The sequence below is a fragment of the Spinacia oleracea genome, chromosome 2, assembly GCF_020520425.1.
Source record: "Spinacia oleracea cultivar Varoflay chromosome 2, BTI_SOV_V1, whole genome shotgun sequence".
Classification (NCBI taxonomy): Eukaryota; Viridiplantae; Streptophyta; class Magnoliopsida; order Caryophyllales; family Amaranthaceae; genus Spinacia; species Spinacia oleracea.
The window spans coordinates 93,326,253-93,398,341 of NC_079488.1; the positions used below are offsets into that span (position 1 = coordinate 93,326,253).

A 72,089-nucleotide genomic window follows, 5' to 3' on the forward strand; every position below is an offset into this window, starting at 1 on the left:
GCCCGGAAATTGGCTAAAAACATGTGTAATATAGGCCCAAAAAAGGGCCCAAATGAAAGACCCATGAAAATTCGGTTTTATGGTTTGGATTGGACTGAAAAATAAAAATCCGGTTTGGTTTGGTTTGGATTAAAAAGTTATTTGGTTTGGATTCGGTTTCAAAAAATGAAAACCGAATTAGTTCGGTTTGGATTCGGTTTGGGCCTTAATCCAAACCGAAAACCGAACTTTCACCCCTACTAAGTGCTACAAATTAATAAGATATATGCAGGGCATTTCTATAGTTGATGCTTATGAGACTTATGATATCATGGTTTTCCAAATATTTTAAGTGTTTTTTTATTCCAATATAGTCCATAAGAAATAAAAGATAACATAAATATTTAGCTGTTTTAGACTTCATGTTAATATGGATTTATAAATTAATGTGCATGAATAAACAACAATTAGTGGTTGGTTAATGAGAAATTTTCTCCAAACTTGAGGTCTTGTGTTCGATCCTTATTGTATTGTTTTTTGGTCGTCAATAACATCACATAACCATAAACATATTCCGTTTTCTATATTGCGTGGTTTGAATAAGAAACTTTAAACGTTAATAATACGTTTTATTTCATATAAGTAAAAATTATGAAAATATATACATTAATACAAATGCAATAATATTTCTCATGCCTTGCAGATGATCTATTGCTATTCTGCCATGGGGATGTGACTTCTTTTCAGCTGATGTTGGAAGGTTTAAAACTCTTCTCCTCTACTACTGGTTTACAGGTGAATCCTAACAAGTCATCTATCTACTGCAGTGGGTTAGACTCTCCCACTAAAACCTGTCTTACTGATCTCTCTGGTTATACTGTAGAAAATCTACCCTTTAAATACTTAGGGGTACCAATCAGCTCTAAGAAAATCCAAGCTGGTGACTGCAATTTGCTGGTAGAAAAAATGGTTTCAAGAATTAAAATATGGAGTTCTAGGCATCTTTCTTTTGCAGGGAGGATGCAGCTGGTGAATTCTGTGCTTATGAGCATTAGTGTGTATGTGTGTCAATTGTTCCTCAAAAAAATCAATGCCATTTGCAGGTCCTTCCTCTGGTTTGGAGCTTATGATGATGCAAGACCAGGGAGTGTTAACTGGGATAAATTTTGTTTCACCAAAGAGAAAGATGGTCTTGGCTTTAGAAATCTTGCTATTTGGAATCAGGCAACTGTTGGAAAATTGGCCTGGGCCATTGAGCAAAAACAGGACAATCTTTGGGTGAAATGGATCCATGCTCTCTATGTTAAGAACAAAAACTGGCAGCTCTATGTTCCATCTTTAGCTGCTAGCTGGCCTGTCAAGTTTTGCAAGGTCAAAGATGTTTGTAATGACAAATTTCAGGGGTCTGCTTGGTTTTCTACTTCCAACTACTCGATTAAGAACACTTACACTAGTCTGTGTACTCAACCTGAAGCTAATCACTGGTCTAGTTTTATCTGGAACAGACTGACTATCCCTAAACACAGATTTTCCTTATGGCTTGCTCTACTTGACAGACACAAAACCAAAGCTAAATTATTCCAATATGACATAGGGGATGACAACCTGTGTGCTATCTGTGGAGGTGGTCCTGAAACCAGTGCCCACTTGTTCTTTGAATGCTCTTACAGTACAGACTGTTTGGTTAGAGTGCTTAGCTGGCTAGGCATCAATCACACTAGGAGGAATGTGTTACAAGTCCTTCACTGGACAAGAAGATACTGCAGGAATGCCTTCAAAAGGAAGGTCATACTTGCTGCTGTTGCTGGCTTAGTTTATCATATCTGGAGAGCAAGAAACAGCTCAGTTTGGGAAGGAGTTGTCCCTACAGTTCCTACTTTGCTTCAAGCCTTGGAAAGTGATGTGAAGCATAGAGTTCAGCAAGTTTGTACAAGTAGGCTAAACAGTGAAAATAGGGAATGGTTACAATCTTTGTAATTAGCCTAGGTGTTTTTTGGGGTGAAAGACTTCTCCCCCTTAGCTTGTGTTTTCAAAGTGTAGTTTCTAGGCCTAGGCCTTTTTGTTTGCTTTGGGGTGAAAGGCTTCTCCCCCTTAACTAGGTTGTAATTGGTTGTTGGTTTGATTAATATATTCCCCCTTGCTTGCTTGCCAAATATATATATATATATATATATATATATATATATATATATATATATATATATAGGGAAGAGATCATGTGAAAATACATCCTTATGTGAGTATACTAGTATATATGAGAATGAATCTAATCCGTAGGATTAGATTCAATCTAATGGCTAGGATTAATTTGAGCAAACCCATCCACCTTCCCCATTAAGCCACGTCTCTATCAATAAACCCCACCACTTTCTCTCTCTAAAACCTTTCCTCTTCTTTCTCTCTCCCGTTCAAGACTCCTGTTCTCCCTCCTCTCGCAGAAACCTCAGCGATTTTCTCTCTCCTCTCGCGAAAACCACCATCGCAGCTCCGATTTTCTCTCTCCGTTCAAGACTCTCTGTTCGCCGCCGGTGTATTGAAGATTTAAGGTAAATTCGAGTTCAATTGTTATACATTTCTTCTCTCCTTCTACAATTTTTTCAAATTTTAACCTAATTTTTTCAATTGAAGATGACTGGAGTACAAAAACAATACGAACGACGAAGGTAAGCGAATTTGTAACCTAATTTCGAACTTCGTTCGTTGTATATACATTAATTGAAGATATTTTTTATTGAATTTTGATTTTCAGCAAACACAAACATGACAAACAAGCAACAAATCCAGACAATACTGAAGAGTAAGAATTCAGTGCTTTAATTGTAGAGAAATTTATTTATTAATTCCGTAATTTTTGTAATTTTTTCGTAATTTTTCGAAATTATTTTTGTAATTATTTATTCTGCTAATATTTGTATGTTTCTAGCGATTTTGAGAATTTTTATGAACTTTTATGAATTTTCAGAATTTTTTAAAAGAATTTAATTTGTGATTTTTTGAATTATTTTCAGAATTGATAGTTTTAAGATATTTTCGACATTAATTGATATTTTTGTTTTGAAATTTTAAACAGAGGAAATAAGAATGAACGCGCCAAAGAAACGGAGCCAATTGTCCCGTCATCACTTTTGAACGACATCATGAACGATTTAGAGTAATACTTTATACTCTCAATACTTTAGAACATCATAAATCACTATGTAGAACATCATAGATCACTTTGTAGAACATCATAATTGCATATGTTCTAAATATAAGTGCACATGTTCTGGATTTGAAAGCTAGCTGGTGAAATTAATTATATGTTGTGTTATCTGCCGTTTGACAGTTTTACTAGATGCCATTATCTCTTTCCATCTATTAGTTTTGGTGTTTGAGTTTCCCTGATGGTTTGTTCCTGTGTTGTTGTTAACTTTTTTATGTGTCAGTTACGTTGTTAATATTTAAAATGTATCCATAGTGCAGATGATTTCTTGTAGTACTTCTTTTGGTGATAACTTTGTAAAGTTTGAACCCTATTTCCAAGATTTCTCTGCAAAGTTAACAATGTTTGATGAAGTTGCTGGTGTGACTAGCATAAAATTTACTTTCATCTTATGAAACAAAACGCGTGTCGATTCAACCAAGCTTGAGGCATGTATGGTGTCTTAGTTTAAACTTTATTGTCTGGCGGCATGTTCTAATAAGAATTATGACTTTTAAATGTGACGATCAGAAAACGCCAACCTTGGATAGTAGTTGGATATGTTCATGCATCTGTGTTTGACCTTTGGGCACTTCAATCTAAACCAATTACTTGTATTGAACCAAAGTACTATCCAGTTCCTTATCTCTAGTCCAAGTAACATCAAACTTTAATTTGGATTGCCTTTGCTGTATTACCTGATTAGCCATTTGTAGTAACTTTTAGCATACTGTAAATTCAGAACTTAGGTTAGTCACTTTCTGCCGCATGCAAGATTAGTTGTGTAGCAAGATTACTTTTGTGCTTGATGTTTCATGTGGATTTCTAATCAGTTTGATGCTTGTAGAGTATTTTGAAACTGTGACAAGACATGGGATCGATTTGGCATGATGGTTATGTACTTAAATATCATTTTCATGTTTGGTGGAATTCAAATGCTGCAAGAGAATATAATAAATAGCTTATTTGGTTGCAAAAAGACCAGTGATAATGTCGTTCACTGTTGTGTGAAACCGCTACCTTCAGAAGAGTAACATGGCTTAAGTTTGTTTCTAAGTTTAGCTGACTTAAAGTCTTTTTTGTCATGCACATTTTCTTGAGAATTACAACATTTTCTCTGCACAAGTGAAGTTACATTATTCCTAATTGTTACCGCTACCTTCAACATTGAATGGAAATTGCTAATCTTCCATTTTGGGTGTTACTGTGTTAGATATATGATTAGGTTTCATTCTAAAGCCTTCCATATCTACAGAACATATAGTTTAGCTTCTTAGAACACGTAGCATAATTGATTAGAACATATAGAACAATTTACAGAACATATAGGTTCACTTATTAGAACATATAAATTAAATTGTTAAAATATTTATACCTATTTAAAAAAGAACTAATTTTGTTTCATGTGTTGCAGGGAACCCGAAGATCACACCAATCAAGAAACTGAAGTTAAAATCAATGAAGAAAGCATTGATAATGGAAACCAAGAACAAGAGCCTGATCTCACTAAAGGACGGGAAGAGACTGTCAGGTTTAAGACAAAACATAATATTTCAAATAGAAAACTAGTAGATTAATTAGACTTGAAATCACCAACATGTATGTTAGAATGTATCTGATTTCTGCCCCAAGATTAGTATTCATGTGTATCAATATGCAACAAGTTGGGACCTACTAAACTTTTCTATGTTTCTATATATAATTTGTACCATACCTATTCCCAAAATGGTTTTTAAGATTCTAATAATAGTTATAATCTGTGTTGCTGTTATGATGTTCCTATATTGTTGTTTTGGTTTTTAGTTCTATGACTTAAGTAGTTTGCAAGGTTTAATCCAAAATAAAATCTTTCTAATCTATCTAAACATCACCTCTCATTGTGCTAGAACATATAGCTTAATTGCTTAGAACATGTAGCTTAACTGATTAGAACATATAGATTCACTTGTTAGAACATATAAATTCAATTGTTAGAACATATAAACATATTTATAACATTAAGTTAATTTGTTTCATGTGTTGCAGGGAAACCGAAACTCAAACCAATGCAGAAACTGAACCTATCATCAATGAAGAAACCAATGCCAATGTAAACAAAGAACAAGAGGAAGTGAATCAGAAGAATGACAAAAGAAGGAAACATATTGCAAAAAGGAAACAAGGGAATGAAATTGTTGTTAGAGATGTCAAGAAGCACAAGTCTGCAGTTGTTGTGCACTCGAGATCAAAAGACTGTGTAGAAGTGGATAACAAATCAAAACCGGTGGAGAAGAAAAAGGCTAGACTTTTGGTCCAAAGAATACCACCAAATTGGTTCATGGCACTTATTCCTAAAATTCCGAGACAACACAGAGCTGCCATTAGGAAAATAGGCTTTGGTGCCTTCCTTGATTTAGATATTGGTGCCCATAAGTCTGCGTTTTCTGCTGAACTTGTAACAAGCTTAGACGCCAACAGAGTTAATTTGGTGATGGATAACAAAGAAGAAATAGATATTCAGTTGAAAGACATACACCTTGTGTACGGGCTTCCAATAGGAGGAAGGAAAATAGTGGAACCGAAGAAGGAAGAAGATGAAGAATGGGTTTCATTTCTGAGAACATGGAGGGGATTCTTTAACATGGAAAGTGGAAGTCCATACCTGTCAAAAGTATTAGATAGGTTGAATGAGTTATGTGAAAAAGACTTGTGTGATGAATTTTTATGGCATTTCGTGGTGTGTGTAGTGAATACTTGTATATGCTCAACATCAAGACCGGAAGTGGCATACAAGTTTCTGTATAGCTGCATGGACATACAGAAAATTCATGAATTAGACTGGTGCCATTACACTTTTGTAAATATGAAGATAGCTGCTGAAAAATGGAAAGGAGGAAATGCTTATTTCACTGGACCATTGCCTTTCTTACTGGTATGTACACTGCCCATAACATATAGTTTAAAAGTATAGAACAATTATGTTAACTGGTTAGAACACATACTTAAATGTTTAGAACATATTCTTTTTCTGCTTAGAATATATATCTTAAGTTGCAGAACATATTCCTCAATAGGTTAGAACATGTTAAATAATTTTGTTAGAACATATTGATTAAGTTGTTAGAACATATTGATAAAGTTGTTAGAACATATAATTTTAATTGGTAGAATATCAATCTACAATGAAACATTTACTTAATTGAAATAGCCTATGAATTTGCTAGTTTGATCTTAAAGTCTTAAACTTGCTTGATTATTACAGATTAGGATTAAAAGTTGCCCTTCTTTGTTTTGAAAGTCGCTCTGCTTTTAGCAAAGAGTTTTGTCATTGCGTATGTCTTAATTACTTGAAGCAAAATATTTATAAATATTCAAACTCTATACAGATTACATATTTTGACCGGTTGCAAAGGGAGAAGATTGTGCAACCAAGAGAGTTCCCTCTCCTTTCAGTCTGGAACAGTGAGAGGATAGAAGAAAGAATGAAGATTGAAAACAAGAGGGGCTTTGGAAAGGGGGTTGTGCTCAAAAGAATAGCTTATGAAGGATTACTAGAAGAACAAGTTGAAGAACACATATACCAGAAAGATCCTGACTTGCAAGCAGGCTCATCAACTTCATCCTACAACATTATGGTAAGTAACTGGAAACATAGAATTTAAATACTTACCATGCAAGTTAGTACACATGGTTAGAATATTCAGAACATATTACTTAACTAGTTAGAACATATTGTTTGGTGATTCCAACATAATTGTTTTACCATAGAACAAGATAGTCTCTGGTTATGATTCTAGAATGCATTGCCGTCTATGAGATTTTGTATTTTCCATTTTTCTCACCCTTGATTGATGGTAATTGGTAATTTAGAACATATACAGTAACATGTTAGAACATATGAAGTAATTAATAGAACATTTGGATTAAATACTTACAACATATTACTTAACTAGTTAGAACATATACAATAACAGATTAGAACATGTAGGTTTAATTATTAGAACAATTAGATGAAATACTTAGAACAAAGTGTATTGGTTGTTGGAACTTATATTAAATGAATTCAAAAAATAGTTTTAGCACAGTTCCGAACATTGAATACATTCCTTAGAACATATTATAGAATATTTAGAACAAATAGACTTAATTCTTAGAACATATATCTAATTGATGAATCTGTTTTACTTGAATGAAGGGCTTTCTGGACAAATTTGGGGATTTGGCTAAGGCACTGGCTTCAAATATCAACGAGATGTATGTTATGGTAGATAAAGCATCTGACCTTTTCAAAGAAGGCGATACAGCAGAGGAACTGAAAAGGCTGGTCGATAATATTTGGAGCAAGTACACAAATAAGCCAACTGAGCCAATTCTGCCCGAAGCACAAGAAAAAGTCAAGAGTCCTTCAGTTCTTAGCCAAGACAAACAAATGTTTGATGAACCTGGATTCATTGAGGAATTGGACGTGGTAATGGCTAAGGCATGGGAAGATTACCAAGAGAGAATAGGTATGAGTAAGAAATTTGTCAAGCCACGTCCAACAAAAAAGAAAAAGAAGGCAAGAGATGAATCTGATATATTAGGCTTCAAATTGTTGACCCAAAGCCAAACCGATGAAGAAGAAGAGCAACCCCTCCCATTTGCTACAACAACGACACACATCTTTGTTCCAGAATCAGAATCACCAGTGATCCTTAGGGATATTCCATCTTCATCTGCATTAAAGCCAACAGAAGTGATTTCTCTCGACAGTGCTGAATCGTTTGAAAATATGGATTTGGATTTGGACTTGGATCTGGCACTTGGAGTTCAAAAATCCTTGGAAAATGCAGCAAACAATGTCAAAAGCCAAGAACAAACAGACACAGAAAATGCAACAAACAAGCCAAGTTCGGGTAAAGATGATGACCCTAAGGAAAGAGCGTCTGATGTTGTTCCAACAGAGGCTACTTTGGGTAACAATGATCAGCAAATGGGAACAGAAACTACTAAAACACCAACTGGTTTAGATATTGATGGAAAGCAAGCTGGTTCGCCAAAATATGAGGAGCCAAAACAGAAAATAGATGAGCAGGAAGGGTAATTACACATAATTTATTGTAATTCCTATTTTGGAAAAACCGTGAAACAATGAAATAATTGTATTTTGGTATTTTGATGGATTAGAACAATTATTATTTTCAGAATTGTTTAAAGATTCGAATGCTTAATGTTTTTTAGAACACAAAGTGTTATGATTTAGAACTTTGATTTTATGTACAGGGGAAATGATGAAAGTAGAAAGAGTCAAAGATGCATTGAGAAGCTCCCGCAATATTTAAGATCGCCTTTCATGGTCAAACATGATGCAGCGTTCAAGAGAGTAGATGTTGCTAAAAGAAGGATGGCTGATTATGCATTTGCTGAAGGACCAATTGAGTAAGTTATAAATTTTCACTTTCATTATTAAGATTTTATATATTATTTGAATTCAGAAGTTTATCTTTGTGAATTCAGAACTTTATATGTGTGAAGTCAGAACTTTATCTTTGTGAATTCAGAACATTTACCTAGTTGAATTAGAACAATTACTACGTTAAGTCAGAACATTGACATTTTGTGCATTCCATAGTTTTTGAATTCAGAACTTTATCTTTGTGAATTCAGAACTTTATCTTTGTGAATTCAGAACATTTACCTAGTTGAATTTTAACAATTACTAAGTTAAGTCAGAACATTGACATTTTGTGCATTCCATAGTTTTTGAATTCAGAACTTTATCTTTGTGAATTCAGAACTTTATCTTTGTGAATTCAGAACATTTACCTAGTTGAATTAGAACAATTACTAAGTTAAGTCAGAACATTGACATTTTGTGCATTCCATAGTTTTTGAATTCAGAACTTTATCTTTGTGAATTCAGAACTTTATCTTTAGGAATTCAGAACATTTACCTAGTTGAATTAGAACAATTACTAAGTTAAGTCAGAACATTCACATTTTGTGCAATCCATAGTTTTTGAATTCAGAACTTTATCTTTGTGAATTCAAAACATTTACCTAGTTGAATTAGAAAAATTACTTTCCTGATTTAGAACATCTAACTTTTAATTTTATTTCTCAAAAATTGATATAATATTTGTGTTTTTGTTGAATGAAGTGAGCTTTTGTACAACGATAAGCTAAACAAAATCACAAGAGAAGAAATGAAAAGTCTTGCGGGCGAAAATCATATGCTCAACAATATAGCTGATGCATGGGCATACCTTTTAAATGTTGAAAACAGAAGGCGAGGTGTAGGAACAGAAAGTAGATTTTTCTTCAGCACAAAGCCATATGTAAGTTAATACATATAAAATGATGTCTAAATTAAAATTCGAGTAGCACTTTTTTTTGACAAATATTTAAACATTTTCAGGACATCTTATGCAAAGATAAGTACTTTCTTTCGAGTATCAAGTTCAATGAAAGATATCCTGCTTTGTTTAAAAGAATGGATGAAGAACTAGCACATGCTAAAGTAACAAGCTTGCAAAGAGTTCAATTGGTATGATTCTAATTATGTGTGACTTGTTGACGTAATATTATACTACTTTCACAAACAGCAACATAACTCTAAACATTAAATTTTCAGGTGTTTTTTCCGATAGTTAATGGTGGTCATTACTATCTATTGTGCATTAACTTCATGAATGGCAGTTTGGACGTGATTGACAACCAATGCATTACACCCCCTATGACGTATTTGGGAAAATACAAGAATGAACCAAGAAATATGGTACGCTTTCTATCTAAATCTGTGTTAAAGTGATGACATAGATTTTAACTAACTAATTATTGTCAGAACAAAATTTTCCAAATTCAGAACATATAGAAAGAATATTTAGAACATTGTGCTACAAATACAGAACATATTCCTAAACTTCAGAAAAAATAATGTTTCTCACTTTGACAATTTCACAGTTGAAAGGCTTCGCAGAATATTATTTTGCAAGACACAATGGAGGAAACAAAAGTTCTGTAACTGATTTCAAAACAAGAAACCTGAATATGAAATGGAAAAGCAACGCCAATTATGATGATTGTGGAGTGTTTTTGCTGAAGCACATGGAAACTTATTATGGAGAGAGTGCAAAGGAATGGAATCCGGGACTGGAAAAAGACAACGTAAGTGTTTAAAATTTAAATTTAATGATAAGCCTCATGAGTTTAGAACATTGGAATACACTCAAAACATATACTTGGTTATACAGAACATGTTCCTTAACTAGTTAGAACATATACTTGTTGATACAGAACATGTTCAACTTGTTAGAACATATACCGTAACAGGTTAGAACATGTAGAATTAATTATTAGAACAATTAGATGAAATGCTTAGAACAAAGTGTATTGATTGTTAGAACTTATATTAAATGAGTTCAGAAAATATTTAGAACATATTGTTGAATTTGTTAGAACATATAGGGTTAGTTATTAGAACAATTGGATTAAATGCTTAAAACAAAGTGTATTTAACATCTATTTTTTTGTTCTAACCTTCAAATTGATGTCATTGCAGTTTGAGCAAATGAAGAGATTGAGAGTTGAATATTGTGGAAAGTTATTGGCGCACAAAGAGAATGATGAACATCATACAATGATTTCAAAATCAAGAACATGGGCACTAGAAAACAAAATTTGAGGAAATTGTAATAGCTAGTTGTAGATCAATGCTAGAAACATGTAGCTTACATGTAGCATCAAATTTCGTACTTGTTATAAATAGGTTGTGTTGAAGATGTAGCTTAAATGCTTAGAATTTTTGGCTTTCTTGTTAGAACATATTTCTGAAGTGGTTAGAACATTTATGTGAATTTCTTGTTAGTATTATAAATACTATGAGTATTAGCATAATTAGTTGAAAAATGTGAGAATTAGCATTATCAAAATTTAGTATTATTGATATTTAGTATTGTCAAACTAAATATTCAATGCAATGACTTTGTTTCATAATTTGTTGTTATCCTTGATTTAATTAATGCAAATAGAAACAAGTCTATTAAACAAATAAAATATATTCCAATAATTTGTAATCATTTCTTGTTGAACGTGATTCGGAACAAATACTATGTTATTTCAAAACGTATGGTAAGTTGACTTAGAGCATTTACATTTTGTGCACTAACTTTTAACTTTTTTAAGAACTAAGAACTTTTTAAATTAAGAACTTTGTCTCTTTGAATTCAGAACATTTACTTAGTTGAATTAGAACAATTACTTTACTTACTCATAACATCGAACTTTTAACTTTATTTCTTAAAATTTGGTTTAGTGTTTGTATTGTAGATGAATGAAGTGAACTTTTGTACAACGATAAGCTAAAATGAGAAGTCATGCGGGCGAAAATAATAATATCAACAATATGCATGGGGATACCTTTTAATTGTTGAAAATAATAGTTAAGCAAAAGGAACATAAAGTATATTTTTCAGAGCCATGAAAAAACTATATAGATATACATTGTTCATGGAAAATATGACAATGTCCAAAAACGTATCACAAAAAAAAAAACTATAAAAAAATAACACTTCAAAAAGTGAGAGGATCTATGTGGCGATGGTGAATGATGAAATTGTGTATTCTTTGGCGAGAAGCTTTTAATGACAATTCTGAAAAAAAAAAACAAAACAAATTGTGTCAAGGGAACTAAATAATGAATAAAAAGCATCATTGAAATTAAAACATTATAATTCTATAGTTTAGAACATTATGTATATTGTGTAGAACATAGTGCACAGTTTCCTGGAACATGCAGTTTTAAGTGTAGTACATGATATAGATTGGTTAGAACAATATGAATATTGTGTAGAACAGAATGCAGAATTCCCTAAAACATATAGTGATAAGTTTAGAACATCATGTATATTAATTAGAATATATGATAATTTATTCAGAACATCAAGGTAATAGAATTTTTTACATCCAAACCATGTTATAAAAACTTATAACTTACAATTTTCTTTCACTTTATGTGGGCAATTCCGGATATCATGGTAACCAAGCTCTCCACAACCTCTACATAACCTTTTCTTCTTTTGGCTTTGCTCAATTGCCTTTTCCTTGTCACCTTTCAATCGTTTGTCACTACCTGTACCTGGAACATGAACCCCCGTGCCTTTGTTCTTTGAAATTTTAGGCGGCTTAACCACAATTTCAGTAGGAAGGGTAGCTCCAATCAGTAGCTCGATGTCTGTTGCTTTGCTAGGAGAACCATTGTTTTCATGATTGTTAGAACTCTTCTTAGCTTCCAAGTTTAACCTTAAACCTTTTAAATTCTTCACAAGATCAGTAAGATCTTCTTCATTACCCTGAGCCAAACTCACACATGTGTGAATTTCTGACCATAACTCATTTAACATTCTTTTACAATCAACAAAGTTAACACATGCCTCCAAGATATTTCCTTCTAAATCAAAAATTGGCGTTTTAGTTGCCAAACTAGTCCACCTATTTAGCACATAAGCATCAGGAATATACTCAATCATCTTTGCCTTCCACACCCAAATCATGTGCCTACAAGGAATCCCTAACCTCTCAAACATCTTGCACATACACTTACTATCTAGGTTAGCCGGGTTAAAACTAACATCAAACTTTCTTATTCTACATCCTTCTCTAATGGTAAAGATTTCAAACCCATTTTCTTTCTTGTACTCCTCAAGTCCACAGTGAAAGCAACCAATCTCGAGCTCCTCTTGAAAATCATAAAAGACTGAAACAGTGTAGATTTTAGAAGCATGTTTCTCTAATGCAAAGGAAGTCTTACATTCTGGATGCTTGTGTTTAGAATCATTGTCAAATTGACCTTGAGTATGTCTTTGAGCATCCAATGCACTCTCAAATCTCATGTAAAACTCTACTAGAGTGAGATGGGGATTGGTAAACTTTGTATAAAAATTGTTCTCACTCTCTGACCTTGATGTAGTCCTCATGATACCACATAGAAACGAATCTCTAAAGTATGCTGGGATCCACATTTGACGCTTCTCATACAACTGCTTCAACCACTCATGGTCTTGAAGCTTGAACTCAGCAAGAACCTTTCCCCATTTCTCTTCAAATTCTGTTGGCTCAATCTCTTCACTCCAAACACATTTGCAAATTTTATTAAGAAACAGGGTATCTTGCGTAATCTGACGGCCGACTTTCTCAGGCATTTTTTTCATTATATGCCACATACAAAACCTATGCTCAGCGGTCTGAAACACTTTAGGAATAGCTATTTTCATTGCCGGATCTTCATCCGTAATCAAACAAGCTGGCTCATTACCTCCCATTGCCTTGAGGAAAGTTCTAAAAACCCACTCAAAAGACACGATGTCCTCATGGGCTATTAAAGCAGCACCAAAAGTAACACACTTCTTGTGGTGATCAACTCCAGTAAATGGGCCAAATATCATATTATACCTAAAAACAAATTTCAGAACATTCAGTATAATGTTTAGAACATATGAATAGTTATATAGAACATGCTGAATAATATTTAGAACATATGTACAGTTATTAGAACAAGATAACCATGCATTCAGAACTTGATGAGTAATGTTTAAAACATGCAGATTTTAACTTAGAACATCATGAATATTATGTAGAACAAAATTTAGATGAATTCAGAACATGACAAGAAATTACCTATTTGTTTGAAATGTGGTGTCAAAAGAAACCATATCACCAAAGAGTGCATAATTCTTTCTACATATTGGATCTGCCCAAAAAGCTTTACAAAGTTGCTCGTCTTCATCCACCTCATAGTCAAAGAAAAATGCACTCCATAACAACTTCTTGTTCTGAAAGTTATTCACAAACATTTGGGCATCCGATCCTTCAATGTAAGCCTTCAAATCTCTATGAAAATTTTTGAAATCTTGCTTGGATGCACCAACGTTATCATACGATCCAACTAACTCCTTCATCAATCTAAAAGTCTTAACCGGACCAATGTTCACCTTCGAATTATCAATAATCATCTTCTTATGAAGAATATTCATTTTCCTACCCGCTTTCTGAAATTTTAGACAACCCGGGGTGTAAAGAGCATGAACATGTGGCTCTCGGAATTCAGTCACCACATAAAAACCTTCATTTTTATACTTCATAACCATCCGAGCCTTGCAACCAACACGAGTAACTAGCCTTCTTCGAGGTATAGGTACTTTATCTTCATTACCTTCCCCTTTTTTAACATTTGGCATGCCTCCAACCTTAACTATTGCTTTTTCTTTGAAACCAGCCTTGTTGCATAAACAATACTGAAAAGCAATAACGTCTAGTGCCTTCCTTTTTGTAGCAGTAGATTTCCTCATCACAAAACCAGCAGCTTTTGAATATGCTTTATAAAATGAAATACCCTCTTCGACACTCATAAATTTCATCCCTACAACAGGTTTTAACTCATCAGAACAACATGGAATCCATTCTCTCGTTCCCCCTGGACTTAATATAGGAATTACTTCAGGAGTAACAGCCACATTTGAATTAGAACAACTTGCATATTGTTCATTATCCACAACAGAATCTAGAAAAAAATAACAAAAAAATAATTCAGAACATGTATAAAGTTTACATAGAACATTGGGTTAAAAGTGGAGAACAATGTAAGAATAATTCAGAACATCAGAAAGAATGAGACAGGAAAATAGAGAACTATACAAAATCCTAGAAGCAAGTATTACTCAAAACATTTTAAACGACTATGCCGAAGATATAATGCAATCATTCACATCATCAAAAATAATTTACAACTTGGAGTTCATTAGAGGTGATCATTATTCACAACATGATCAAAAAACGAATTTAAAAATAATTCAGAACGTGTATAATATGTACATAGAACATTGGGTTACAAATTCAGAACATTTATAGCGATTATTCAGAACGTTAACAAATTAGACACAATAATAAGAAAACTCACTTGATTCCGTCAATGATGAGGACGAACTATGATGAAATTCTGATGCCATTGCTCGAAAGAATACTGATCTGTAAATCAAAAACATGAAACACATACATGATTGAATACAAATTTGAACACATAAATTAAAAACAAAATTCAAAGGAACAAATAGATAATCAAAAATCTAAAATATATAACAAATACAAATCAAAAATCAAAATAAAAAACAAATCAGAAAATAAAAAACAAAACAAAAACAACTCACCAAATATGAGTGCAATTCGGCAATTCAAATTATAAAAGAAGCTCACGAAATTCAGCAAATAAACAATTCGATAATCAACAATTAATAATTTCAATTCAATACTAATAGAATTGGAATCGATAATCAAAACTAGGTCAGAAATTGGAAAATTATCAAGCAAAATACACAAATCAAAATTGCGAAAATTGATAAAAAAATACCTTGAAATAATCAAGTAGATGAATGTATTCGAGAATTGAATTGAATTCTGAAGCGAATTTGGAGACGAATTGGACCTTGATTAAGGTGCTCTAATGGCGGCAGCAACATCAAAGAGAAAGGCGAGAAAACAGAGAGAGAAAGCAGAGATTAGAGAGAGAAACTAATTACGTGAAAACTGAATTTTATGGGCTGATTATACTTAAAAGAATTTACCAAATTGCCATTAATAATCCTTCATTTCAGGCTGTTAGATTAGAGATGATTCAAGGGTTAAGATCTATTCTCACATAGGATGTGTTCTCACATAAAGGAGGTGTTCTCATATGAGCCCTCCTCTATATATATATATATATATATATATATATATATATATATATATATATATATATATATATATATATATATATATTTCTCATGATAAAGTTTATCGTTACATATGCTTGTGTAATTTACTAGAAGTAGTCAAAGTTTTTTTTGTAACTTTGATCACATAAATAATAAAAAAGAACATCTTTATAGAATGGAGGAAGTACATTGAGTTTGTAGAGAGACGTGCATGTTATTAGTATTAGTACATTTCATTAACAATTGGTACATAAAAAATAAAAACAAAACATTTCATCATCAATTCTACTCGTTTGGACTTTAAATAGATCGAAATAAAAAAGGAAATACCAAAAGTGTCTTATTGTTTTCCCCATATATTAAAAATGCCTTGTTAGGAATAACTAGTTTAGGACCCATGTAACACACGGTTACTACTAATAATTTATTATTTCAATAACTAAATAAAATACTTGTGATATTAGGAAAACGTGAAAATAAACAGTTATGTGAGTGTAAATTCAAAGTTGTGCAAAAAATATTCAAATGAACTAAATTTGCATATTGCAATACAAAATTAAGGAGTATAGTTGTGTACTTGTACAGTTGTACGTAGATCGATCTAACAAAGTTAACAGTATAAATTCAAAGTTGTGCAAAAAATATTCAAATGAACTAAATTTGCATATTATAATACAAAATTAAGGATTATAGTTGTGTACTTGTACATTTGTACGTAGATCGATCTAACAAAGTTAACCAAACCCGAATGACTGACACAATACTAATTTTCGAAAAGATCATAGCATAACCGAGTTAGTCAAGTGCAACATAGTTTTATTTAAGTACAATTTTGATGAATTTATTTCTAATGTTAGTCTACTTACCATGTATTATTATTTTAATTAACACTCGTACTTACCATGTGTTATACTATCAACAGTAAACTAACATTAGAAGTCCATTTATCAATATTATTTAAATTTGTTATCAGATTAAAAAGTTATAATAATACATACATTAAATCATTATCATAAAGCAAAAAATAATATTGATTCATCTTTCCACCAATAATATATTATGTAGTAACATTATGGTAATTGAAATATATTTCTATTCTATTTTTATCTTAGTTTCCTAAAAAAGTTAATGTAATATTTTTTTTAGAGTTAGAGAATATTTTGGCAGGAAAAAAATGCACCAGGAAATGACACGTATCATTCCTGGTGTCTGTTTTAGTAAAATGGCCAACCTTGCTACTGGTATAACGGAATAGGTCTTGTGCATGCCAGATATTTGAAAATTATTATTTTACCATTTTTTATAAGATATTTATCCCTAAAAGTTAATGTGTAATTATAAATCTTGAACGTACTCATTTAATCATCTAATATGTTTTATATGTTTCATATGATAATTTGACCAAAACACCCGATATGCTTAATATGTTAATTTGACTAAATGTTGATTAAATATATTTCTATTAATTATATGAATATTTGACTAAAATATTACCAAAATCGTCTAATACTGATATATTCTTTAACCTTGTAATTATTTTTCATTCATACATAAACAACTTGGATAAAAGGAGCAAATAAAATAAAATAAAATAAAATAAAATTGATATGTTATTTTAGGAAAGGGGTTTTTAGGGGAAAAATTTTGCACCAGGAAATGACATGTGTATTCTTGGTGTCTGTTTTAGTATAATATAAAAAAAGTACTTAGTCTCATCAGTGCGCCATTGCCAACCTTGCTATTGATATACTCCGTAATAGATTAGGTCTTGTGCATGCACGGATATTCGAAAATTATTATTTGACCATTTTTTTATAAGATATTTATCCCTTCAAGTTAATGTGTAATTAATAAATCTTGAACGTACTCATTTAATCATCTAATAAATTTTATACGTTTAATGTAATAATTTGATCAGAATATCCGATATGCTTAATATGTTAATTTGATTAAAATGTTGATTAAATATATTTTCTATTAATTATATGAATATTTGACTAAATCATCATCATTATCATTACCCCATTGCCTCAAAGAGGCTCCCGCAAGAAGCGGGGTAGGGGGGGGGGGGTCGTGCATGCAACCTTAGCCCTGCAATTGTGTAACACCCCGACAATTCTCTCTTTTCTAAAATAACCTTTTAATATAAACGTAGAGAATTATCAAGGCATTATCGCCCGTGTGAAAACGTAACGGCTTATTCAGAATTTTGCAGCGGAAAACATAAAACTAACCTTAGGTTTATAAATAATCGATTACAGGTTTAGTCCCAAAAATCAATCAACGAAAATAAGGAAATATAAATAGTATGACAAGTTTAAAGTCCAATTAAACAAACCCAAGTCAACTTAGCAAATCAAAACTAAATACAAGCTCTCTATTCCCGATCCCAATGATGCAACATCTTCAAACCTGCAGATGGGCAATATGCTTATTGATCCTTAGAAACTGCTCACCAAAGATTGGGTCATCACAGGATCAATAAGGCATATCCATGATCAACATGCACAAGCAAAAGCACGTAATCAGCAAAGCTGAGTACTACATACTAAATCAATAACAATCCTAACATGATTCTATTAAACGAACAACCCTAACATGATACTAATGAACACAAACAAGGGCAGACAAAACATGATAGTTTGACGACCATACTTGACCAGACTAGACTAGGCTAGACTTTTAGCAATAATATTATTTTAGTTGAAATAGACAATGGACCGAGTTGTCCGTCCGGCAGTCTTCACTAAGGAAGACGAGGTACGGGCGCGACTCCGTAACCTCAGAGACCTGCGATATCGAGGAACATTTGAATAAAAATAGAACACGGTGATCAATCCGGTCCCAGAAAAGGCCATGGGTTACCACCATGAACCCCAACTCCTGTTTGTCCGTCACTTTAGACGTGCACGGTCTAAAGCTATTGCTACTCAGTTTCACTTTACATGATTTACAAATTGAGACTCTGTTATGAATCAAAAATCACATAAGGCATGCAATCCACATTTGTTCACAACTGTTTTTATCTTGGAATTAAGTAAGTGATCACAAAGGCACCAATCAAGACTCATTCCAATTTATCCAACCTTTCTTTAACCATGATCAACCCCTGTATATGGGTATAAAGTTTCAACTTACTAAACAAGGTCCACCGCCCTCATAAAGTAGTGAAAAGCTAAAAAGGGAACAACAACCAACATATATAGAATAATCTAGCGTTCCCAACCAACATGTTTGTATCAGTCATCCATACTAACATGTTACAATTCTCATAATGCCATATAAGTTCAATAGGTCCGTCCAACAGTACTAAACATGCAATTTCAACACAACCAAGTTCGTCAATAATATCAACATAACCAAGTTCAACAACAATCTCAACACAACCAAGTTCACCAACAAATTCAACATGGTTCCAACAATTAGCACACATTCCAAGCACACAGGTATGTACGTACCTTGTGTAAACAAACTGCAAGACTACTTTAATAATTCAAAAATCCCCAACGGAGAATTCTCCACCTAACAACAACCAATATAGACTCATATCAATTCACATTGAATTTTCAGCAACATTAGGGTGCTTCAAACGCTTCCTAAACATAATTAGGTCCTTTCTCAATATCAAAACTTGACTACTTAATCTCCTAGCATAGTGATTACTTCACTAATGACCACCAATTATCATCAACTTCAATAAAGCATCCTTTTTAAAATTCTAGCAATATAAAATTGTTTAAAACTTCACCAAACCATAATTAATATGCTTAAAATCATAAAAACAATAACTTTAATAACTTATAATCATTCTACCATGAATTTAAAATATTAAAACCTTAAAATTCACGCTTTAAATAATTCAAATTCTCGTTTCAATCAAATTATGTAAATCTGAAATTTAATAATTCAATTATGTAAAATATATAAATTTGAAATTCATAATTGACTAATAAAAACTGTACATTTAATTCAATGAAACATAAATTACATAATTTAAACATAATTTAAAACATTTAATTCACATAAGGTTTTTAAGGGATTAACCAAAACGGGGAAAAGAAGAGGTTGGCCGGCGGAGCACATGTGCGGCAGCGACGAAACAATGGTGCGACCGGGGTGCGCGGTGGTTGCTGCCGAAAACATGAGGGATACGAAGTGAGGAGGAGCACGAAAATGAAACAGTAAAGAAAAACGAAAGAGGGAGGAAAGGAGGAGTGATTACCGGGCAGGGAGAAGGACCGGCGGCGCGAGTAGGTGGTGGCTGGAACTAGGCGGCAGAGCGGCAAGGTGTTGGTGGCTGCGTGCACAGGTGGTGCTTCGCAAAATAGAAAGCCAGTGAGGAGGAGAGCAAGGAAAACGAAAGAGAAAGAAGGTGAGAATGGAGGGGAAGTTTACCGGATGGCGATGCCGGTGGTGGCGAGGGACTGCAGCGACGGTGGTCCGACGTGGGTGGCTGGACGGCGGCGACAAGGAGAGCACTGAGGTGTGAGAGTTCACGTGAATTCTTGAAGAGGGTTTGAGGGTTTTTCTGCTTTTCTTTTCACGTGAAGGAGAGGAGAGGATTGAGAGTTTTACATGAATTTGAAATATGGGTAAGGGATGTGGGTTTACTTATTTTGGGCTTTGCTAACTTGGGCTAGGATTAGAATTAAGTTTGGTATTTGAATTCAACACCGCTTAAGATTGTTTTCTAATTTCAATCGTGTTTTCGTAATTCAAATTCTTTTCAACATCAAATTCTAAAATTATTTTAATTTCATAAACCGTTGAAATATTTAAAAGTATAAAAATAAATATTCGTTAATTACATATTTATTTCTAAAATTCGTAAATTCTATTTAAATATAATTAACAATACGTTAAATATATTAATAAAATGTATAAAATTATGGGGGATTAAAATCTACCCCTCTTAAAAGAAGTTTCGTCCCGAAACTTGACTCGAAAATTCACACATTTTCCCTAAAACTTTTAACTTATTCTTACTAGAGAAGTACTTGTGCCACCTATGTGCACTCTTTTTCCAACTCAAAGCTGCTTGTGTTACTCATGAACACCTTTTTCTTATGCGGAGAATTTATTTACTTTGCACCAACATGTATAAGTTGCTAAAAATTAGCATAAAATGCATAAAATTGCTATAAAAATAGGTAAAAAGCGCGAATTTCTATCGCATTCTACCCCCTTAAAGAAAACGAGTTACGCCCTCGTAACTCACCTCAGGGAATAACTTTGGATACTTCCACTTCAACGAATTCTGTCCCCAATACAATATTTTTACTCAAATCATTCCAGCAATGGACTTCTACACTTTTTCCACACAATGCCTCAACATGTGACATCGTAACGCTCGCATGGTAACTATCGATGCACGAAAATTCAATCAAATCTAAATGATCTCCCAACTTCTCTTTAAAGTCAATAGTACATGCTCTCAACATATCTCCCATGGTTTGGTTAGTACTCTCAGGCTGACCATCGGTTGCAGGGTGGAAAGCAGTATCATTTTCAATGTTGTCCCCTAGATTCAACTGGACCCTTTTTGCTAAAATTTCAAACTTTATGGTCAGTAAGGATCTCAAATGTTGCCCCATAAAGATAATGTCTCCAAATCATTCAAAGTGAACACCATAACCGCTAACTCTAGGTCATGGGTAGGGTAATTGATTTCATAAGGTTTCAATTGACGCGACGACGGGTGCAGAGGTCAAACGCTCTTTTAAAATCTAGAAAGCTTTCTCACATTTCTCACTCCACTCGAATTTTGATTCCTCTTTCAACAAGTTGGTCAATGGTTTTTCTCTTTTCGAAAAGTCTTTCACAACCTCCTATAACAGTGAAATAGGCCTAGAAAACTTCAGATATCAGACACGTTCTTTGGAGTAGGTCACTCACTCACAGCTTGAATCTTTGCAGGATCTATAGATACTCCTTCTGCTCAACTTTTCGTTTTACCGAACCTCATCACGCCTTTCATGTATGCATAACTTTTGGGCTTAACTCTTAGCTCATCATTAATTCATATAATTTCTCCCATCTTTTCAAGACAACGCACGATTTCTAACCATCCTGGACCACTCGAATCTTCTCATAATTTTATTCCCTTACGTAACGTAGTTTTCAATCAATTTAGTCCTTCACTGTTCCGCCAATGTCACTTATACCCACATGACTTCAAGATTTGTATACTTCATTCACATAAAACTAGATTCTTTCTAAGCTTCTCCAAAATAACCCTCAAGTGTTTGTCATGCTCTTTCTCATTCCTTGAATAAATCAGGATATCATCAATAGCATAATAACGAACTTAATTCGGAATTCGTGGAAAATCTTATTCATCAAATTCATTATTATGGCAGGTGCATTGGTTAACCCAAAAGACGTTACTCTAAACCCTTAATGACAATAACGAATCCTAATGAGGTCTTAAGTATGTTCTTATCAGCTACTCTCAATCGGTGGTACTTTAATCTCAAATCAGTCTTCGAGAACACCCGCCCAATTCAATTGGTCCAATATGTCATCTGTTTTAGGCAAGGGATACTTGTTCTTGATGGTGATTAGCTCCCTAAAATCGATGCATAATTCCATACTCTTATCTTTCTCCTTAACAAACAACACAGGAGCTCCCCACGGTGATGCACTAGGCCTAATATATTCCTTGACCAAACAACTCTTGCAACTGTGTCCTAATTAGCTCATTCCAGGAGGTGTCATGCTATAAGGTTCCTTGGATATAGGTGTCGTTTCAGGATCTAACTCTATAATGAACTCAAAGGCTCTAGCATGTGACATACTCGCAATTTCACTCGGAAACACATCAATGAATCCATTCACAAAGGTAACATCCTCGATTTTCACTCCAACTTCTTCACTAACCTCTAACACACTATCGAAAAATAGTTCACACTCCCTATTCATCACGTCCTCACTTGCATTACAGAAATAACTAAAGGTTCTTGGACTTCTCAAAACATCTATACGAGGTCAATCTTCCAATATGGTTCCTTAAATTTACTTTCTGGATTTCACAGTACGTCTATCTTAGCCTTGTACAAACTTAGCCAAGTTTAGAGTTCCATTATCAGAATGCATGTCTTTAAACTTTTCCTTGAGTTCTAGGTATGGAAATTTGTTAGGTAAGCAATTAATGATAGTGGCAGCTATCTTTCTCATTAAGATAGGTTGCCCTTGAACTTTAGCATGATATTCACATCCAAACACAATTTTCTTCACGTAAATGTCAGGGGTCTCTATATCAAGTTTCTCGAAGGATCCTATGTTGGTATACTTGGAAAGAAACATTTTATTCCTGAAATAAACCATTCCATGTCTCCCTAACGATTTTCCAACCAAATCATAAACAAAGTTCAATAATGCAATAAGTTTGGTGGAAGCAAACAATTCTTTATGCACATTTAAATGTAACATTAAACAATTAGCACACGCACGTACATAACAATCAATTTCTTATGCTAGCATTGACTAGCTACTAATGCACATATAATTCTATCTTATATGCCCTTCTTATACTACCCATCTCTCATAAACTAAAGCATTGAAATAATTTAAATGACAAAGTAAAAGAACGATAATATAAGAAAATTATAACATAAAATAATAACATAAATATAAATATGAAATAAATAAAGTAAAATAAATTAAGGAAATGCGTAGCGAATAAATTCGAAAATAAAGTTATAAATTCGAAAAAGATTTATATTTCCTAAATAACGAATTCTAACTCTTGAAACAACTTAAAAAATAATTTGAAATTCTAAAAAAAAATTGTACTCATTTTTTTTTTGAATAATAAATAATAAGAAAAAGAATAAAAATTTCGAAAGTCACTTTAATTCGAATAAATAATTTGATTCCGAACATAAATAAGAAATATTATATACTTTCAAACAAGATAAAAGGAAATCGGCTCCCCCAAAAAAAAGTACCAATTTTTGAACACTATAACACGTAGAAGCTCGATTTTTAAGAAATTTATTTTAAATAACTAGATAGTTAGGCGTCTAAAAAAAATTTGTTAAAGTAAAACCTTAGCTTCCAGATACCACTTTGTAACACCCCGACAATTCTCTCTTTTCTAAAATAACCTTTTAATATAAACGTAGAGAATTATCAAGGCATTATCGCCCGTGTGAAAACGTAACGGCTTATTCAGAATTTTGCAGCGGAAAACATAAAACTATCCTTAGGTTTATAAATAATCGATTACAGGTTTAGTCCCAAAATTCAATCAACGAAAATAAGGAAATATAAATAGTATGACAAGTTTAAAGTCCAATTAAACAAACCCAAGTCAACTTAGCAAATCAAAACTAAATACAAGCTCTCTATTCCCGATCTCAATGATGCAACATCTTCAAACCTGCAGATGGGCAATATGCTTATTGATCCTTAGAAACTGCTCACCAAAGATTGGGTTATCACAGGATCAATAAGGCATAGCCATGATCAACATGCACAAGCAAAAGCACGTAATCAGCAAAGCTGAGTACTACATACTAAATCAATAACAATCCTAACAGGATTCTATTAAACAAACAACCCTAACATGATACTAATGAACACAAACAAGGGCAGACAAAACATGATAGTTTGACGACCATACTTGACCAGACTAGACTAGGCTAGACTTTTAGCAATAATATTATTTTAGTTGAAATAGACAATGGACCGAGTTGTCCGTCCGGCAGTCTTCACTAAGGAAGACGAGGTACGGGCGCGACTCCGTAACCTCAGAGACCTGCGATATCGAGGAACATTTGAATAAAAATAGAACACGGTGATCAATCCGGTCCCAGAAAAGGCCATGGGCTACCACCATGAACCCCAACTCCTGTTTGTCCGTCACTTTAGACGTGCACGGTCTAAAGCTATTGCTACTCAGTTTCACTTTACATGATTTACAAATTGAGACTCTGTTATGACTCAACAATCACATAAGGCATGCAATCCACATTTGTTCACAACTGTTTTTATCTTGGAATTAAGTAAGTGATCACAAACGCATCAATCAAGACTCATTCCAATTTATCCAACCTTTCTTTAACCATGATCAACCCCTGTATATGGGTATAAAGTTTCAACTTACTAAACAAGGTCCACCGCCCTCATAAAGTAGTGAAAAGCTAAAAAGGGAACAACAACCAACATATATAGAATAATCTAGCGTTCCCAACCAACATGTTTGTATCAGTCATCCATACTAACATGTTACAATTCTCATAATGCCATATAAGTTCAATAGGTCCGTCCAACAGTACTAAACATGCAATTTCAACACAACCAAGTTCGTCAATAATATCAACATAACCAAGTTCAACAACAATCTCAACACAACCAAGTTCACCAACAAATTCAACATGGTTTCAACAATTAGCACACATTCCAAGCACACAGGTATGTACGTACCTTGTGTAAACAAACTGCAAGACTACTTTAATAATTCAAAAATCCCCAACGGAGAATTCTCCACCTAACAACAACCAATATAGACTCATATCAATTCACATTGAATTTTCAGCAACATTAGGGTGCTTCAAACGCTTCCTAAACATAATTAGGTCCTTTCTCAACATCAAAACTTGACTACTTAATCTCCTAGCATAGTGATTACTTCACTAATGACCACCAATTATCATCAACTTCAATAAAGCATCCTTTTTAAAATCGGTTTTTTCATGAAATGCCCCTGAGGTTTCACGAAATTCACCAAATACCCCTGCGTGTTTCAAAATACATAATATACCCCTATTTTTTTCGTATTGTTCACCAAATACCCCTATTTTGACTTTCCGTTAGTCCTCCGTTAAGTCATGTTTATAATTCACCAAATGCGCCTATTTATAAACTTTTTGAACAATATACACCTATTTGTAAACTTGTTTGCACCAAATACCCAAACTGTTTTTAAACTGCATAATTTAAATCTAACGGCTAGTTTGCATTTCTAATTTTCCTAGCAATGAAGTGGAGCAGCTTGTAACAAATTTCCAGCAATAAACAGGGATTATATTTCATAAAAAGCTGATTAATTTGCATAGTAACTTTACAAAAACTTAGATTGCCATTGCCATATACTTTGAACATTTTATGGAAACGAGTGAAGACAATTTAACAAGTTCCTCCTGCAACCTGTCAAAAGCTCACACCGAGATAGAAAAGAAGAAGCTTTCTTTGATTCACACCAAACAGTACAGATACAAAAGACAACAGCTTGAAGGCTACAACTCTCAAATTAAGTGACTTTAGGTCACCAATCTCCTATCTCAATACAAGTTGCTCAATGCCTACTCTATCTCTCTCCTCTTCTATTTAAGAATTACATAGTACACTTCATTAATTACTATTCTTGCCTGCTAGCAGTGGGGTAACAACTCTCTCCACAAGCCTTGTGTTGCTCTACTGCACTGCTGCTGCCTCTAGTGGCTTCTGTTTCTTTCTCCTGGTGTACACAATAGCAGGTGGTGTGTTAGTGGTGTGGTTCATCACAAAATGATGGGAGTACAAATAAAAAGTCTCATAAATGGCTTGAAACAATTGTAACCCCGTGAATTTTTTCTGGAACAATTTCATGGAATCAAAACACAAGCAAAACACAAGCAGATTCATGGCCACCATGATCTTGAATCTTTTGAAGTCATAAGAGCATCTCTTCTCTTCTGGGCAATCAGTTTCCTTCCCCATGAACTGTTCTCCCACTTGTTCTTAACATCTGCCCGACATCATAGCAATTTAACAACAAAGCATACCCAAAGAAAAAGCAGCAAAAGATCAATCCGAGATCAAAAAACCATACCAGCAACCTCCATAGCTTGGACAAGGGTCTTCTTGTTTGGTGACTTCTCGATCTCAACCTTGATATAGGTCAAAGAGCTTCAAGTTCATTTGACCTCTAACCATGTTAGGAGCATCAACTAGAACCTAAAATGCAATTTAACGTCAAAATTAGGATTGGACAAAATCTCATTCAAGGGATCATCAAATCCCAACAATAACATAGCAGTTAATAGCTATGGCACAAATGGATATCCTGGAGGCTCTAACACCAACTCAAAATCATATGTCGAACATGGATGCAACAAGCAAAACTAAAACTTCATATGATTGGTCCAAATTAAGGGTCAGGAGTCCAAGCATGTTATGGTGTCGAATACTCAGATATTCTAGAAAAATATAATACCCATACGAAAACATAATCAATGTTAATATCCTATCAAAATAAGATTTTAATATCAAATGTACATTCTTGGCATTTCCACCAAACACCATAGTTCTCAAATTAACTGATTACAACAGAGATGTCCATTTCCAGCAGAAAACTTGTAATATCCACAAATCATGTTTTCGGGACAATAAAAAACAATCATTGATGGAAATCCAACTAATAAAAAAGCGTAGAAATGCAATTTCAGTTCAAATTATATGCTTAATATTAATCCAAAATCAACAAACAAAAACCTTAAATCAAAACCCTAAAAATGCAGAAAACCCATAAATTTCATTGGAAGTAAGAGAAAGAGAAGAGAGAAATTGTAAGGCTACATTAATTTAACATATTATTATAACAATTGTGATAAATTTCTACTGAAATTAGCAGAAGAGAAGAGAGAGAAAGATCACCATTTTCTCCGGGATCGACTCCTCCCCTTAATCGACGTCTCTCGCCTTGACGAAATCTCACTCGTCGACAACGCCAATGGAGGAGATAGAGAGTTGACCGGGTCACCGATGCCATCAACGGTGCAACCGAGGAAGTCGAACCCTGGCCGAGGTAGGCGACGGTAGCGAGGGCGAAGATGGTGACGGCGGTGAGGAGTGGTGGTTGAGTGGGAGGAGAGAGAGAGAGAGAGTTTGGGTGGTTGAGTGGGAGGAGAGAGAGAGAGAGAGAGTTTGCAGGTGAAGGGGATGAAGGGGATGAAAGCAATATAAGGGCAAAACCGTAAACTACTGTTAACGGAAAACTAACGGACGTTAAGTCCAAGTGCATTTTATGAACAATACGGAAAAATAGGGGTATATTATGTATTTTGAAACACGCAGGGGTATTTGGTGAATTTCGTGAAATCTCAAGGGCATTTCATGAAAAAACCGTTTTAAAATTCTAGCAATATAAAATTGTTTAAAACTTCACCAAACCATAATTAATATGCTTAAAATCATAAAAAAAATAACTTTAATAACTTATAATCATTCTACCATGAATTTAAAATATTAAAACCTTAAAATTCACGCTTTAAATAATTCAAATTCTCGTTTCAATCAAATTATGTAAATCTGAAATTTAATAATTCAACTATGTAAAATATATAAATTTGAAATTCATAATTGACTAACAAAAACTGTACATTTAATTCAATGAAACATAAATTACATAATTTAAACATAATTTAAAACATTTAATTCACATAAGGTTTTTAAGGGATTAACCAAAACGGGGAAAAGAAGAGGTTGGCCGGCGGAGCACATGTGCGGCAGCGACGAAACAATGGTGCGACCGGGGTGCGCGGTGGTTGCTGCCGAAAACATGAGGGATACGAAGTGAGGAGGAGCACGAAAATGAAACAGTAAAGAAAAACGAAAGAGGGAGGAAAGGAGGAGTGATTACCGGGCAGGGAGAAGGACCGGCGGCGCGAGTAGGTGGTGGCTGGAACTAGGCGGCAGAGCGGCAAGGTGTTGGTGGCTGCGTGCACAGGTGGTGCTTCGCAAAATAGAAAGCCAGTGAGGAGGAGAGTAAGGAAAACGAAAGAGAAAGAAGGTGAGAAGGGAGGGGAAGTTTACCAGATGGCGATGCCAGTGGTGGCGAGGGACTGCAGCGACGGTGGTCCGACGTGGGTGGCTGGACGGCGGCGACAAGGAGAGCACTGAGGTGTGAGAGTTCACGTGAATTCTTGAAGAGGGTTTGAGGGTTTTTCTGCTTTTCTTTTCACGTGAACGAGAGGAGAGAATTGAGAGTTTTACATGAATTTGAAATATGGGTAAGGGATGTGGGTTTACTTATTTTGGGCTTTGCTAACTTGGGCTAGGATTAGAATTAAGTTTGGTATTTGAATTCAACACCGCTTAAGATTGTTTTCTAATTTCAATCGTGTTTTCGTAATTCAAATTCTTTTCAACATCAAATTCTAAAATTATTTTAATTTCATAAACCGTTGAAATATTTAAAAGTATAAAAATAAATATTCGTTAATTACATATTTATTTCTAAAATTCGTAAATTCTATTTAAATATAATTAACAATACGTTAAAATATATTAATAAAATGTATAAATTATGGGGGATTACAAATTGCTTGGAGAGAGGTTGTTTCCAATTGACCCAAAAACGATAACGGGACGATAACGATTGAGACGACCATCTTCTACTTCATGAAAAGGAAGCGAAGAGGTTTTAAGAGCCATTTTGATTTAGTCCATTACATTCCACAACCAAAAGAACAAATGACTCTTTGGCTCCATCAGAAATGTACAAAATATTTGACTAAAATATTACCAAAATTGTCTAATACTAATACATTTTATAACCCTATAATTATTTTGGTAAATTTTTTAAAAGTAGCTAGTTCGGTAAAAGATCATTTTTTGGATTTTATACTTCGGTCTTTTATTATTTATGATAACCAATAAAAGACGAAATCAAGTAAACCAAATTAGCAGACATATACAAGATCAAGCAGCACTACTACAAAAAGTGGCTAAGAAACCACACCAAATAGGCCTAAGAAACTAAAAAATGTATGGTTTATATCTCAATGGTCTATTTGCATAAGAAACCATGATTTTGGTGTGGTTACTTATCTTTGAAAAAAATGACCATACTTATAACATATGTGGTTTCTTTGATACAGTTTTTATTCACAATTTAAGAAGGCAAAGTAACCATTTTTTCACAAAAAAGGTTTCTTTAATGAAAGGAACGTCACCATTGTTGTATGAAATCTGGTTTCTTTGATCTATTATTTTTTCAAATAAAATATTAATTCATGAAACACAACAGGAGGATGTGAAAACCACCAAATACAACAATCATGAAATAGGGACGACATAAACAAAAATCATCAATTAAAATAAAGTTCAAAATTTTAACAAGAATAATACTAGATTGATCCACCCATTTGTGCAATTACATAGTTTTTTTTAAAAAAAATAGGAAAATTTGGTAATATTAATCCAACCTTTGGCCGGTTTTCTTTTATTAATCCCATCTACGACATATTTTTTAATAATCCCACCTTTACTACCCAACGACTTTTATTGGGCTTAAGTGACCGATAACCGGTGAAAAAATCATCGAGATGGTGATGAATTGATGATGATGACTGAATATATCAAGAGAGAGTACTTCCACTTAGGGACATATTACCGCCTACAATAGGTTTATGACGTGTTGGGCCCAATAAAATGCGTTGGGTGGTAAAGGTGGGATTATTAAAAAATATGTCGTAGGTGGGCATAATAAAAGAAAATCGGTCAAAGGTTGGATTAATATAACCAAATTTTCCAAAAAAATAAATAAATCCAATTACATAGTTGGACAGTGCAAATCAAATGCCAAAGCTATATCATTGTTCCTAAAAATAGATCAATTGGTTTTAAATCATTTAACTTGTACAATTTCAGCACTGGCCAGCTTCTGGATCTTATTCATCACCATTGGATTCTTCATATAATCTTGTGCAGCCTTCGGGTTCTCCTGGACGAGGCCGATGGCAATGATGACGAAGGGCCAATACCCAACACACCAACAGACCCGGATCGTTTAGGGCCCAACGAGTGGCCCAAAGCTTGTATGGGCTTAAAAATATTACCAATTAAAACTCAGACGAACTAGATTAGCGAAAAGAGAGCGCAATTCATGTGCGGCAGAAGCTGCGGCGGAGGAATCATCATTGGTGATCACATAATCAACTCTCACGACTACGTTTTCAATCTTTTTGGAACAATCTAGAAACCACACAGCACCGACCAAGCACCTTAACATCGCTGATCTTGTTGAAAACCAACAACAACAACGAATCTGGTATTCTATTGAAAATATCAATCCCATCTTCTTCTTTGTCGTCATCGCTATCATAAGAGTGATTCCATTTCTCAATCAACGGCTCTGCGTGAATCCTCGGTTTCATACCCATATCCGGTAACCTACCAAAACGATCAAACCCTTGTTCTTCGACGACGGCGTTCTCGTCGTGAGAGTGATTCTTAGCCCTAGGTAGCAAGTACTTTTTCTTCTTCTCAGAAGACTTATCAAACGACCTATAAATTGAATCAAGCTTGTCAAAAACAAAAATATGTCGCGAGATCGATGGTGGTTTTGCTATTGTTCTTTAATTTTGTGCGTAAAGAAGAAGAGAAGGAGGAGTTTAGGGTTTAAAATAACGAAAATTGTAAAGGTTAGGCATTTTATTAAGAAGACCAATAAGCCCATGAACTTGCAGTTACGACAATTAAGGAAAAGGATTTTACTTAAAAAAAAATTCTAAGAATTCATTATTTTGAAAAAAATCCTATAAAAAAAATATAAAAATGTTCCTTAAAACAATTTTATTACGACAAAGAGGGAGACCAAGTTTGTCTTAGATGTGGTTTCTTTGATGTCTTAGATGTCAATCCATGGACTATGGACCGTGGTGCACATAGAGAACGGTGCACCAAAAGAACATATGTGCATAAGCAAAAGAACATGACACTACGTCAAAAGAACATGCAATATAATATTTCACTTTTTTGTTATAAAAATAATATATTATTTTACTATTTATTAAAAACCTAAAAAAAAAAAAATACTCATGTTCTTTTCTTGTAACCAGATGTTCTTTCAATTATATACTAGTGTTCTTAAGGTGCACCATAATCTATGTGCACCATGGTCCACCTTCTAAATTGCGCTTAGATGTGGTTTCTTTAGATATAAGATACCATATTTCTTGAATTTGTGGTTTCTTATTAATATTCCAAGAAACCATATTTCATAATTGTATGGTTTCTTTACCTAAGAGACCTATTAAGCAACTTATTTGGTTTCTTATTTGTCGTTTCTTAGCCCTTTTTTGTAGTAGTGCAGGAGACCAGACATACGACTTGCAAATTAAACAAGCGAGAAAACCGAGCCATAGTAAACAACGTACAAGGGATTTCGATCGGTTATTGAAAGAAAAAGAAGGTGAAGCACATTTACCGAGAACAAAGGGACATGTACTTCTCCGGTCATCGTATGTTCAAACAACAAGGCCTGATGTCGACGGACTGTAGTTCTTCGGTCAAGGTCGTTGGTTGCATCAATGGTGTTTGACGGCTTCAAATAGATGGATTCTCATCCATAGAAGGAGATAGATAATACGCTGCAGTGGCCTCCATAGTAACGGCAAGAACAACTCCGGTCTCCGTACGATCAAGCTCCTCGGACCCGCAGACAGCAAGCAGCGATGCTCTTTCACTGACAGCTCCATCTCGGACTCAAGGACAACTCCATCTCGGACTCAAGGATAGCTCCATCTCCAGTCTTTGTACAATCAAACAACTTGGATTAAAGGACAGCTCCGTCTCCGGTCTTCGTATGATACCAGTGTTGGAATGTATGGCTGTGTGTATGGCTGCGTGTGGCTGTACTTTGTTACTCTACTCACTGCTTGCTGCTTTGAAATGTTTGAAACCAGGTGGATATCCATGGATCTTGAAGCATCTCTCAATGCTGTGTCCTGGTATCTTGCAGTGAGTGCAAAAATGACTTGATCCTGTTTTTCCTCTGTTGTTCTGAAAGCCAGTTTGTTGTGAACCAGTGACCTGAGTTTTGTAGGTTCTGTTGTTCCAATGATCTCCACCAAGCCTCCTTTTTTCTGCTACAAAAGCCATTGATTCTGGTGGATGAATACTCTTGGACACTTCTTGGTGCCTTTCTTCTTCAGCAAACAACCTGTAGACTTCTGAAACTTTAGGTAGTGTTGGTACCATCAGCACATTCCCTCTTATGGTGGCATATTGGTCAGTTAGCTTCATCATAAACTGCATGACCATCTTCTCTGTTGCCTTTGAAAAAAAAATTGGTCACATTACATGTACAATTATTGCAAGTGCAATGTGGCATTGGATGTGCCTCCTCAATGGCATCCCAAACTGACTTGATCTCAGTTAAAAACTCAGAAACAGATTTGTCACCTTGACTTATTTCAGCCAATTTTTTTTCTAATGAATACACCTGAGCCATAGAAGAAAATCCAAATTTGTCTTCCAAATCTAACCACACATCTCTGGCTGACTTCAGAAACATCACACTTTTGACAATCACCTCACTCAGATTTCCTAGAACTAGAGTACAGACCAAATCATTGCATCTCTCCCATGCCTTGCATTCTGCAGTACCTATATCAGGTTTGGCAATGCTGCCATCCACAAAACCAATTTTGTTTTTGGCTGAGAGAGCAAGCAGCATAGATCTCCTCCAACCAGTGAAACCTTCTCCATCAAATTTAAAGGAAACAAGCTGAGTTGAGTTAGCATCTGAAGGATGGATGTAATAAATGCTTGAAGGATCCTGGTTTGGAGGAAGGTTTGGATTTCTCCTTTGATCTCCCATGCTTTCAGTCATTTTTCAGAATTATGAATCAGCTTAAAATCGATTCTACTCAGATGAATTGCAACACAAATCGCAACAAAAACACAACTCTGATTACATATTTTAGGAATCAAACAGTTTTAGAACAAAGAAGAATTGAAAAGAAGAATGAACTTAGCTTGTTCAGTTGAAATTCAGAAACAATTTCGCGTGAATTTGATGCGGAATTTCCAGAAACAAAGAGAGAGTCAGGTATGAACCTGCTCTGATACCATGTCAAATTTTGGGGAGAAAAACCGCAAGAAGAATTTTGTATTTTCAATAATATGTTGTAATTACATCAGCTAATCTTCGATGCATATATATAATGAAGTAAATAATCTAGAAGCTTCTGAGTTTGTTATGACAACTAAAGATGGATGTGGGCCGGGCCGGGCTTCGTGCCGAGCCCACGGGCCGTGGGCCTAACCGTGTCGGGCCCACGCCAGGCCCACGTTGTTTCGTGCCGTGCCGTGCCGGGCCGAAAAATTTAAAATAAGGCCCAGGCCCGGCCCAAGCCCACGTGCTTTCGTGCCGGGCCGGCCCGGCGTGCCTAAGGCTAATTTGACTAAATTTAACGTGCTTTGTCGTGCCGGGTCGAGTCGTGCCGTGCTTTGTCGTGCTTTTTCCAAAAAATTAAGGCCCAGGCCCGGGCCATGGCCCACGACTTCGTGCCCGTGCCGGGCCGTGCTTTTTGCGTGCTCGTGCCGGACCGTGCTTTTTTCGTGCCGGGTCGGGTCGGGCTTCGGGCCGGGCCGGCCCACAGCCATCTTTAATGACAACCAAGAGTTGGTTATAACAGAATGATGATGTGGCTTGACGAGTCAGCAAGACCTCAAAGCAGCAAGCAGTGAGTAGAGTAACAAAGTACAGCCACACGCAGCCATACACACAGCCATACATTCCAACACAAACTATAGCAACATCAATGCTTTTTTTCTTCTTTGGTCAAGCTTCGATCAAGATACCAAGGGCTGCTCTTGATGGTGAAAAAAATAAAGGCCAAAGGAGAGTATTTATAGCTGCAAGATACATGGAGGATAGATTTCCAAGAAGTTCATATAGTTCACAACTCTAAACCCACTTTAACAAAAGATAAAGTTTGTTACAAAGTTTATCTTAAATGTGTCGATCATCTGATGAGAATTGAAGTCTTCGATGACTTTCTCCTAGTTAGGATGTTAAACAAAAACAACATTATTTTCACAGAATGACGTTGAGCATTGTTTCCTAACTTCTAAGAAATGGTTTGTTGCAAGGAGACTAAATATCCAACTTGTGGATACAAAAAAAGACATGACCCATAAAGTTTTGGGCTATTATGGTTTTAAAACAATAAAACCCAAACGAAGAAAAGTTATCTAATCCACATGTACAAATCGCAATCGCTAACTGCTGTACCCAAAAACGACGCGCTCATATTGTTTGTCCATTCTTGTTGACTGTTTGTTCTTTTTTATTGTACTGTTTGTTCATTTTTATTGTACCGTTTGTTCTTTCTTGTTGTACTATTTGTTCTTTCTTGTTGTACTGTTTGTTCTTTCATGTTGTTTTTTAAATTCATCATCAAATTTTCATAATTGTTGTATTTTTTGTTCTTTCTTCTGGAATTTTATGTTCTTTTTTATATTGTTTGTTCTTTCTTGTTTATTTGTTTGTTTATAATAATCATAAGGTTAATGTTCATAATTAAACTCTTCATTAATCTTTTATTCTTTCTTTTTGTATTGTTGGTTCTTTCTTGTTGTACTGTTTGTTCTTTCTTGTTGTTTTTTAAATTCATTCATCAAACTTATTGTTGTATTGTTTGTTCTTTCATGTTAGATTTAAAATTCAACATAAAATTGTTCATAATTGTTGTATTGTTTGTTCTTTTTTCTGGAATTTTATGTTCTTTTTTATATTGTTTGTTCTTTTTTGTTGAATTATTTGTTCTTTCTTGTTTATTTGTTTGTTCATAATAATTATCTGCTTTATTGTTTGTTCTTTCTTGTTGTATTGTTTGTTCTTTCATGTTGGCTTTAAAATTCATCATAAAATTGTTCATAATTGTTGTATTGGTTGTTCTTTTTTCTGGAATTTTATGTTCTTTTTTATATTATTTGTTCTTTTTTGTTGAATTATTTGTTCTTTCTTGTTTATTTGTTTGTTCACAATAAATATATGGTTAATGTTCATAATGAAATTGTTCACTTCATTGGTCTTTTATGTTTTTACAAGCGCCTATATTGTTTATTTCCAAATAAATAAATAAATGTTCATTTCCAAAATAGTAAATGTTCATTCCAAATAAATAAATAAATGTTCATTTCCGAAATAGTAAATGTTCATTTTTGTAGTTTATTTCCAAATAAATAAATAAATGTTCATTTCCAAAATAGTAAATGTTCATTCCAAATAAATAAATAAATGTTCATTTCCGAAATAGTAAATGTTCATTTTTGTACCAGTATATTAATGTTCATTTTAAACAACACAAAACGACATTGTTTTGGATGGGGGTACAACCAGCTTTGGCTGTACCCGGGTATAGCCAAAAATTTGCGGTACAAATCGGTCAAGTCCAACTACACGAATTGAAGGTGGTTTTTTTTTTGGTTAAGTTGTATGAATGTGTGTTAAAAAAGAGGTTTGAGACTCAATCATGAGCAAACACTAAAAATCATGTATGTGAATTAGTCTCGATGGGGCAATTTGTAGGCACGGAAAATTCATTAATGTGCCATGTTGGATGTTACTCGAGTCAAACATCAAAATATCGACTCGGTATATATTTGATGGTCAAAAAATTAATTAATTTGGGTGTATAAATTAATTTATCCCATTTTAGTTATTTTTAATCAAATCTGTTTATTATAATAGTTAAAACCCAACAAAACGGGTTAAAACTATTTAATGGGTCAGGATTGTTGAGTTCAGCTTAAAAGGCTCAAATCATATTAAAAACCCTAGAGGTCCCATAACTCTATAAAAAAAAGTGCTCCAATTCATTTGTCAAGAGGGGGAGAAACAGACGGCAAAACCTAAAACTCTCAAATCTCTCTCTGCTAGTCAAGTCATATAAATTTCTCTCCCTAAAAAGCATCCAAATTGACGTGTAGTTCCGTTCCTTATTCGAGGAGATCAAATTGGTTCGTGAACAACATCAGATTTTTCCCGTAACGTAGAAGAAGAACGACAAGCATCCAAAACTGACGTGTTGTTCTATTCTACATCAACATCCTTGAACGAGATTAAGCCGAAGGCCCTCATTCAAGTACAAATCAAAACCAGCCCGTGAGCCAAATCAAACAAGTCCGTGAGTCAAGTCAAATTCAAAGTGGAGATCGAATCAGAGGAGAAAATATTAGAGATTGTACCCAGAAAATACAAAAATCAATAAAATATATTTTGTTAACATATTTAATTTGATTCTCTTATTTTTCAGACTTGAAATTTGTGTTTACATATACATTAGATATTCAGATGGCTGACAATTTGTCATAACTTATTAATTTCATCAGAAAAATGTACATGTGCAGAGATAGGAGATTGACATTTTTGCTAAATTCCTGGTTGAATGTTCGCGAGATCATGAATGATGTTTGATTACTCCCTCTGTCCCTTAATACTCGCACTTTTGACTGGACACGTTTGCCAATGCATAACTTTGACCACCAATATCTTTAACTACATATTATAAAAACTTATAAAAATATTAATATTTTGAAAATATATATTAAGATGAAGCTAACGACATATTATATACTAACATTTGTTTTCATATAATAAAATAAAATAGGGTCAAAGTTAATAATGTGAATAGTACAAAAAGTCAAAACGGTGCGAGTATTAAGGGACAGAGGGAATATTATTTTAATGGTTGTGTTACTAACTACCCGTATTCTATTAAGTACAGAACTACTAACCATCTTAACAAACATACTCCGTATTAAGTATGAAGTATATAAGTATAAAGTTAGTATAATAAAACCATAAAACCAACACAAGTTGATCAGTTGATCACCATATCACAAAGACCAAAAAAAACTAAGACATTTTAACAACGCTTTATTTTTACAATATTACAGGCAGAATGTTCAGGAAATCATGAATGATGTTGGATTATTATAAATTTATAATGGTTGTGGAATAACTACAATATTGTCGCGGCACTAAATATCTTAACAAACATGAGTATACAAGTATTAAGTATATATGGTGAATGGTACGTGATGTAACTGTAATATAAAGTCTGTTTCGTTCTCCTCTTGTAAAGCAAAAGGGAATTACCGTGGTTTCTATTAACCATTGTTTGGGCTCCCAATTGATATTCAATTGGGCCACTAAGTCCAAAGCCCAATGGCTCTAAACAACAGCATCAAACCTTACCACTATGGTTATTCAGCCATCCATTAAGGCCCAAGGCCCAATAGCAATAAATGACCTATGGGCATTTATTATGCAAACACTATAAATAGGCCACCAAGGCTCACACCTCAAGGTACGTCCAATTTATCGCCTTAAGACTACTCTTCTAGAGAACTTCTCCCTAGAATCCGAGCATCGTTCTTACTTAGGCATCGGAGGGGCTTTCCTCGGAAACACCCCCGAGGCTAGTGACTTTGCTCTTGTGCAGGTGAATTCGGACTCGACTCATTCAAGCAAGCAAGATCTTCAACACATACAAAAGGGCCTTCATTCGAAGCCCATTGTTTCCATCTTTACAACACCGGAACAACCATTTTACAGTAACTTTTAAGCGTGCAATCGCATTGTTTACACCATATGTATATATACTCCTTATCATATTGACATATATATAACCAACATTAATTAATAGAGTTGGTGGGAAACTTATCTTGTGATTTGCAGGTCACAGGATCGAGCACCATCAACTGTGAAATGTTTGGGAGTGACTCAAGTGATGACATACGTAACTGGACCGGTTAACCTGTGATAGATGATGGTTCAGTAAAGTACTTCTTCTTATCTATTAAAAAAACAATTATAATATATATATATATATATATATATATATATATATATATATATATTATATATATATATATATATATATATATATATATATATAAAATAACTTCGTGCTCATTATCATTCGATTTGTGTTATTGTCGGCTGATCATATCGATCACTCATTGGGATAAAACACGTTATACTCCCTCCGTATTTTAGAAAGAGGTACACTTTTCTTCAACGGTCCTATTTTAAAAAAAACATACACTTTTCTTTTTGACATGTCTTGGTTCTCACTTCCAAATATTAATATTTCTTTCTTTCTTGTGGTCCCCTAACTTACTTACATCATCTTTACTGTAATAAATAATTCATCCACTACCCCACTTTCATCTTATTTTAATAAACTCGACTCACTTTTTTAAACCTACGAATCGATCAAAATATATCTCTTTTTAAAGTACGGAGAAAGTAATTGTCGCCGTTGAACAATTTTGATGTCCCAATCAACAATATAACATGTCACTCTTAAAATAATATAACGTCAAAACGTTAAAACATCATCGTCTTAAACATACATGTAATTCATCTTTTAATAATTAATGTAACAAGACACCAACTTACACTAAACAAAAATAACAAGTTATCTCGAGAACATTTGATGAGTAATATTTTGCATTTTACGCTTAACAATTTAGTATTGCATTCCGTGTGTATTTCATACTCGTTACAAGAGTTATAAATTACAAGTGAAATGTTTCTTTCTAATTTGACTAAACCTTCTCTTCACCTTTTTGTTATTACTTATTGTTACGTACTTATTTTTCTTATAATCAAACCATATGTCAAACCAAAAAAGTTAGATCAGGAAAAATCAGATCAAACTAGACCAAAAACTAGAATAATATAGGCAAAGTGAACACAACCAAGAGAGAAAAAAATGTTTCTACAGAGTATCTTGTACATGTCCTCAAAGTTCTGAAGTAAATCAGTTGTCAACTTGTGATGGGTTTTAGGCTATGTTTAGCAAAACTAATTGAAATAGACGTAAAACTGATAACTTAGTTGAAACTGGAAAGATTGTAGCTGAAACTGATAAGGTGCTGAAACTAATAAGGTATCTGATTAGACTAGTTGTTTGTTAAAATTAATGGTTTAAGGAGCTAAAATTTTAAAAATAATTGTTTTAAATAAAAAATAAAGTTAAAATACATGAAAATGGACCTTAAATTGAAACGTTACTTAAAGTAACGTCTCAATTTAATTCAATTTTAAGACCATATTCTATTTAAGGTGCTTCACAAACAATGTAATACCTCGTATTTTTCTGAATTTATAATATACTACCTCCGTTCCTTAATGTTCTTTACGCTTTGGAATATGTGTCCCAAGTATGAAAACTTTGACCGTAGATTCTCATTGTTATATACATCAAAATGTTATCATTTAAGATCTTGTTAGATTGGTCTCGTTATGTATTTTCAAAATATTAAATTTTAATAATTTTTTCACATACGAAAATGGATATATAAGTGGTTAAATATTGCATTGGAGTTCGTGCAAATAGTAAGCGTAAAGAACATTAAGGAACGGAGGTAGTATATTTTATTGTATATATAAACTATTTTTATGAATTTTAGAAATTAAATTGCATTTAATTATGATAAATGTATTTTTATTAAATAAAATAATTTTTTATTTTATTAAATCCTAAACGAATTTATTATTTGAATCGGGAAATTTATTGGGTCGTATTTGGAACAGTTTGAATTAATTCTAAGCCCAAGTCGTCCAGTTGGTGAACCCAACTGAGTTTCTAAGCTTCAAATTCTAATTCAAACCCAATTGCTTAAATGTGCAAAGCCTAATACTAAGTTCCTAAGCCTAAGCCCATTAGGGATTGGGGAACCTATAAATATAACCCACCTCATTAATTGATCTCCACTTTCCCTCATAATTTTCTCTCTCCTCCATTGCCTTGCACCCGGCTCCCTCTCCTCTTGCCTGTTTCCCTTGCCCGCACAGCAACCGAGCACCTTGCTCGCCCGTTGCCTCGTGCCCCTCTTGTTGTTGCACGTTGTGCGCACCTCTCACCCCTCTCCTCTCTTGTGCTGCACGCTGTGCGTGCCCCTCTCCCACACTCCCTCACTCTCTCGCCCTCTTTGTTGCACAACACTTGTGCCTCACGCCGAGTGTTTCTGCTTTGTTGTTGCTCGCCCTCGTCGCCAGCCACACACTCGCACACCCCTTTGCTCGTGCAAGCACAGCTGCTCCCCTGCCCTCTCTCGCTCGTGCTCGTTGCCGAGCCTTGCCTTGTTGCTGCCCCTGCTTTGTCGCTGCACCGCACGCAACACACACACACACACACAATTGTGTGTTGTATGTATTAATTCCTTTTGCGCCCAATCACATACAAACCGTGATTGTACCGTGCTATAGGTCAGTTTGGTATAATTCTTTTCTTCCTTGCCTATTCTATTTCAATTCCGTATTTTAAAATTATATTATTATTATTGATTTTGGATTATTAAACTGTTGAGAGCGGTTATGAACACCGTATTGTGATGTTTTATGTGTCTGGATTCATGAGGAATATTTTAAATCAAAGAACTATAATTTTCAGATTTAATTATTTAATAAAGTGTTGATTTTCAATATTCTAAAGTGATTTTTAGGGTTAATTAGGGTTAGGGTTTTAATCCCAATTTAACGATTTATTGATTTACATAATTGAACGTTAATTTTAATTATGAAAATCAAATGTAATTTTCAGATTTAATACAAAGCCTAAAAAGTGTGGATTTTGATGATTTAAAAGTGGAAAATTAATATTTTCATACTAGGAGTTTAGTTTTTCAATAAATACTATTAGTTTAATTATGAGCAATTGATTTCTAACTAAATCAAGGGCTTTAGAATTTATAAAAGTTGCTGAAAATTTAGTAAGCTTGGATAATAACTAAGATTTATTATTTTAATTATAGGAGGTGATTTCTAATCTTGAGTTGTGATTCCCAAAGTGGCCCCCGTACTTAGATATTCGAGGTACGTACATGCCTAGGGTGACTACCGTTTATATGAGGATACTTGTGATGTTTATTATTGTGAATCATTTGACTTGAATTATTATTGGATTCATGTTTGATGTTGTGAACAAGCATGTTATAAAGTATTATGGAATTTATGAATCCTATGTGAATAATCATGTTGTGATAATTTATAATCGTTGAATCGAATGTCAAGCTTGTTGTTCAAGTTTTATATGCATGTATGGGTGTTTCACATGCAAGGATTATGTTTATGCTATTGTACGTAATGTCTAGCATACTTTGAGCCAAGTATTCGTGCCTTGTTGCACTATTTATTCTACCTCGTCTTTAGGGCATGCTTGGAAAATCTATGTGAATTGAACTAAGGATTTTTCGTGCCTTGTGAACATCCCGCTTGTTAACTGGAAATGTCGGGTTATCTCAATAGTATATTGAGAAGGAACAATGGGAGTAATATTACTTGAGTCCTGTGTTTTGAACACAAGTCTTAAAGGATTAAAATGAAATGTCATTGTTTAATTTGGTTGCTTGTATTTTATGTCTTGTTGATTGTGTCTTGAGTTCACCTTGTACATAAATATTAATTAACGTAAAGTGCAACCAGAACAAGCTTCAAAACTCTTGGAACGTATATACCTCGAGTATGAACAATGGGGGAGTCTTGCCGGAAAACTTGTACTCCTACGAATGATACAAGACGTTGTTTCATTCTTATTTTTATGTGCTGGAATTCCGTCGGTATGGTCCGACCTTCGGTATGGTCCGATATTTACTTTATTATTATATTGGTGTTTGGTGGGCTCCCAACACCCTTCCTTTCATGGATATTTTCTTTTAGCACGTTCGAATCTTATGCTTAATTAATCTATGAGTCAAGAGTCGTGTCGAGTTTCGAGTCTTTTATCCTTGATTATTTGTTTACTAAATGGCTTTTGTATGTGGATTATTATGCTGTTGAGTGAAGCATGTTAGACTAGGGTTTCATTCTTGTTCGTACTCAGCTTTCGCTGACTTCGTGCTTCATGTTTCCTTTGGTCATGGCCTTTACCTTAATGACCCTATGATGATCGAGCATTGCATTTGCGTTGTTGGGGAGTTGATTTTTAATAACATGTTTGTAGAGATAACTTACGGGAGAAGTTATCAAGCATGGGATTGAGTTTGAGAGATGTTTTCTCTTCTGCATTTATAAACTCTACTAATATTATTTTATAGTCATGACTACGTAAACTATTTAAACTATTTAATTGCGAGTTAATGGATTTTAAATGTTTTGGTTTGGGCCGTAACGGTTTCGATTTGTATGGAGGTCATTAACTATTAATATGTTTTGAAAGTTAGTTAAATTCCGCTGCGTAATTCTGGTAACAGCCTTAACCGTTATCACAGTGGCGGTAATATCCTAGTAATTTCTTTATTTTAAGTTGGAAAATGGTTTTATAAAAGCAAGGAATTATTAGGGTGTTACAAAGTGGTATTTGCAGAGCTCTAGTTTAAGTGTTGGTTTGCATTAAATAATAGTGTAAGGTGGTAATTCCTTAAACTACGATTTAGAAGCTACTTAATAGTAATTCATACTATTTGAGTGGTTTTGCGGAACTTTATGATATTTTGAAATTTTATTTCCCTAAAGTTAAAATGTTATTTTTAAATGGATCAGCAATAGAATGTCTCAAAATATGACTCATTCTCGTAGGAAAGATAATAGAGTATTTGTCCATGTTAATACGCAAACCAGACATATATGAAAAGGAGTTTAAAGTATCCATAATGTTAGTCATATTCTCAGCCGAAGTATGACCAAACAAAAAGACATCATCAGCATAAAACACGTGAGAAAGACTAATATTTTTAGTTAATCTAAGAGGCTTCCAACATCCTAGGCGAACCTGATTTTCAATAAGGGTGGACAGCTTATCCAAACACAAGACAAAAATATAAGAAGACAACGGATCCCCCTGCCTTATTCCCCTAGAAGGAAAAAATTCAGGAGTAATTTCACCATTTCAAAAGACAGAAATTTGCGGAGTCGTAATACAACACATTATTAATTTGATAAAACTAAGGGGAAAATTGAAACTAATAAGGGTATGATGAATGAAGTTCCATTCTAAGCTATCATAAACCTTTGTAAGATCTAAGTCATCTAACTTAAGAGCCATAATATTCTTTCCCTTTTTGCTTTTATGGAAAACATGCGCAATTTCCTTTACTACGATCACATTATCCTCGATACCCCTCTAATCAATTGCGTGGATGGTTTCTTGATTTAATTGATCGTCACGATGCAAATCAGTCGAAGATAATCCTTGACAAGTCCCAACATTTCCAGAACAAATGATATTATACAAGTATAACCAGTGATAGTGTGAAATAAAAATACATTTAAGAAACAAATCATTTAAATGCATGTACTCGAGACTTCGAGAGTGTTTTAAGAGAAGCCTTGATCAGCTGCGAGAAAAAAATCAGGGTACTCTGAATTGAAATTAGAATCGAAACTTAAAGCATGTTTATCAAACATCAAGAGTTTGGATTTCACCCTAATAAAATATAATATTTTATAATTTCTCTCTTCCAAATACCAAATCCAACACTAACAATATTTAACAACATTTATCAAATATCATCTCTAAAATGTTACTTTGTAATTAAAATACCATTTCTTAATGTCACTTTGCATTTAAAATAAATAAGTAATATTGTTTGGTCCCCCATATGCAACATGTCAAAGCTTCTATGCATGAAATTGGTTTTTCATTGTGTGTTCATGAACACCAAATCTTAAATGGTATCACTATCTCTCTTCCTTTCTCTATCATCTCTCTACCAATTTTTTTATTTTTTTTATTCCATTCTCTCTCTTGGACACCAAAAGTTGGTGTTTGATAAATATGCTTAACTCTTATTAGGAACATGCGCTTCGACCAGGTACGATGTAACAAAATTGGAAACTTGTTGGCTGTTGCAATAGGTTATTGTTCTCAATTATTGGAACAGGTACCCTATTGGGCACTCAGTAAACTCATATTCCAATATCAAGCACCCGAAATGTGGAACCCGGATGGAATAAAAATGATAAATAAGCCCTAAATACAAAACAATCCAACCTCATTTTTTGAAAAATATAAATACGAGTACAAAATACACGTTATAATTTAAGCCCAAAATGTAAAATAATTTATATAATATGTAAAATGACAGGGTACCATGAACTGAAACTTGTTATAACAGATTTCGGATCTGGTACGTTCTCATTTTCAAGAACATGTTGTAACAAGTTTTGGTTCCAATTTTCGAGAATTTGTTGCAACAAATTGTGATTGTTGTTCCTGAAATTTAATATGGTACCCTGATATGCTTACCCCTAACTATTATTATGGTACTCAAAATAATCAACAAAATTAAAATGTCAAAATTATCCTCCCAAAGAAGAAGTGCATGAAATGAGGTACGTTTACATAGATGTTGGAAGATCTAGATCAACCTTAGAGTATGACCTTTAAAAAAGGAATTTGGCGTGTTCAGCGGTAGCGTTTGAGGTAGCGGGTAGCGTTTTGACTTAGTCAAACAACTACTTATAAAATTTGCAAGTTTTTGGTGAGGTAGCGGGTGAAGTAGCAGTTAGTGGTAGAGGTAACGGTTGAGTAGCTTTTGTCAAACGTTAAAAATAGTAGCGTTTAAAGGTAGCGTGTAGCGTTTGATAAAATTTATAATAAATTTTTAAACAATATATATCGATACAATCTCAACCGCTACTTTTACCAAACATTTATATTAGTTACCCACTACTTTTGACAGCTAATCATTAACCGCTACTATTGACCGCTACCCGCTAATTGAACAGCTACCCGCTACTCACGCTACCGCTAGTTTTTGCCGAACAGGGTTAGATTATCCGAAATAAAAGGAAAATTTGCCAAATACAACCCAACAAACTTAATACTTTACGGATTACAACCTTAAATTTTCAGCTTTCTCAATTACAACCTTAAACTTTATACCCCATTTTAAATTACAACCTCAATTCACTTTCCTGCGAAAATTATCAAAAAGTGATGTCATTAATACATTTTCAACAATTTTAATAGATTTTCTAAAAATTAAAATAACATTAATCCTAAACTAAACAAAAAATAACTGTTTTTGTTCCCAGCTTTTTCCCAACTCTTACCACCCTAATAATCATGATAATTCTCCCCTCCCTCAAAAAAAAATGATAACTCTCCCCTCTTCATGTTCATCGCATGTTCTTCATCAACTTCATGTATGTTCTTCATCAACGCAACAGTGGCGACTTTCTCCTCTGCGTAAGTACTGTGCGAAAATTGTTGCATTGTCTTTTTATGTCTTCTGGTTGCCTTCTTGGAATACAATCACTTGTAAGTATTAACAAAAGTCCCACATTTTAAAGGAAACAAATTAATCCACAAACCATAATTTATTATGCAAACCGACCATTCCTAATTCACAATTAAATTCAAATCAAATCGACATTTTGTTAATTATACCCCCAATCAACAATGGTTTCCCAAATTATAGTCAATTAAACTCGATTTTTGTAAACCCTCAATTCGAAGAACCCTAATTTCTGAAAACCCCCAAATTTGAAGAACCCCAATTTCTCAAGCTTCAAACCTTAAAGCAATCGAGATAGCATAGTGAAAGATTGAGGAGGAGTTGAGGATGGAAGAGCTATCTAGTAATGGGAGTAATGTTTTGTGATTGAGAAGGAGTAATGGGAGAGTTAGGAATCCAAGGAGATGTTGGAGGGAGTAATCAACGAGTTGTAAGGCTGGGATGGAAAAATAACCAGGTTTTTTTTTATTAATGTTATTTTAATTTTTAAGAAATATATTAAAATTGTTTTGAAATGCATTAATGACAACACTTTTCGATTTTCGATAGTTTTCGTCGGAAAGTGACTCGGGGTTGTAATTTAAAGTAGGGAATAAAGTTTAAGGTTGTAATTGAGCTAGAAAACTAGAAGTTTAAGGTTGTAACTCATAAAAGCGCTGAGTTTGTAGGATTGTATTTGACAAATTTTCCTAATACATTTGCTACACTTTTTTTTTACCAAAATGCGTCAGAAAAGGTAATTTGTGCATGATAATTTGTTAATTGGTGCGCATACTTTGTATATTTTGATTGAGATATGAATATATTTATTCGGAAATTAAAATTAATGAAAATATAATACGCATTTTAATCAACCTGTTGGGTCGACCCGGGCCAAAAAAGTTCGGGTAATAAACAAACATTTGTAAACTTGAACTTGAAAGTAATCTGACTGACCCGAATTAATCCGAACTCGAAAGTAATTTTTTACAACTGACCCGACTGGCCTCTTTGACAAGTCGATCTACTAATTTCAACATAACTATAACTAGGTTTTGAGCCCTCAATGAACGGACAATTATATAGTGGTTGTTAAATGGTATTTTAAAGTGTTAATTTATTGAGTGCTTGTGATTTTAGTGGTAATATATAACTTATATACAGGTGAAATTTGAAAGTTGAAAAAATATGAAAATTAGATGGTGAATTAATACGAGTGTTAAAAAGGGAAATGGGGTGGAAGAGGTTATATGAATTGAATGGTGAATTGATGTTGAATGAGGAAGATGGAGTGGAAGAGGTGTTGAACCTGTAAAATACTTCGTATAACAAAAAACAAAATGAAAATTTGAAAAGAAGAACAAACAAATTGATGAAAGATGAGAATATCACATGAGATCTAATAATATATGATCTTACTTTTTAAATACTAGAGATAGATATGTATTTACTCTGTTAGGAAATAAACACAACTTAGTTAAGTTGAAAAAATACGAAACGGACTTGTTTGATTTAATATCTTGTTTCCTAGTTTAATTAGAATTGTAATTAGGAAAGTAGATATATTTTGTTATGTAACAATCTCTAGAATTATTTAGACTTGGGGAGCAAGTATAATTCTAGTAGACGTGGGTTTCTAGTTTAGCCTATAAAAGGGGGTTTATGCCTAGCTAGAAAATAAGAGGGAAAAATACATTGGTAGGAGAAATCATCAATTGAGGGGTTATTGTGTTATTTTGTAGGAACTTAATAATACGATAATATTTGAGGGGAGGAAATCTAAATTTCCTCACAAACACTTGTGTCTTTTATTATTATTTCTTTGCTATTTGTTCTATATATATTTGTGGGTTTGTTTTCAATTGTTCGTGGCACGCGTTTGGTTATAACATACTCCTTTAGGGGTTGTTTATGCTGGTTAGTAATTTTTTTTGGTTGCAAATGACCCGCGAAGGCAATACAATACGGAGTATATGTTGCGATTTAATACGATAAAATAATAATGTTGCCACAATAATTTAATTGGAATATAATTAGAATAAACTTATCTCAATATCGTGATGAACGAGGTGACCGAATTAGAACGATTGTCGCGTCGTGGACGAACCACTGCACTAAAAGACAATTCCGCGCTACCCCGGTGCAGTAGAACGCTTGCGGTTGCCCTCCAGGGTTAACACGACATCAAGACTTGTGTGCACTCACAAGACTCGATTGGAGACCAGAATATTTGCCCAGAACATGAGATAATTGAGAGGAATTTAGTTAACAGTTTCTGTGTGTATATTTTGAAGAACGGAAGTGGTAAATATATATTAAGAGTTTCTGGAAACTGTAACCGCCAAAATGGCTAGAAAATAAATAATGGAAGTAGTGGGTGGTTACATGATTAGTGGGTGGAATAAGTGGGCAGTTACAATATTGAATGGGTTGATTAATTCTTCTAACCGTCAGAATTAATTAGAACCACTTCTGCCCAAAAAGAATAACCCGACCCACAAACCCATGCTACTCTCATGCTTTCTTAAACAAATCTTTCCCTCAAGTCCCCAAATATAAACAATGAATGTAGTAGGTGTTTTTCCCATGTGGGACTTTCCACATACCCACATTTTCCGTTTCACACTCATTTTCTTTTGTATTTCTCACAAGGATTTCCAACAATCCCCCACAGGTCCGAAGATGAGAAAAAAAAGAAAGAAAAAAGAATTGAATTTCTGGGCAAAACAAACAATTGAATAGGTGTCAATGTCTTACGACTTGAATTAACATTTAGTGACATTCAAGCTAGAATCTCTTTCCTACCAAGTGACTTTCGTTTTGAACTTAATAGGAGGTTAGAAACCCGCCACTCAAAGCACACAATTGAACATGTATAATATTCTGAATCTCCGCCAATAAAAGTGACGCATTATACTGGCCATACGTCCATAACCTGGATGCTCATAGGTGCTCTAGAGAATAGCCCATGCAATTTTCGTAGGAAGCGGCCTCACTTCCACACCTAAGTAGGTGAATCCCATCAAGTGTGAGCTACATCACACCACCAAAAATATGGATATGGGTTCATTAAGAGCCATGTGCTCAACCTCGTTCCAATAGTAGCAAGCACATAACAAACATCTAGGGATGGGTAAAAATAAATTTTTGTGCTTCCGAATTGTCATATAATGTCCCCCTTTGAACTCTAAGAGTAGGAGTTCATTACTTTACAATTCATCCAATGGGCTTCAAGCCCATCCCTTCCGATGTTTCCAAAACTAGTTTTAAATAGGCCTTTCGTTAACGGATCCGCATTTTAGAATTTACACACTCTAAAGATATAACTCCAATAGACAACATACCTTTGACGGCCTTATGCCTCAAACGAATGTGTCTTTCTTCCCTTGTAGGCAAGGTTATTTGCAACAACAATTGCAACTGAAGGAGTTGGCTTCCCCCACAATGGAATATTTGCAAGCACATTCCTCAACCATTTGCCTTACAACCTGCCAATTCGATAACAATACATTTATATTCTATATTATTCATAAGAGTACAAGATTGCTTGCAAGATTTCCAAGATACAGCTCCACCCCCTAGGGTGAAGAAATAACCATGCTGGAGTGAACCTTATCACTACCAGATATCAAATGGGCATCACATAATCCCTCCAACACTCCTGGAAATTTTGTGGGATGCTATAAGGTAATTGCTTCTGTACCATGTGGTACCATGGATTGGGATATGAGTGTACCTGCTCAATCCACTCACAGAATAATCAATGTCAAACGTAGTGTAGTTCATACAAAACATGATACTACCAAAAACCTCGTTGACATGAAAACTATTACCAATCATTGTTTTTTAATGCTATTATTTAGGAGTTTGGTTAAGTCCTTCAACAACTTAACCAATTTTACAAACCTTTGTCTCATGATAAATAAGATTCAATCTCAACTTCATAGTGTATAGTACAACATCTTCTCAAAATATTACACTACCACATAGTAAAATTCAAATTCACTAGTAGTGTTATAATTGTACCAACAAACGTTGTTTACTGCAAAGCAACATCAAATCAAGAGTAAATTATCACCATATTAGATTTACAAACACATTGGTCTAATATTTTGAGAGTACTTTCTCAAAAACTATTAATAATAGTATGCTAGAACCACAACAAGTCTAATCTAGATAATTGACGATTTCCAAATTTTCTCTGCATAATGAGGATAAGATTAGAGCATGTTTACCAGCTGATTATCCTTAACCTTCGGTTACTTGTAGGCTTGACAAGCACTCTATCTAGAGCCAGCAATCCATGAGTGGCCTTGCTACATGTGTTTTCAACTTAAGGGTTTCAAAACGTGTTGGAATTTTCATGCTCACATGAAAAAGTTTTCACAAATTTCTGCACACTAACTTAATTGACCAAAGTCACATTGGAATATTCAAGAGAACCCAATAAACATAGATTGTTATCCCTCAATCATAAAAAATTGATTATTACCCAGAATATGTATTCCCAACACTGATACCAATAAATAATCCAAAGTAAAAGCAAAAATAATTATTTCTTCCAAAATTTGTGAGTAACTTGATAGCACATAAATCACAAGAATATTATCCTGCTATGTATTCCGTACACCACTTTGATCGTCAATCAAATAAATCAATTATCCTCAGCAAACTAATATGGTTAATAAAATTCAAGAAAGTAATATTGAATATAAGAGCATATCTGACTAGCCACGCGAATTCACTTGAGGGACCTCCTTTCTCGCTCCATTTCCCACAAGTACCATAATAGTTATCGTACTCGAACATCTTGGCTTAATAAACTAGAAAACTTCAGTCGTCTCTTCAAAAGTATTAAAGCTAGTGTGTGTAAATCAACAATATATAATCATAACAAGCCATATGCATGGACACTATAAACTTCACATATTAAGATACACATATACAATAAATCCAATCATTATAAATCAAGAATGGAGAGTAGATTTAAGAGCTTGTTTACCACTACTTTGGTGCATGTAACGACCCTTTAAAACTTCACAAGCATATATATATATATATATATATATATATATATATATATATATATATATATATATATATATATATATATATATATATATATATATATATATATATATATATATATATATATATATATATTCACCAAATTAAGTTGCAACTAACGTATCAGATAGTCTCAAATACCAGGTCACGACTCACCCCCACATTGCACAACAATTTATTGAAATAAATATCATGCATATAAAGGGCACAAACTAAACATATTTACAAAATAATAATTTGACAAATGTATAATGAGGTGAGTAGAGACTGCCCTGCTATTGTGCACGATAGATATACTACCATCAGTGCGCCTGCTCGCCAAAATAGTAGAGAGCTACCTCATTTATAGTTAGTATCGCAAACAAGTAGTCACATCAATTGTAAGTCTAAGGATCTATACAACCTTGTTAATTAGTGAACAACACCGAACCAAGACTTACTTACTTGTTAGTGTTCAAGACTTCAAACTTTAAATTCTACCCCCACATTGCTCACTAAAGTATTAAATAAGATACTAAACATGAGCTTAGGCTATAAGAGGGTAAATAAAATAAAATGTGTAAATGAGTTAAAGCTTATAATAAATTGAGAAGGTAATTCCTCGTATCAAAAATCCCAAAGGAATTGCCTACATAATAGCAAAGTTGTTGACCTCTCTTAATGCCAAACAAATATAAACCTTATCAAGGAGGAAGCCTAATTAACATATGATTGGGCCTTCCAATACCTTAACAGAAAACTCATCTATTCCAAAGAAACAAGTAACATGCGAAGAATTTGACTGGAAAAAAAAATTGAAGAACCTGAAGTCATAACACCTATGCACACCTTAATCCACATCGCCATTATCAAATACGGAGTAGTTTGAGAACTCAGCCGCAAACTTAAATTTCCTCCTTACACATATAATACACCAAATCAGGGAATAATAAAAGTAGTGTCCCCTATAACAAGATTTCAAAAAATAAAAGAACATAACATGTGAAGTTGAGTTTTACCTAACTAATTAGAGGATTCCCAGCCACCAAGTTTACTCAGTCCTTAATTCAGTCAATTTCAGAAAATAAAACTGGTCGCTAGAACTAAATACGTAGTAGTAAAGTTGGAAATTAGTTACCATAATTTCAGTCGGCACAATAAAAAATAATTCCAATAGCTAACCTTGTCCCCAGAGTGTTATTGACCTCTCTTAATGCCAAAACAACAATCGACCCACAACTTTTATCGCTAATTTGATTGTACGCTAATTTTCATTGCATTGGATTGTCGGTCAATTTCTCACACCCTCCATCCAATAAATGAATTAGTCAACCTCAATAACAAACCCCCATTCCTCCTTAGCTTTTCTTCGTAGCTATAGCTGTAGTAGTTGTTTGCTTCTGTTCTGTTTTTTCTGTTTTAATTGGCTTATTCTCAATTCTTATGCATAAAAAAAAAAAAAAAAAAAAACAAAAAACAAACCCCCATAACGCAAGATATCAGTGTGTACCACAACATCATAAAAAGAATATAGGGTATAATATTACACTATCATTGGGCGAAATATACTCCCACAAGAATAGATTGTATGCGGAATATATAATGTGAAACAAAAACTAATTTGAAGCAGGCGCAACAAGTTCTTCCATCTTCAAACAGATTGTATCATCGGCACAATTAAAGAATGAACGGCAAAACAACGATATCATAAACATACACAACATTAATATTGTCTTTTAGATTGTTGCGATTTAATACGATAAAAGAATAATGTTGCCACAATAATTTAATTGGAATATAATTAGAATAAACTTATCTCAATATCGTGATGAACGAGGTGACCGAATTAGAACGATTGTCGCGTCGTGGACGAACCACTGCTCTAAAAGACAATTCCGCGCTACCCCGGTGCAGTAGAACGCTTGCGGTTGCCCTCCAGGGTTAACACGACATCAAGACTTGTGTGCACTCACAAGACTCGATTGGAGACCAGAATATTTGCCCAGAACATGAGATAATTGAGAGGAATTTAGTTAACAGTTTCTGTGTGTATATTTTGAAGAACGGAAGTGGTAAATATATATTAAGAGTTTCTGGAAACTGTAACCGCCAAAATGGCTAGAAAATAAATAATGGAAGTAGTAGGTGGTTACATGATTAGTGGGTGGAATAAGTGGGCAGTTACAATATTGAATGGGTTGATTAATTCTTCTAACCGTCAGAATTAATTAGAACCACTTCTGCCCAAAAAGAATAACCCGACCCACAAACCCATGCTACTCTCATGCTTTCTTAAACAAATCTTTCCCTCAAGTCCCCAAATATAAACAATGAATGTAGTAGGTGTTTTTCCCATGTGGGACTTTCCACATACCCACATTTTCCGTTTCACACTCATTTTCTTTTGTATTTCTCACAAGGATTTCCAACAGTATATAGATTTTTCTTTTTACTCCGTATTGAACAAGCCAATACTTAATCTGATTTTTTTGTACGTATTTTTATTCACGTTGGATTCATTAACAAAATCAATGAATGGGAGAAAGGGGAACTTTTTCTGAAAGTCAATGAAAAAATCATGCGTAGAAGAAATAATGTTTAATTGCAAGTGACCGGCGGGTTTTTACAAACTCAACCAAATTATGGCCTTATTGTCACCTTAATATTTTTTATAACAGATTATTGCTAACCACCAGTTTTATTTAATTTACCAACTTGTTAGTATGCCCCAATGTGTTGGAAATAATTTGAGTTTTTTTACTCATTTCAAATTCACTTATAAATTTATTCGTGTATGTAGTTTGAGAATACTATGGATTTCATTATATATGCAGTTTAAGAATAAGTTGGTTAACCAACAATCGGTAAACTAAATTTTTGAGTAACTTACATTATTTGTTTAAAACTTTAGTTTTTGTACTACTTTTCTAATAAGTTATAACTTAGAAAATTTTTAAGTTACAATTGTATATTGAGTTACAAAGTCAAAATACATTTTGGAAGAAAAAAAAAATACACATTTGATTAGCTAAAAGAAAGCTTAATATTTTTTTTCTATTATTTTCTCTATTAATTTAATAGTTTTATGTTTGTTTTAATGGATAAAAATGAAGAAAGAATTTTTCTTATCATAACACTAAAAGATATTGTACCATTAACGACGAAAAATCCCGTTGCTAAAGGCCAATAATGGTGGGATTTCCTATCACGAACTTGTTATAAAAGGGGGCCGTCATTGATGATAAATCACGTCGTTAGCCCGTCGTAAAAGGCATTTACGACGGTTATTCCCGTATTTATTTGGTTGTTAGTCCCGTCGCAAACGTTAGTGGGTTATTATAAATTATACAAATTCTTTTAGTGTAAATCGTTACTCAATACATAAATTTTGGCATTAGATTTTATACATACATAACATATATTTGGGCATTAAATATTATACATACATAAGAATAAATTTTCTCTTTTTTAGTTGTTTTAGAGTCATAAGTTGTATTGTTTGAGTGATGGATAAAACTTTGCATTAACATGTGAGAGGTCATGAGTTCGAAGATGCATGACAACATTTTTTTTGTGAGGACACAATAAACAATAATGTGTCAGTATGACATGGAGCGATGATGCCATGTCACTTGCCAAGTCATCGAGACACATGGAGAGATGACATGGATTGCCTTAGAATTTTAATAATATATATATATATTATAGATTGGTCAATTGGCCCGCCGTTCATTAGAAGTTAAAATAAATAAATTTGGAGCTGTTTTTTCCTTTAAAAAAATTGTAACTATTTAAATAAAATCGACTAAAAATATAATCCATTTTCTACTTTTCTCTTATAGAAATGAAAGACCCAAAAAAATCTTAATGAATCACTTGATTGTATAAATCAATTTGGAACGTTTTATACCCTAGACTTTTATACTCTAATCAGCAAGAATAACAAAATATCTTTTTATAAAGAGGATACATTGAGATAGTATACTTTTACATCAAACGCCTTTATAATTTCAAAATAATGGATGGACCAATCAAACAACAGATGTTATGAGCTTCCTTGGGTTAGCCATGGGTTAGCCAAGTGGCGGAACTATAAAATCATATTGGGGGCACGATATCAATAAGCTAGCAAAAACTCTTTAAAAAAAAACATTAACGTCAAAGTCGGAGCATATGTTGTTGCTACACTTAGCTTAAACTTAAATGCAGGGCACAATAAATAGAGGAAACTTAAAAGTCAGGGGCACAATAAATAGTAGGAGGAATAAAAAAAAGAATTGAAGCATGCTAAGATTCGAACCCTTCACCACTCTTGGATATAAAAAAATTCATTTCACAAGTATACCAACTCAGCTACCATGAGTATTATACAATTCTTAGCAAAGGAAATATTTATCTAAATCATTGGAGGTGGGGGCAAGGCCCCCACCATCCCCCCTCTCATTCCGCCTCTCCTGTTAGGTTGAGTTCAATTCCTTATATTACGTTGAGGGCATGTCCAATAGCATCTACACACCCCGGTTGAGTAGTCACAAGCCCCTTCGGCCACGGGGCTGTATGTCGCTTGACAACTCGAAATACAATCTTTACATTCTACATTCAACGTTTCCATGCATATAAATCCCTCTGTTGTTCTTGTCATATGCCCTGCTTCAAATTAAATTGTGACAAAGTATGACATTAAAAAAATTCAGACAATTTGTTTAGAGAATAAAAATGTTAGCAAAAAAATTACAAGTAAGCAACATGAGTAGTGTGTTGCATAACTCGTAGGTATTTAATGTAAGAAAATTATACTCTTAAACAATTAGCCGGACTTACTAAATGGAATACTTTTTGAAATATAAAGTTTTCTTATTGTAGTCTTTTATTGAACGAATGAAGTAAGATGTTTATACGTGGATTTAGATTACATCATGTATGTAATATTGTTGAAGTAGTCAACTTTTATACTCTAATAATATTAGAGAATAATAATATATATTTTTATCTACTTGTATTTTACATACCATTATATGTTTATATCACTCGATAACAAAGTATGCTTTTCGTTATGAATGAGTTCACGGCTAAAACAAATAACAATTCGGGGATCAGGAAAAGTGGGGGTTGAAACCTGAAACTTATCATGTACATACTCTCAGTTTATGCAAATAGGCATGCACCTGTTATAAGTAATATGGAGTGTATTTTTGACGATCATACAAATTAAATAATAAATAAGAAATTATTTGGACTAAATAACATCGGTATTTTTCTCGAATTCAAAATAAATCTTGACTTTTCCGCCCAATCAAAATCTACAAAACATAAGAAAAAAACAAAGTAAAGACAAACCAAATTATGGTAAGATATACCTAATGTAAGAAGAAGAAGACACACAACCCATTGATTAACAACCATTCTCGATGTTATATAGGGGTAATTATTACTTTTTCGAAGTAATAATAATATTACCTTCCAAACAAAAAGTAATAATATTATTACTTCTATGGAGTAGTTATTACTTCGTAAATGTTGGATAAACAAAAGTTATGGGATCCAATGTTTATTCTTTTGTTATTTATAGTGATGTCACCAACTTATTTGTGGTGTAGCTGTATCATATACTCCCTCCATTTCTTTTTGATGTATCCATTTGGAATCTGGTGTGGTTTTTAAGAAAATTGGAATATTGATTTGTATGGGTATAAGTGTAATGATTGGGTGTAAGAGAAATGATTGGGTTTAAGAGAATATAATAAATAAAGGAGTGAAAAAATAATAAAGAAATAAGGTAAGAGAGAGGAGTGATAATGATGGGTGATAAAGGAGGTGAGAGAGTGGGTATATGGGGAAGGGAAAAGAATTAAATATTATGGGTGGGGAAAATTAGGTGGGAATATGGGTAGAATCTTTAGGTATTTTGGTAATTAGATAGAAATGTAAGGGTATTTTAGGATAAAATGTATGTCCAAAAATAGAATAGATTCTAAATGGATACAACAATATGAAATGCTTAAAATGGAAACGGATACAACAAAAAGAAACGGAGGGAGTACTATTTTATTCGTTTATCAATCCGCAATCTTAGTTTAGGGTTATATATATCACTACCCATTTTGTAATTATTTTTCCACTATTATATTTAGATAAATTAAGTGTCACATATTTTTCGAGGGAAAATAAGTATCACAAAATAATTTATAAATAATATTAAGTGTAGAAAACTATTAATAGACTGCTCCTGTATAAATGGTCAACTATTTATAATTTTTTTTATATTGAATAGAAGTACAAATGAAACTAAAAGAAGCTAAAACTAAAATAAATCATCTAACTTAATCATGCCCGCTATAAAGAATAATTTATAAATAATATTAAGTGTAGAAAACTATTAATAGACTGCTCCTGTATAAATGGTCAACTATTTATAATTTTTTTTACATTGAATAAAAGTACAAATGAAACTAAAAGAAGCTAAAACTAAAATAAATCATCAAAAGGAAGTTTAATCCGCACAACTTTTAGAGCCAGGTTGTGAGCTTGTTTTACCTGTTCACATTCTACCCTATAAATGACACGTGGATAGAAACCTTTCTCTTTTGCGAAATAGAAATACGCGTCCACCCCATTTGCACATCATATTGTCCGCTTCAATGCAAACGTGTCACTAAATTGGTAGAGTTCGTGAAAATGAAAACTGTGTCAATAGACCTACTAAAAGCCCATTCCATTCCTTTTAAATAGGATAATTCCTTAGTTTGTTAAAAAGAATGAGACAAGCCATAAGAGTATCCGATCCATTCAACTCCAAAGACCATCCCATCCCTGCTATCTTTTGCACTTTCTTTTGATTTTCTTTGTGTGCGAATAACGCACAGATGCAATATAAGTTATAAATAGGGGAGGGTGATCCGAATCTTAAATCTAACTTACACAAACTTTCAGTCTTAGCCACTAGTACCTCAGTCTGATAAGTCGTGGTTCTTCCCTTCTGTTTCATAAAATAGAAATCCCGATGAATAGATAGGACCTCCTCCTAAAGGGTGCAAAAGTTCTAACTCCTTTTTTCGAGACTCAGTGAAAACCTTGAAATGATCTAGCGCTGCTTGGCCAAAGGCTATACCAACATCTCCTATTGCGCCTTTGAAATTTCGATTTTTCTTTCAATCCAAAGTTCCCATATGGTGTCTAAGAAATAAGGCAATATATTTTCCATCTTATCATCTTGATTAAAAAAAAGTCGGATATAAATTGAGAATCCAACTTTTAAGAGAAGATCCTCATTAAAATTTGAGTTGATACATGTTATGACACTCCTCCAAACATGATGTGCCAGAGCACACGTTCTAGACAAGTGTTTTAAATCCTCTAGCAAGTCTCTTCTGTGATGAGTGTGCAAGGGAACCTAAAATATTGAGTGTATAACCACAAATCCAATTAAGATACTTTTATAGTAGAGCGATTTCCAGCAAAAATGCTAGTCTCTCCGTATTTTTTTGGAGTCAAACTTACCATTTTCGGTCGTATTTTATTAGGAGTCACACTTCCATTTTTAGTAAATTTTCTACCCCACCGTCTAATTATTAAATATATCTAATTTCCTCTATGAATCACCACTACAATAAACTCCCTCTCTACTTTGATTAAAATACTTTCTCCATCATTTTTTTCTATTTGTTTATTACTCCCCCCTCCCACTTGCTTTATTATTTTTATTATATTCAACTCTCCTTCCTTAATAAGCGTGCCGGTCTACATGTGATTCCTAATAAAATACTAAAATTTTGGGAAAACGCCCTATTTTATTTTAATGTCCCATTCTTTTCCTCGTAAGAAAGACTTAGTCAAAAACTCGTGCATGCACGCGTATTCAAAAATTATTATTTGACCATCTTTTTTTATAAATTATTTATCTGGAATATTTATCCCTTAAAGCTAATGCGTAATTAATAAATCTTGAATGTACCCATTTAATCATCTAATATGCAATTTTTTTCCTACTACGTATTATATATTTTGTATGCTTAATATAATAATTTGACCAAAATAAAATATTCGATATGCTTAACATGTTAATTTGACCAAAATATTGAGTTCACATATTTTTTTATTATTATTATTATTGATATGGCGATTTCTCTAAAATATTACAAAAGTCGTCTAAGAGAAACTCCAATGGTTAAAAAAGGGACATGTTCACATAAAAAAAAACATGTGAGCAGGTAACCTTCATTGGTACAACAATAACATAAACGACTGTTAAAACCTTGAACCTATTTTAGGAAGATAGCTCAAAAAAAAGGTAGCTTAAATAATAAATTCTATTAAATTAAATATTATAGGGAGTTACAAGGTATTGTAGCCCACCAATATGAAAATTTGTAGCTTAAAGCCATGGTAGCTAGAAATTTGATGTGGCAAACATAGCAACACCACCTTATAACTCACCATTGGAGTTGATTTAATATTGTCATTTTATAATCCTATTTTCCCTTTGAATACATAAACCATTCATACAAAAAGAGAAAAAATAACTAAAGTAGATACGGAGTATATTTTTAGGAAATGGGTTTTTGGCGGGAAAATTTTGTACCGGGAAATGACGTGTGTTATTTTTGGTGTCTATTTTAGTATAATATATAACTTACACATAATGTTTTTCCCGATTCAACAATGAACCACCAATTCAAATGGCAATTTTATTTTGATGCACACCGCCATTTAAATTAGTGGTTAAGTGTACTAAACCGCCAACTCTAATATCGGTTTACTTCAAAACAAAACCACCATTTGAGTCTTAAATTAACAACATTCATCATCATTATCAATTCATCACACTTCCTCCATTCCACAAATATTGCACCATGGTTGAATTTACGATTCACAACGCATATTTTGACTCTTAATTTGTCGAATTATGTATAAGTAAAAAATAATATAAAAAAAAATATTTAGAAAATATGTATCGATAAGAATCTAACAAGATCTCATATTACTACAATTTTTCTTAGGTAGAAATCACAAAATTGAACAAAGGTCTAATATGAATAGTGTGAAAAACAAGATGGTGCGATATTTATGAAATGGAGGAAGCATAACACTTTAGGTGACTTGATCTTTCATTCCAGAACCTCATTCAGGCTAATGGCATCCGTGGCTCCATTCAAATTCCAATTTCTGATAAACTCTTTGATTGCAGCATGTCAAAACTTATCTTTGCTTCCTCCATCGAGTTGTTGTAACCGCCACCGAAACTCGGGTGCTTTCACTAGATATGCTGTTTTAAGAGTTTAAATTGCTCAATGGCGGATTTAGGAATTTAGGAATGGGGTACGAAATCAGATTAAAAATAAATTCTACCATTACGGCGCAAAATGTTTTTGGCTAACTAAAACTTGAGTTAATTCATTTCACTATCTTTTAACCGTATACTACACTTCGTAGTGTACGTAACCGTTCTCTAACAATGATGTACATATTTCAACTGAATAATACTCCCTCCATAGTTAAATAGGAGTCACATATGGCCGGACACGAGTATTAAGGAAAAATAGTTGAATGAAAATAAAATAATAAAGCAAGTGGGATGAGGTAAATATTTTAATAAAGTAAAACAAGTGAGAACCATAAAATTTTGGAGGGGTGGGGGCGGGGGTTTCTGAAATTAATTGTTTATAATGTGGTGGTGGTGGATTATAGGGTAAATTAGATATTTCCTCCGTTTCGAAAATAACACACCATTTGTTTTTCACACTATTCACACTACGACTTTGGCCTTTTTTTGCGATTCGTACGTAAGGAGACTTTAGTCATGTGAAGTCATGTTAGATTCGTATCGATATATATACTCTAGATATTATTTTTTTATAATTTTTACTTGCACACGATTTGAGATATTAAGAGTCAAAGTAATTGTTAGAGGAGTAAAAATCAATCATGGTGCGATATTTCCGGAACGGAGGAAGTATATTAATTAATTAGATGGTGGGGTAGAAAATTTACTAAAAATAAAAGTGTGACTCCTAATAAAATACGATCGGAAATGATAAGTGTGACTCCTAATAAAATATAGAGGGAGTAACAATAAGACTAATAGTAATTTAATAAACGGTTATGCTTTTTATAAAATTGTAATCCGTAATTTTTTATTTAACTTACGACTGAGCATACAAATAATAATTTAAGTAGTTTGAATAATCATACTTATTTAGTAAACTAAATTTGGGGCCCGTTTGACGAACGGGCTGGTTATATGTTGGTCGTGTAATGTAGTTTAGAAGTTACTCCGTATATATGTTGTTCTTTAGCAGGCGTTTAAACCAAATGAGGATAGTAAAACTTTACGACCTATGAAGTTTTTTTTTTTGACGGGGGAAGAACAATATCATTAACAATAAGTCGTACGACATCTACAATGATAAAACAGATCAGCATACCACAGATTCAAAGAAAATACATAACTATTACAATCAAAACAATTATTATTCTGCATCCTAAAGCACATCTCGTACTCCACCGCTTCTAGCTTGACGCGAACAGTGATTTTCGATGATTTCACATCTTTCCAAGTAGAGCCTTCGCAATCTGTGCACGAATTGTTTTGATCGACGAGTTGATGATAAATCCTAAACCTGTATGAATCCAAATCTCCTTCCCAATTATTGAAACCCTAAAAAAATTCTCATCCATGAATGAGAATCAAGAACCTAGAAAACTCTAGGAAAAACCCAAATACATTGGGAACGAAGTCTTGCCTTTTTAATCATTACATTTTTCTACTTATTTCATCTCCCCTGAAAAAATAGATCCACTTTAACTCAGCTATTACCACCAATAACATATCATTTGTACAAAGACCAAATAAATTTGCCACTGTTACAGTTTACGACTATACTCATGATATCCAATTAAGGGAAAAGCTTAACAAATTCTAACTATTGAACTATACTGATAAAACTTTTCTTATAGGAGAACTAAAACTAATTGTACGTAAGTTCCCAAACAAAAAAAACATACAAATAAAACCCACCTAAAAGTCTCAACATGTCGATGACGATTTACCTAGCTTTAATCATTTACATGGAAACCATACATTATAAGATTCTCCTTCTTTGCAAAAATGAATTGTAACTAATTAAGCAAGAAAAATAAACAACATACTTCCAATATGCTTAAGAAAAAACAAGAACAACGTGCTTAGAGAGAGGGGGAGGGGGGGAGGTGGTACTACAACTTGAATTGCATGCATGAAAATAAACAATCGAAATGTTGAATTAAAACACCTTATAATCTCATACCGTCTCAAAACGGATCACTAAAAAATTCTATTAATGGGAGGTTAAATTTTGAATGAATGCTACAGGAGAATGAGAGAAAATTTGGGGATTGAAATTTAATTGATATAAATTTTTAAGATTGGAGAGTTAATGAGAATGTGAAGAATGGAGAAGATAAAGTAGGGGATGGTTGTTTAGGCATAATCAAGTTGATTATCGATCCTAATATTTGGTACTCTCTCCATCCCAGTTTATAGTCCTGTTTCTATTTTGAGCGTCCCAAAATTAAGAAAAATCAAGAACAATGTGCTTAGAGGGGGGGGGGGGGGGGGGGTACTACAACTTGAATTGCATGCATGAAAATAAACAATCGAAATGTTGAATTAAAACACCCCTATAACCTCCTACCATTTTAAAACAGATTAGTCAAAAAGTCTATTAGTAGGAGGTTAAATGTTAAATGAATGTTACAGGAGAAAGGTAGATGATTATCGATCCTAATTTTTGGTACTGCATCCGTCCCATTTTTATAGTCCTGTTTCTATTTTGAGCGTCCCAAAATTATAGTCATATTTCTATTTTTAGTCATTAAGTTTTACACTTTCCCATGTACTATATTGATTAAAAATGCATTGAAAACCCAACAAAACTTCCCCATGTATTATATTTCAAATCACCATGTACTATATTCCACTTTCTCATACAAATCAATTATCAATGTACTATATTTCAATTTCCCGTGTACTATATTACATTTTTCTTAAAACTCGTGTTTTTAGTCAAACGAGACTATAAGTAGAGTAAAGTATACTGAAGGTCCCTGTACTTTCAAATAAAATGCAGTTTAGTCCCTCTAGTTGCAAAAGGAACAATTTAGTCCCTTAAAATGGATGGAAACCGCTGCTTTTGTGGTTCCGTTACTGTAGACACCTACTTTTGTCCCCATTCCCGCAAGGGAAAGGTTCGATGATGAAAGTATAAAAACTCCACTTGACAACGCATCTCCTATAAAATAAACGAATCTCGATTCCCTATTTCATTTCACCCGAAACCTGCTATTTATGGAAACCTGCTAAAAATAGTAACTGCCGTAAAAGGTAGCTTCTAAAAGTGGCAAATCATAAAAGATAGAAACCTGTCAGAATTAGGTGTTTCATTCCAACATAAATCCTAAATGAGATAGAAAACTGCGAGAATCCTATTCCTAATAGGATTCGGAAATAAGAGTTACGTATTAATTTAAATCCTAACGAGCCTAGAGTTCGTAATGGGCCCAGACGCATTCCGTCACAAATTGATACGCGCTAAAAGACTCAAATTAATCTCAAACTCTACGGATTTTAGAATCCGAATCTGACTAAACAAAAAACTGCCCAGACCCTATTTTCAACGCCTGGCTCTGGGCGCCGAAATCTTCGGCGCCCAGGCCTGGGCGCTGAAAATACCTGGGTACGTTTCTTTGCCTAATTCTTTGCGGATTAGAACTCTGCAATTCTATCTTTCCACGAACTCTTCCCTATAAATAGGCCCCTAGTTTCGACGTGAAACAGACACGACAACATATAATATATTCTGAGTATTGACTCTAAACCCCTTAGCCTAAGCCTCTCGCTGCGAAACTGTTCACGCGTTCTGTCGCAATCGATCCATAAATCGAACAGAACGTATCCTGTCCCATAATCGAGATTCGTTAAATAAAAAGGAGAAATAGCAAAGTCAAAGTGGTTAGTTTTCTGAGAACCGTGACGCACCTCTCAAGGGTGCGTCGTAATGTGTCCCTTTTCGATGATTTAACTGCTTTCCTCGCCCTTTTTATGAACTGTTAAACTAACCTAATATGATTGTTCTATCACGCCTAATAAATATAATATTTTTGGGAAATCGGATTATCATGCTATGTCCCTTAATGCTATTTAAATCAGATAACCACGATCGAATTAGTATTATATGCTGCATATTGCTAAAATCAATTCAGATTAGTTTAATAGTTAACGCATGTCCCTTCAATTATTTATGCTGAGCTAGTAAGGATATCCTGCCTTTGGAGTTATCGACGAGCGAATTACTCCTCTCGGTAGTTACAGTCCCCCGAACCCTCAATCTCTACCTTGCGGGTGTATATTGAGAGATCCCCACACCAGGGATCACAAGGGAACCTACGGCCATCGTGGTCAAACATAATTGCACTCCCTTTATGTCACGATAACCGGGTTTTGTCAGTTTTACTCATTGTTGTTAAAAACTGAATGGCGACTCCTATATTACTAGTCAATTGAGTGTATACTCACAGGAAATCCAATTACACTTGATTGAATAAAAAGAATCGTCACACCCACGAGGGACAAGGTCACGCATTAGCCTCGCGCTTTTTCGACCCCCTCACAGTGGCGACTCCGCTGGGGATAGTGAAGGAAATACTCGTGCTTGTAGGTAATCAAAATAGCCGGAGGGTGAAACGATCCTACCCCGCGTTTATTTCCCCATCAAGTTGGGACGACCTGAAAATCAGCATATTAATGTGAACGGGCAGAACCGCATAACGAATCTCGGCTCCCTCGGGAGTTGGGACTAAAGATACCTTTTTTCGCCAATAGGGGGGTGCATACGCCGCGCATGTTGCCCACTCGGTACTTGTGCAGGTAGTACACCTATCCCGAACCCAATCGCTCGCTCATTAGGTCCCTCTCGCCTGCATGCCCCCTTGGCTTGCACTTGCGGGTTGGCCTCTTGAGCGAAATTCGTCTATTGAAGACACTACCTCGACCGGGGCATGTGTTGGATCTACGATAGAAGCGGTACCAAGCCAGGCGCAAATACTATCCATAGAAGCCTATCATAAACTACGTGACATATTTAATTTTCAAATCCATGTTTGTAATGTAGTTATGTGTAGCGAACTATGTGACTATGTTATGATTGTGCGTACGAATAATACTAGACAAATAATGCTAGAAAACCAACGACCTTAAAAACTGCCCAAACATTCATAGACTAATTTGCCAAAGAGTTATACCGAAATACGTGTTCCGCAAGCCCGAATGATCGCCACAAAAATAAGCAACGCTCGGGATGGCCTGTAACGAATCCCACAAACGCTGCCACGCGTAAAGGACGTTATTAGGCAAGCACGCAAAATCGAAGTCGCATAAACAAAAGTAGACACAAACAGAAAACGAGGAACCAGCCAGGGATGCATTTTCAACGCCCCTGGCTGGGCGCCGTTATTTCTCACGCCCTATTCTGGGCGCCGAAGTTGCTGCCTGGCCTTTTGGTCAGGCACAGCAGCCTCGGTGCCCGCGCATAAAAAATATGTACGTAGCAAAAAAAAAAGACTTTTCGAAAAAATTGCTACGAGGGCGTAAGAAAAGCACTCGATTTCAAAAGCGACTCGTAAAAAATTAATAACTCTCTGCGTCGTTGTCAGGCCTCCTACGACGACAATGCTCGGCACTAAAAACCGAACATGCTAATAATTATGAATGTCACATGGGCGAAGTATTCAAAAAAATTATGTTCGAATAAAGTCTTCAAGAAAAAAATAAATGTTCAAATAGAAAATAAATAATTCCGAGTCTAGACTAGGCTATGCCGAAGTACAATCTAAATCCTAAGTCTTAGTTGTCTTATCCATAGAATCAGTCCTAATACTTGGTGTCGTTCTGCATGTTAAAAGGTTAAACCATATTGAGTCTCCCTGCCTAACATTTAAATCAATAAGCACCCACATGTAATTGTCATCCCTTGCTAAGAATCCACGGCCTCAATATTCTCTCTCACCAATAAAAGAATATATTATAGTATTTGCAAAATGGAAACAGTCACATTCTGAAAATCATTCCTCCATAGTCGCACAACCCCCAAAGTGAACCTAAGGTATCAATACCATTGGCAAAAAATTAATGGCCTCAAGGCTTATGATCACATTGGGTCACGACTATCATAGTCCTCTCGAGTCACTCACTCCTTGAAATACCATTAAGTACGAACTAAAAGATTTTCCATGAATGCAACATGACCAACCATGAAAATACCCAAATCGGCATACCAATAGGGCTACCATTGGGGTAAAGCAATACACACTAAGAGAGAAGCCGCACTAATGATTCTAGTCTTGCAAAAATAAAAATTCGATCTCCCCAATTAACTACCTTGCCAACATTAAACAAAATGGCGCATGACAAATGAACACCCAAGGGTTAAAATCTAAAGTGTCAACCAACGAAAGTTATGGTCCAATTAGCCTAAGTCTGAGAGTTGCTTGGTCAAGTATTATAGGCTTACGCCGCGTCATTATTTTGAGTCTAGACCACCTCCTTGTATTCATACGCGGGTTATAATCAGAAAATTAATGAAAGTTCGAGTCTAAATCACGACTTCCAATTAAATCCCAGAAACTGGAGTCTGAAAAGAAACAAAAATATTTTCGATGTAATTCTTTCGTTAAATTTCAATAAGGTAAAAATAACATTTTGAATCTACGCTATTTGCACATTTTAAACGACTAAATACGCTTGCAAAGTAAAGACAATTAAAAGGTCCACCCTAGGCCTACTAAAATTAAAGGTCCACCCTAGGCCTACTAAAATTAAAGGTCCACTATAGGCCTACCAAACGAGGCTCACTCAGTCTCACCTCGTGACTCAAAAACCACAACCATCTACCTTTTAGCCTAAATAAAAAGGGAGAGCGAAAAGAGCAAGCCATGGAATACTTATCCCGTAAGTGCAACATTTACCTAAGTCAACCAATCCAAGTCATAAAATTCTACGATATCTACCCTTTTCCAATCCTTATGCTCTTAGACGCCTTCGCTCTGGGGTCCCTGTTCAGCTCATTTAACCTATCCATGTTCTCATTGCCATGACCCAAGAAACCATTACCTCGACTCTTGTTCTTGAACTCGTTGTCAACCGCAAACCACGCACGACCATTGACACGTGCGTCATATCCCTTATTTCCAAAACCTGCTCTTATACCACCATTAGCATAATGACCATATAACTTGTATACCCTTGAGCCGTCCCCATGCTGCTCATTGGCCTTGATTGATGTAAACTCGTGACACTAGCACGAAGCTGCAAATTGTGAGCCCTAGCAGATATAATCCTCATGCTTGACCAACACCTATACAAATTCTCCTATCTCATTCAACCCATCTTTCAAGCCGTCTTGAGTCACGAGTAAAAAAAAGAAGACAAATGAAGAGTACATTCTACGCTCAACGTAAAAATAAAAATGTGAATAATAAAAAAGAAACTTTGCAAAGCGCCTCTAAAGTTAGTCTAAAAAGAAAAGAAGCATTTAGCGCACCAAAACCAATATCCGCCCAGAAACCATTTTCAGCGCCCAGAGCTGGGCGCCGAAATCTTAAGCGCCCATGCCTGGGCGCCGAATCTCTCTGCTTGCTGAAAAATTTGTCCAGAAGTGCTCGTCATTTTATCCGCACATGCACGGAAAAATAACGAACACTTGGAGGGGTACAACACGTATTCAGGTATACGTACCAGAAAAAAAAAACACATGAAAAGAAAATACATGTACTCAAAAAAATATAAAATAAATTTTTGGCTTACGGCAAGGCAGCAGATTAAAATAATAATAAACTTCACTTATTCTACCGTTTCAAATAATATGTTTCCACCTCAGAACGTACTTGTTTAAAATCGGCATTCTAAAAAACCATTTTCTAGGCTAAGAACTACGCAAGACCTGATTCCAAATTAAATCTATTTAAGGCGGATACGTAGGCAATCCATGATTCGGTCCAACCAATTTGCAAAAATATTAAAGCCTATAGAATAAGAAGAATAAAAATAGAAGTCCCTTATTGAAATTTAATTACTTGCAACCCAAGTCGAAAGAAAAATTTAAGTCAAAGGAAGAATCCAAGTCACCAAGATGCCAAAATTAATGAGCACACATCGAAAAATAATAAAAGCACATACCCTTGCCAGAAGGAGCACTCACACTCCTAGGCACTTAGCCAAGACTCAAAAGATTGCTTTGCCTCAATTGAATGGGGGCTAGCGCAAGCGTCCATGACCTCTAAAAGTACTCAACTTGACCCTCCCTAAAGCGAACTAACTCACTTAAAAACCTTCTTTCACCACCAGACATAGTCGTTCGCTTAAAGACCTTCTTTCACCACTAGACACAGTCATGATCGCCAACAAGTAGTAAAGGCAGTAAGCTTGCAATGAAAAAGATTGTTCTACGACGTCGCCCCATCGTTCCTTCGAACTCAGGGCACCCGTTCATAGTAATTCAAATGCTTGCGAATCCCCTTTGAAAAAATTTAGACATTGTCAATAGGACTTGGCACTTAACTAAGGCTCACCCTACTCAGACATATGACACGGACATCTAAAATCGAAATCTAAAAACATCGCTAATGGGAAGACATAATAGCAACTGGGGGCTAAAAAAGTGAAATGAAAGAGCTAGGGAAAGAACTAAGTATACCTTGACCTTTTGTGCAGACATACACCAAGTAAATCTAAGTCAATTTGAAAACGGTTTATATTCCCGCAATTATGGAAAAGATGGCCCGAAAAGCCTAAAAGCACATGCCAAACGGGCACAAGTAATATCTTGACACCTGCACCCTGGCTTCCAGCAAATCCTTAGACAGCATTCCAAAAATCGTAACAGTATTTTGATTCACTCATATAATCCTGTACGAACCTTTCTATAAGTCAACTTACCTAGGACACCTCGGGTTGTACATAGTAGGACTCGGATTTTAAATAATTTCCAAATGATTTTCAAAGACTTTTTCGAACATAATAAAGTGTCGTTGGTTTAAGTATGCGTTTATCTCAATGTTGCAAGTGAGTCAAAAGGATTTCTAAATATGATTATGGGTAAAGAAAGACACCTAGCTTTTGGGTCAAGGCACACTTCAACATGTGACTACCTTGACCATAGCAATGTCGCACAATACGACATTTACAAGAGAAGTAGCAAATTACTACTCGAACGTGTTAGGTTATGATACATATGACAATTCATAAATCATGCGGAAAAAACCATAAACCCAGGAATACATATTATTTACACATAATCATTTAGCATAGAATAGATGCATACTCTTTGTTGCGTGCCTTCCCTAGCTGCGCCCGAACCGAACAAGAACAAGTCTTTAGGACTCCAAGTGTCGTCCCTCCGTAGATAGTCCACAGCACGTCCGGATCCGCCTTAAGATTGACCAACTAGAATCGCCCTTAAGGTACTAGAAAATTTCGGCAATTTGAGCAAGATGTGTGTTTGAATTTTCTCTCAAAAAACTCACTTTGAATACTTTGAAACTTGTGTTATAAATTGTGAGCCCTAGCCTCATATTTATAGCGGTATGGAAAGGGAATCGAAATCCTATTCAGATACAAATTAATCAAACCTAGAATCCTACAAGAACTCTAATTTAATTAATTTATCAATTAGAATTAGGAATTTAATCATTAACCGAACTCTGCATGTTTTAGGAAACGTGCACGAACACAAACACTTGCACACACACGCACGACAGCCACGATGGGCCTCATGCGTGCGCGCGAGCAGCAGCCCACTCAGCGCCCGCGCGCGCTGCGCGCTGCGCGCGCTGTGCGCGCTGTGCGCGCTGCGCGCTGCGCGCAGCCTGCTGGGCCTGGCCTTGCTGTTTGTGCGGTGCGCTTGGCTTGCTGGGCGATGGCCTGGCTTCGTGCTGGGCCTCGTCCGGCAGGCCTCGTCCGATGCTTATTCGTACGATGCGCTTCCGATTAAAATTTTCCGATTCCGGAATTCATTTCCGATACGAACAATATTTAATATTTCCGATTCCGGAATTAATTTCTGTTTCGAACAAATATTTAATATTTCCGTTTCCGGAATTATTTTCCGATTCCGGTAATATTTCCGATTCTGACAATATTTCCGTTTCCGGCAATATTTCCGATTCTGGTAATATTTCCATTTCCGATAATATTTTCCGATATGTACCATGTTTCCGTTTCCGGCAACATCTACGACTTGGATAATATTTATATTTCCGATACGATCCATATTTCCGTTTCCGGCAATATCATCGTTTCCGGAGTATTCATTTCTTGCCTGTGACGATCTTAGCTCCCACTGAAACCAAGATCCGTCGGTTCCGAATATTCATAGATGGAGTATTTAATGCCATTAAATACTTGATCCGTTTACGTACTATTTGTGTGACCCTACGGGTTCAGTCAAGATTAAGCTGTGGATTAATATCATTAATTCCACTTGAACTGAAGCGGCCTCTAGCTAGGCATTCAGCTCACTTGATCTCACTGAATTATTAACTTGTTAATTAATACTGAACCGCATTTATTAGACTTAACATAGAATGCATACTTGGACCAAGGGCATTATTTCCTTCAGTCTCCCACTTGTCCTTAGGGACAAGTGTGCATTTCCTAATTCCTTTGTCGCTCGATGCTTGCTCTTGAACATAAGGTAAGAGTTGTCATCCTTATTATGTCCAAAGGTGTTCCTCGGTTTCAGAGTTCAACTGATCAAATAAACAGATAATCATAGCCTATGATTCATCCGAGCACGGCCATGCATTTCACAGTTTCTAGCTCTCCGAGTGGCCTTGTACAACTTTTAAGCATCTCATCCCGATTTATGGGAGGACAATCCCAATCTTGCGATCTTGAGATTAGACTTCGTTTGATAGGTGATTACCTGAGCGTTGCCTTTATAGCCTCCTTTTACGGTGCGACGGTTGGTCAACGTCAAAGCAACCAGTTCTCAAACAAGTAATCTCAAATCACTCAGGTATTGAGGATTTAGTGTCTAATAATTTAATGAAATTTACTTATGACAGACTTTCATCTCTTACAGTAAAGTTTCATAGGTCTTGTCCGATACTAGTCTTCCCAAAGTAAGTATCTATGCAAATGATTATGACATTGCCATGTCCACATAGTTCAAGAAACAGAACTACTAGTCATCTTGCATTCTAATCGTCTAACGTTTTCTATGCGTCCAATTTTATAGAAAACTCCGATTAGGGACCATTTTCAACCTTTGACATTCAAGTTCACTTGATAGACATTTCTTAGTCACAGGACTGGTCCTGACAGTCTATCTTGAATATATCGTCAAGTTGAAGGGACTCATCATTTAATAAACCACAAATTAAATGGAAAAATGAATTCCTTTCATTTATTGTGAATGATTAACCAATAATGTTTTACAAAGATTTAAACTCTAAAACTTTAAAACATTAAACAGAGACATCAAAGCCATTCTCCAATATGCTTGATTCCCATAGCTGCAGTGTGCGAGTTGTGCTTCGCTTGCGGCAGAGGTTTAGTTAATGGATCTGATATGTTGTCATCAGTTCCAATTTTGCTTATCTCGACTTCTTTTCTTTCAACGAACTCTCGTAGAAGGTGAAATCTACGAAGTACATGCTTGACTCTCTGGTGGTGTCTAGGCTCTTTTGCCTGTGCAATAGCTCCGTTATTATCACAATACAGGGCTATTGGTCCTTTAATGGAGGGGACTACACCAAGTTCTCCTATGAACTTCCTTAGCCATATAGCTTCCTTTGCTGCTTCATGTGCAGCAATGTACTCCGCTTCAGTTGTAGAATCCGCAATGGTGCTTTGCTTAGCACTTTTCCAGTTTACTGCTCCTCCGTTGAGGCAGAAGACAAACCCAGACTGTGATCTGAAATCATCTTTGTCGGTTTGGAAACTTGCGTCCGTATAGCCTTTAACAATTAATTCATCATCTCCACCATAGACCAGGAAGTCATCTTTGCGCCTTTTCAGGTACTTCAGAATATTCTTGGCAGCAGTCCAATGCGCCTCTCCTGGGTCTGACTGGTATCTGCTCGTAGCACTGAGTGCGTACGCAACATCCGGGCGTGTACATATCATAGCATACATTATTGAACCAATCAATGATGCATATGGAATCCCATTCATTCGTCTACGCTCATCAAGTGTT

The 72,089-nt window shown here is 34.5% G+C and overlaps 3 protein-coding genes across 5 annotated transcripts; 1 reads left to right on the top strand and 2 right to left on the bottom strand.

The window, feature by feature from the left end:
• The first annotated feature begins 2,162 nt into the window (after positions 1-2,162).
• LOC130468015 (uncharacterized) lies at positions 2,163-11,015 on the top strand. The gene is made up of 14 exons (XM_056837335.1): positions 2,163-2,525; positions 2,608-2,642; positions 2,729-2,776; positions 3,050-3,130; positions 4,575-4,691; positions 5,186-6,071; positions 6,526-6,774; positions 7,335-8,218; positions 8,402-8,557; positions 9,279-9,456; positions 9,537-9,665; positions 9,753-9,896; positions 10,082-10,285; positions 10,680-11,015. The coding sequence occupies exons 2-14, from the start codon at positions 2,608-2,610 to the stop codon at positions 10,800-10,802; spliced, it is 3,234 nt and encodes a 1,077-aa protein (XP_056693313.1). The 5' UTR covers positions 2,163-2,525; the 3' UTR covers positions 10,803-11,015.
• A 201-nt stretch (positions 11,016-11,216) lies between these two features.
• On the bottom strand, positions 11,217-15,811 carry LOC130468016 (protein FAR1-RELATED SEQUENCE 5-like). 3 transcript variants are annotated; one of them, XM_056837337.1, is made up of 4 exons: positions 15,072-15,450; positions 13,793-14,675; positions 12,114-13,567; positions 11,217-11,769 (listed from the first exon to the last, which is right to left on the bottom strand). In XM_056837337.1, coding segments are annotated over exons 1-4 (2,433 nt in total). In that variant the 5' UTR covers positions 15,166-15,450; the 3' UTR covers positions 11,217-11,767. The 3 variants fall into 3 exon arrangements, with proteins under 3 accessions (XP_056693315.1, XP_056693316.1, XP_056693314.1); XM_056837338.1 differs by lacking the exon at positions 11,217-11,769 and adding an exon at positions 15,519-15,811 and having other exon boundaries at positions 12,024-13,567; positions 15,072-15,139; XM_056837336.1 differs by lacking the exon at positions 11,217-11,769 and having other exon boundaries at positions 12,024-13,567.
• Positions 15,812-32,499: 16,688 nt separating this feature from the next.
• Positions 32,500-33,466, bottom strand: LOC130467637 (uncharacterized). The gene is made up of 2 exons (XM_056836205.1): positions 32,975-33,466; positions 32,500-32,907 (listed from the first exon to the last, which is right to left on the bottom strand). Exons 1-2 carry the CDS (start codon positions 33,464-33,466, stop codon positions 32,500-32,502), a joined length of 900 nt encoding a protein of 299 aa, XP_056692183.1.
• Between the last annotated feature and the right edge of the window lie 38,623 nt (positions 33,467-72,089).

Bases quoted from the DNA above. Each gene is read 5' to 3' on its own strand.
- LOC130468015 (XM_056837335.1), top strand. From the start codon at position 2,608: ATGACTGGAGTACAAAAACAATACGAACGACGAAG. The intron at 2,777-3,049 runs GTAAGAATTCAG...AATTTTAAACAG, and splicing joins AATCCAGACAATACTGAAGA to AGGAAATAAGAATGAACGCG. The intron at 9,666-9,752 runs GTATGATTCTAA...TTAAATTTTCAG, and splicing joins GCTTGCAAAGAGTTCAATTG to GTGTTTTTTCCGATAGTTAA.
- LOC130467637 (XM_056836205.1), bottom strand. From the start codon at position 33,466: ATGACTGAAAGCATGGGAGATCAAAGGAGAAATCCAAACCTTCCTCCA. The intron at 32,908-32,974 runs GCACATCCAATG...TTTTTTTCAAAG, and splicing joins TTTGGGATGCCATTGAGGAG to GCAACAGAGAAGATGGTCAT.
- LOC130468016 (XM_056837336.1), bottom strand. From the start codon at position 15,165: ATGTGTTTCATGTTTTTGATTTACAGATCAGTATTCTTTCGAGCAATG. The intron at 14,676-15,071 runs GTGAGTTTTCTT...ATTTTTTTCTAG, and splicing joins CTCATCATTGACGGAATCAA to ATTCTGTTGTGGATAATGAA. The intron at 13,568-13,792 runs GTAATTTCTTGT...ATTTGTTTTTAG, and splicing joins ACCACATTTCAAACAAATAG to GTATAATATGATATTTGGCC.